General features: G+C 42.2%; 3 protein-coding genes across 5 annotated transcripts in view; 2 read left to right on the top strand and 1 right to left on the bottom strand.

Annotated features, from left to right (window-relative positions):
• Window positions 1-34484: 34484 nt before the first annotated feature.
• Window positions 34485-39975, top strand: si:ch1073-126c3.2 (uncharacterized protein LOC555816 homolog). Its single transcript, XM_056435745.1, has 7 exons — window positions 34485-34543; window positions 34685-34764; window positions 36232-36305; window positions 36416-36530; window positions 37227-37339; window positions 37459-37573; window positions 39685-39975. Exons 1-7 carry the CDS (start codon window positions 34500-34502, stop codon window positions 39861-39863), a joined length of 720 nt encoding a protein of 239 aa, XP_056291720.1. The 5' UTR covers window positions 34485-34499; the 3' UTR covers window positions 39864-39975.
• A 1398-nt stretch (window positions 39976-41373) lies between these two features.
• Window positions 41374-62958, bottom strand: ccdc172 (coiled-coil domain containing 172). 2 transcript variants are annotated; one of them, XM_056435743.1, is made up of 8 exons: window positions 62819-62958; window positions 62574-62659; window positions 59108-59224; window positions 58228-58393; window positions 56972-57073; window positions 55326-55428; window positions 43249-43336; window positions 41374-41980 (listed from the first exon to the last, which is right to left on the bottom strand). In XM_056435743.1, the coding sequence occupies exons 1-8, from the start codon at window positions 62895-62897 to the stop codon at window positions 41942-41944; spliced, it is 780 nt and encodes a 259-aa protein (XP_056291718.1). In that variant the 5' UTR covers window positions 62898-62958; the 3' UTR covers window positions 41374-41941. The 2 variants fall into 2 exon arrangements, with proteins under 2 accessions (XP_056291718.1, XP_056291719.1); XM_056435744.1 differs by lacking the exon at window positions 59108-59224.
• Window positions 62959-65183: 2225 nt separating this feature from the next.
• Window positions 65184-72089, top strand: part of gfra1a (gdnf family receptor alpha 1a) — an 81273-nt gene continuing 74367 nt past the window's right edge. For both annotated transcript variants that reach the window (XM_056436093.1, XM_056436092.1), the window contains exons 1-3: window positions 65184-65807; window positions 66201-66506; window positions 67291-67371. In XM_056436093.1, coding sequence (XP_056292068.1) covers window positions 65768-65807; window positions 66201-66506; window positions 67291-67371 — 427 coding nt within the window. In that variant the 5' untranslated portion in view covers window positions 65184-65767. The remainder of the gene's footprint in view (window positions 65808-66200; window positions 66507-67290; window positions 67372-72089) is intronic.

Here is a 72089-nt window from a genome sequence, read left to right as displayed (position 1 = left end):
TTTGCAGATGGGCTTTGTTTTTCTACCTGCTCTGTTTGACTGAAAGACAAGATAAAGGTGCACCAACACCTGCGCGTCCAGCCTCAGCACATCAAAGACGTCTGGCTTCCTAAATGATTATCCACTCTCTTTAATCTCTCTCTCTCTCACACACACACACACACACACACACCTTTCGGCGGCATCAGTGATTTCAACTGTATGGCACCAGGAAGTGAGCGGCGTGTCAGATGGATGCTGCACGTCTTCTCGAGGTGATTTTAATACCAACAACAACCTTCAGATGCTTTCACACGATGACGAAGACGAGCTCTTCGCCTTCAAAGGAAAAGAATACGGCAAACAAGTCTCTCACCTTTCCACTGAAGCTTGATTGAATTTAAAGACGATCATTATAAACAACATTATATATATATGTATACATATATATATATACACTACCGTTCAAAAGTTTGGGGTCATCCAGACAATTTCATGTCTTCCATGAAAACTCACTTTTATTTATCATATGAATAGAAAATTGAATAGAAAATGTAGTCAAGACATTGACAAGGTTAGAAATAATGATTAATATTTGAAGTATTAATTTTGTTCTTCAAACTTCAAGCTCAAAGGAAGGCCAGTTGTATAGCTTATATCACCAGCATAACTGTTTTCAGCTGTGCTAACATAATTGCACAAGGGTTTTCTAATCAGATATTAGTCTTCTAAGGCGATTAGCAAACACAATGTACCATTAGAACACTGGAGTGATAGTTGATGGAAATGGGCCTCTATACACCTATGGAGATATTTCATTAGAAACCAGACGGTTCCACCTAGAATAGTCATTTACCACATTAACAATGTATAGAGTGTATTTTTGATTAATGTTATCTTTATTGAAAAAACAGTGCTTTTCTTTGAAAAATAAAGACATTTCTAAGTGACCCCAAACTTTTGAACGGTAGTGTATATATATATATGTATAACCGCATGTCACTATACACAGTATATAGCAAGTGATATGCAGTTTTGTATATATTTTTTAGATATGAACAATTATTTTTATAAAACTGCATAACACCAGATATATATATACTGTATATATATTCATATCACTTGCTATGTATATTGTAGCATATATACATATATATGTATATATGCTACGCTACATATAGCAAGTGATATGCAGTTTTTTATATTTGAACAATTATATTTATAAAACTGCATATCCCAATATATATACAGGACTGTCTCAGAAAATTAGAATATTGAGATGAAGTTCTTTATTTTCTGTAATGCAATTAAAAGAACAAAAATGTCATGCATTCTGGATTCATTACAAATCAACTGAAATATTGCAAGCCTTTTATTCTGATTTATTGCTGATTATGGCTTACAGCTTAAGAAAACTCAAATATCCTATCTCTAAATATTAGAATATCATGAAAAAGTATACTAGTAGGGTATTAAACAAATCACTTGAATTGTCTAATTAACTCGAAACACCTGCAAGGGTTTCCTGAGCCTTGACAAACACTTAGCTGTTATAAATCTTTTTTTTTACTTGGTATGAGGAAATATTAAAATTTTATGAGATAGGATTTTAGAGTTTTCTTAAGCTGTAAGCCATAATCAGCAATATTAAAAGAATAAAAGGCTTGCAATATTTCAGTTGATTTGTAATAAATCCAGAATGCATGACATTTTTGTTTTTTTAATTGCATTACAGAAAATAAAGAACTTTATCACAATATTCTAATTTTCTGAGACAGTCCTGTATATATATATTGTGCGAGCCGGGTTGTAACAATATGCATATCACTTGCTATGCATATATATATATATATATATATATATATAGCAAGTGATATGCAGTTTTGGCTTCATTCAATGCCGTGCGTTTTGTTTAATGTGTTTTAAACTTTACGTGTCGGAGCTTTAATGGCGATGAAGACCGCCGGGTGTCTGGTGATGGTTCATAACAAGAGTAGCCGATGCAGAGGAAGCTTTTCCCAGGATTCAGAGGATACCGGATCGGCTTCGTTTTACATTTTTGCTTTCACTCTAGACTGTGAGACACACACACACACACACACACACACATCTTGACTCTACTTCTTACAGCTACAGATACGGAGTTAATGTTCCTCGACCAGCCGCTCCGCTGAGCGGAGCTCCTAAGGTTACAGAGCACAGTAACTGTGCACGACTCCTGGGTCGTTGGGTCTGGGTATTAAAAGAAGGAGTTTAGACTGAAACGTGTGTTTCAGCCGGGGTGGTGTGCAAAATGAGCTTGACTAAGACAATGCAGCCCCAGAGACAGCGGAGCAGTGTGCTGTGTCATGCTGACCAGTACGAGTGGGTGATTACACACTTCTACCACATTTCACCTTGAAGTATGAATATTATTTTGGTCTGCATTTTTCTGATTTTTGTTTTGTTAAACCTCTAGACGCCACGCCTCGATCCAGGGGCTTTGACAACGTGGATCAGATATTTATTTGACTGTAACCTCGTCAAATAAATGTGTTAAGTCATCTTGGGAGATAACAAGATCATCCAAATTAAACTTACGTCAAATATGGAGTACCCCAGGGCGCTGTTCTAGGGCTTCGGCATTTCTCTCTTTACATTTCACGTTTTGGCCAAATGAAACGCACGGAATGCATTTCCACTGCCACACTGATGTTACGAAGGAAAGTTTACTGTAAAGGTGAATGATAATACACAGATTATTAAACTGGAGGCCTTTTCTTTTCCGCTGTAAAGAACTGGATGTGACTTATATATTAAGTTTTTTTGTGTGGTTGTTTTGGTCTGCATTTAAGGCCACAGTTTCTTTCTCTCACTATTTTCAAGGGGGAAAAAGTATTCTCCTCAATGAAGCTTCTCTTCTTATTATTTTAGGGAACAGAAACTTATGTATTTGTCAAAGATAAATACATAAATATGCCAAAACAAATCTTTTGTTTTTGTTGAATAGTTTTCTAACAAAGTCTTTATCTTGTTATCTCCCAAGATGACTTACATGTTATTGCAATAAACACTGTATAGTGTACTGAGAAAGTGAACTGGATGGCATGAATAACATTTCAGATACTTTGTGTCTGTACTTGTCTCTCGTTTTTTTCTGCCTTCATTATTCTAGCGGTTCATTTTAACCACCTCCTCCTCCTCCTGCCCAGAGCTTAGCTTTTCCGCTTATTCATACATGTGTACATATTATAACTATCTCCCTGCCTTCCATGACCCACAAGTCAATTATTGATGCTGCATTTTTTTACAAATACCGTTTTGTTTTTTTAATCCTCCGCGCTTCTGTTTTGGGAGAGATTAAACAATAGTATATCGTAGCTTCCTCTTTCACCTGCTGGTTGTCTGCCCGTCTTAAGTGTAAAAAGGGTCGCGATAGGTCACAATGTAACCGACGTTATCTATTAGCATAATGTAACGGATTGTCAATGAGTTGAATCAGATACAAACAAACAGCCACGAGGCTCAGCTGAGCTATAATTGGCTCCCTTGATTGGATTTGTGCATATTTTATTTCCACAGAGAGTTAATGTGAATGTTCCTACCGGCCAACAACAGCAGTATCGGGCCGGATAAGCAGCCGGTAACACAGGACACCCTTTGATAACAGAAACACCAATAGTACGGTTAAATGTCCGCTTTAAAAAAAGAAAAGAATGACATCATATGAAATTGATTGCGAGAGTTTCCAAATCAAACGAATCAATCGTTCTCTAAAAATAAAAATCAAGCAGAATGAAACTTTTAACTGATGTTCAACTGCTGTGCTGCCTTTTTTTATTGAATGAGAAAACTACTGTTATGCACTGTGGTCATACAGGAAACAGCGGTAATGTCTGTGCTCCACAGCTTCCTTGGCGAAACGATGGTCATATTACAGAAATATCAGATTTTAAAAAATAAAATTTTTTTTTTTTAAAGTATCACTTTGCTAAACCTTTATTTAACCAGATTCCCATTGAGATTAAACATCTCTTTTTCGAGGGTGACCTGGCAGCAACATAAGAAACACATCGTTACAAACAAAAAACACAGACCAAGACGAGTTAAAAGAAACTAAAAAGGTAAGAGACGAGTTACATCACCGAGTTAATTTAAGAAACATTGACATTTTTGGGAACCTGCCTCCATTTCTTTCATGTTATAGTTAAACGCAGTACGTGATCCGATACTGCAGATACCCGCCTGCATCTCCTCTTTCTCAATACTTCGGTAAACAGCTTTTTGGAATTAGAATTTTGCAATCTGGCGTTTTTTGTATTTATTTATTGATATAGTGGAAATAATTGTGAGGTTTTTCTGTAACGACACACCGGAGGAGGGGAAGCACTAATTGCCGTCAGGGGAAAAAACGTCGCGCTTGTTATCTTTCTCCGCTGGTTTATCCGTGGAGTAAAAAGAGGATTTGTCCCCCTGTTGCAGAGTGAGCCGGGCGGTGTGACATAACTCCCCCCTTCACGTCAGTTTGCATTAAGTCGGCTCTATAGATCCGGTGAGCTCTAACTCGTCAACCTGAGGCCGCCGACGCTGCCGATACTGCAACAACAGCGTGGGCCGGTGGTACATTTGTCACTGCGTGATCCATAGATATCTGAGCTGCTGCCTCCCACGCGGTCATGTGGGAGGCGCAGGGCGGTTATGAATGACACCTTCAGGCTCGCTTGGGTTTTTTTCCAACGACTGTGCTCATCACTCCTCTCTCGGTTCTTTTCTGCGCACAGAATCCCCGTCCAGAGGATGCTTTCAGTCAGAGTACTCAGAGTAGTGCAGGGTGTCTTCAGTGAATCTGTCTTCAGTCTTTGAGACTTCATTTATTCGCCTTAAACTGAGCCGTAGTCCATCGGAAGATTATCTTACATTTTCACCCTTTAACCAAACGAGAATGAGCTTGAACATCCAAGCTAGGAGTTAATATCTTCCATATGATTGGATTGTTGTCGTATTTTGAGGAAGACGTCAACTTTCTCACTCCCAACTCGTGGTCGGCGACCCTTTACGCTTCAAAGATCGCCTCCATGGGAAACTCTTTAGCCTTGCTCGTTTAATGCGTCGTGTCTTTTCAAAATAAAACATCCGGGTTGACAGGAAGTTGCTCATTGGGCCTGATCTTCAAACTATGACACTCAATGTACCCCCCTAGCGTTAATTATCAAAGATGACGCGTCAATATACGCTTATATACAAGCCCATTTTTATCTATGTTTTAAATAAGCTTTCGTCTTTACAGGAAGTTCGGTTCAGGCGAGACAATTAATTTAGTTTTAGAAATAAATTGTAATTGCGTTAACTTGATTGACTAACGACTCACGTGACTTACGATACTAATGAAACATGTGATTGACGATCGATCTTTACCGATAAAATACATCAACTGCGTGAAAGCCGATCCCGGCACATACGGATGTTGACGGTGTCCGACCGAAACAGCTTTGCATTAGGAAAATAAATAAAGCACAAAAACACAAAAGATTTTGTGAATCTGGTGGCTTTTTTAATATCCTGCGCTTCAGCACTGAGTTTCCGGGCAATTAATGTCAAGATGATTTGCCCTGGTGGAGCGATCCAGTTCACAAGCAATTATGTTTCATCAAGCTGACACGCCAAAACCAACCAGCAGTCTGCTCTGGGCTGGTTGGGGCCACCGTGGGTGTGTTGTGTAGTGATTCAAAGGAATGAAAGGTGTAGGACATTTTACTTTAAAGTTTCTATATTTGTTTTTCGTACACCAGAGACTTTTCAACAGGTTATGAACTTGTGATCGCTCTGTTGATGGAGAGCAATTTAAGTATGGACACCCGCTGTGGATGAGGGCACTATATCTGTGGCTCTGTGGGTCGTTGCCGCCAGCCATCGATAAAAATAAATAAAAAAAGAGTTACTTGTGCCTCTCCAAAGGGCTCGAGATCCAAACACTTTGTAATGCGTCGAATGGCCCAGGGCTGCTGGACATGGGGCGGGGGAGGGGGGGTGGGGGGCGTTTGATTTGACTCGGTCAGGACATCGACCATCGGGTTGGGTAAACTCCCCACCACTCACTCCCCCTTTCATCCATCTTCTAAACCTTCCTCTGCTGCAGGAATGTAAAGAGAATGACATTTTCTTTTTAGGATGGCGGCAACAGTGTTCCACATGCAGCTGATTGCAGCTTGCAGCACACTGTGATTTATGTGCTGCACAACCACGGTCTCCTTTCAGCCCAGTGTCATGGCAGCTCATGAAATCGTCACAAAATGCAGTTCATTGCTTCTGTTTTAATGGACACAAACATTTTTGCGTTCAGTTTACACATTTCGGTTTCGTTAAACCTCTCCTCTAGAGACCACACATTTACTGTAATCCTTTTGAAACCTCGTCAATCTGCTTTCAGGGTCCCGGAAAATCCATTTGTGCGCGTGTTTCCGAAATCATCCAAATTAAACTTATTTAAAATATGGAGTACCCCAGGGCACTGTTCTAGATTTTCGGCTTTTCTCTCTTTACATTTCACGTGTTGTCCAAATGCAACGCGTGGAATGAATTTCCACTGCCACACAGATGTTACTCAGTATAGTATTCTGTAAAGGAGAATGATAATACCCAGATTATTTAACTGGAGGTTCTTTTCCGATTTATCTATTATTTTTACGTATTTTTATCCTCCTCAAACAAACCAGTTGGATCAGTTAGAATGATTTCTCAAAGTTTGACAGCCAAGACTCTCAGACCTTGTCTTTTCATCAAGAAACACATAGTATAGCTACTCCAATTGGATTCAACCCAAAAACCTCACGTGAAATACATGTTTAAAAAGTCAATATTATTCATAATACCGTTGGAACGAGTGGCATTTTGTCAACTCGCCACACAAGCCGTCAAGTTGGCATTCGCTGCATCTGGCAACATGCGTGTCAAGCTGAGCGTCGCTCCTGTCACAACATCTGATTACTTCAAACTTTTATTCTGTACTTCTTGAAATTTGGGAACAGACCGACGTGTTATGCTGCCACACTCTCCAGGAAAGCTTCGCAAAGTGTTGATAATGCCACAGCCAGAGTCAGATATAACCGACTCGCCAAGTCACTCTTTTACTTTCCTTTTTTTGCATTGAAAGTTGTTTGTGAACTTTTTCCCCTTTTTTAAACACCTCGGTGTTTACCGTCTCATTTCACCCCCAACACCTACGGCGGTGGAGAGGATATCAAATAGAATGTATGGATGGAGAAATGGGGGGCGTGGGGGGGGGGTGCAGGGTAATCCTGTTAGCCGGCTAATCGCCGCGGATACAAGGTCTGGGGACGCAGACTGTCAGACACGTGAAAACTGCCACCTCAGCATCAGTGTGAGTGTTTCTGGAAGGGAGGGGTCTGGATATCCATTACCCATTATCATCCGGGGCTCTTGGGGATTACTGTGAATAAAGAGAGAGAGGGAGAGAGAGAGAGAAAGGGAGAGAATGTGGACTTATATCATGCAGCTTTCCGCCGTCCGGCTCACCACACAATCATTTGGCTGACGGCGAAGGCTTAGAAGGGGAGAAGATGCTGTAGGACGCGTTCTACGGCCCAAGCGGCAATTGAAAAACTTGATTAAAAAAATGTTTAAGAAATTTGCAATATATGCTTTGCAGTCAGAAAAGTCACCTCGACGTCCTCCACCTAATCCAACCTGTCGGATCGGAGAGCCCGATTGCTGTAACTTCCACCGGCGTTGGCATTCGTCAGCAGAAGTGCAAAACGCTGAACCAAAAGTAATGTGTATTTTTTTCTTTTTCACGAAGCGTAGAAATAATTGGCGGCAGATGGTAAGAGTCTTCCAGAGGAGTCGTCAACATAAATGCACGTCCTCGCGCTGTTACTTCAAGTTTGGGACTCTTTGCTGATCTGTTATGCTGATCGCTCTCCCCCTGTGTGTGTGTGTGTGTGTGTGTGTGTGTGTGCATGTGTGTGTTGTTACCCAAGCTTCTTCCTTGCTTTGCTGACGTCGTCGGGCCAGCTGCTGGTGCCATTAGTGCATGTGAGGGTGCGCCCCCAAGCTCACTGCCGCTGCTCTGCGATGCTTTCATACGGGGCGTTAAAAAGCACATGGCGGCGTTGAGAGTCAAATAAAATAGACTTTGTTGTGGGTATCATTTGGGGAAATATTGTCATCTCAATAATTTAAAAGGGGACGACATGTTTTTTGCAGACATGAAGAATGAGTTCTCTCTCTCTGTTGGAAGAGGCCATGGTCATTTAAAATGGTGACAGTAGCCTCAATATGAAAAAGAAATACACTTCGCCACTCTAGACTCTAAAATCATGTCCTCTGTTTCTTTTAACCCTCCTGTTACCTTCGGTTCAATTAGACCCCATTCAATGTTTAACCCTCCTGTTACCTTTACATTTACTGACATATTTTACCCTCGGGGTCAATTTGACCCCAGCAATTAAAACCTCCAGAAAATTATTAGAATTAATATTGTTTTCCAAGTTTAAGTGTGAGGTACTTTATGTTTGTTTGTTGACTACCTAAATAGCCCTTTAAATATATAAAAAAGTTGATATTTCTTACATGTTTGACACAGTGAAAAACAGCCTGGGGTCAAATTGACCCCAAAGAACACCGACGTTAAACATTGAATGGGGTCAAATTGACCCGAAAGGTAACAGGAGGGTTAAACATGAAAGCCATCTATGTCCAACTCTTGTCCTTGTCTAAGTCAACCTAACCGTATGATTTCAGTGTGACGAGAAATTATCAAAGGAAAAAACTGTAATGTTGAAAGACTTTCAGAATGAGCATCCTCAGCCTTCTCGGAGCGAGTGGGATGCCGTGGGGGTTCAGGGTCTCGCTGAAGGACAATTTGAGATGGATCCATGGGAAGGACTGGTATCCAACCTGCCACCTTGTGGTTACAGGATCCCCACTCTACCCCACAAGCCACACATATGGGGGTGGGGGTTCAGGACCTGCATATTTGTCTGAATAATTGTATTTCTCTCTTCTTCATGAGAGTTTGATTTAGTTATAACCGGTAAAATAGCGATATAATATCAATAATTGTCTTTATTCTGGTTCAAATACAACAAACTATAGAGTCCTTAACTGGTGTAAAAAAGACCCAACCATCCAGCCTGACCTTCCACATGAGAGTTGTTGCACTGGCGATGAAAAAAACATGGTGCTCTTTCTCCTTTTTAGCCCCGTTGTGGCCGTAGGGAACGGCAATGTCGGCCTGTCAACCACGAGAATGAAATACCTCAACACTAAAAGCCGCGCAATTTGCTCGCGACATCGATGTCTCCCTCGGGACGTATCGTAATCACTTTTTGTGATCCGGCATCATCAGGTCAACATTTCCAATTTGGGCAATACTTTCGGTTTATGACTGAAAACCTGCAAAACTAATTACGTTCTCATCAACCGTGGCTGGGCCTTGTCTTCAGGGGGGGGGGGCAATTAGCATTACAAAGAATGTACCTGCTGAACACTAGCATGTTAGCACTGTCATTGTGAACATGTAAGCATGCTAACTTTAGCATTTAGCTCATAGCACCACTGAGTCTCACGGAGCGACTACTGCTTTCATTTCTCTGCACCCGACAGTCACCAGTAACAATAGTCAGGAGAGAAATAGGTAATTTAAGGCCATTAAAAAGAAAACCTATGCAATACGTCTCTGAAACCGGATGAAAACAGCTAAACGGGCGTTTTAGCTGCCCACAGCAACGAAGTTCTACATTAATTTGTAATTAAGGTTTTATGTTGTGCTTATCCCTCCGAGACATACATGAGGTCACAGTGCAGTCGGGCGAGAACATTGGAGTTCAGCGCTGCGCTCGAGGACACGCTGACGCGAATCAATACCGACAGTGACCTGACGGTTCACATCGCCGGTCTGAATGCTGCCAGTGCCGCGTGTTTCCTCTGAAATAACACTCTCTCTTCCGTTGTAAAACATGCCCGCATCGCCATTCCGCAGGCAGAAGCCCCGAGTGAGTGACGTTCTGCATCTGTTCCAGCTGGTAACATCAGGACACTCCAAGACACACACACACACACACACACACTGAACAATGACAAGTGTTTATATCAAACCTCAAGTTATTCCAAAAGCGGGAATATCATTTGAATAAATGAATACAGTTACTTAGTGCTGTTCAGCATTGGCGGTTCATACATAGAAACAAAATTACATTCATATTTCATGTGCTGGAGCCACCGTGTCCTTAAAGTCCAATATTGCAGATTTCAGGGCTTTTAGTGACACTAGTTCGGGATTACGAAGCCCAAAAGATATCTCGAACACATAGTAGACGCAAAAATACTGCGTCCAGATGTTTCCTTGTGCAATTATTCTCCACTCAACTGTGACTGAAGGGGTGTCACGGGTCATATGAGATCCCGCTATATGGCCTAACGTTGTTTAGCCTTGAGCCGTCATTTGGTTTTCCCTGTGATGTAGTTTGGTATCGAGGCAGCGAAGGGACCCCATCTGCCGTGCATCTGCGATTGTATGTAATTATGCATCATGAAGTCAATTAATACTGCATGTGAGCTGCTCGTTCCACAAGTCCTCGTTGTCTCGAGATTCTCCGAAGGCCTGTTGTGCGTTCACAATTTTTTTAGTTTTTTGTTTGATGAAGAATTTGGATAGGATTGGCAGGAGAAGAGACAGCTGGAGTGGCTGGAAATTAGAGCGAAGGAGGTAGGTGCTGTCGAGTGTGTGTGTGTGTGTGTGTGTGTGTGTGTGTGTGTGTGTGTGTGTGTGAAAGCCCACAATCCATTGCCAAAAAATGTAGCTCTACATTTGAATTGAAAGTCTTCTAGATGAGGTCAGAACCTTCTCTCCCATTTTTAATTACTAGATCACAGTCGCTTGCAAGTTCACATCTGTAACACTCATGTACACTACCGTTCAAAAGTTTGGGGTCACGAAGAAATGTCCTTATTTGTCAAAGTAAAGCACTATTTTATCCAATGAAGATAACATTAAATTAATCAGAGATACACTCTATACATTGTTAATGTGGTAAATGACAATTCTAGGTGGAAATGTCTGGTTTTTAATGAAATATCTACATAGGTGTGTGGAGGCCTGTCTCCAGTGTTCTTATGGTACATTGTGTTATCGCCTTAGAAGACTAACGGAGGGTTAGAAAACCCTTGAAAACCCTTTTTAAGTTAGCACAGCTGAAAACAGTTATGCTGGTTAGAGAAGCTATAAAACTAGCCTTCCTTTGAGCTTGACGTTTGAAGAACAAAATTAATATTTCAAATAAAAATCATTATTTCTAACCTTGTCAATGTCTGGACTATATTTTCTATTCATTTTGCAAATCACTTGATAAATAAAAGTGTGAGTTTTCATGTTAAACACGAAATTGTCTGGGTGGGTGACCCCAAACTTTTGAACGGTAGTGTATCTTTAACCTTAACCTCAAGTTTCTTTGAAAATCCCTGCAGTTTGTACTCTCTTTTTGATAAGACTTGAAATGAGTCTACAGCCATGGCTCTGTGAGGCCGACTCATGTGTATACGTACTGTCATACCCACATTAATTGCTATTCATCGTGAGAAGGGACTCCGATGTGTGCGCCAAAAGTTCACGGCAATCCATCCAATCGTTGTTTTTTTTTAGAGACGCTCCACACAAAACACAAATGTCAACGTCTTGTTTGCGCTTGAAGATTCATTGTCGAGGCACCCGGGAATCTATATAAAAAATTCCAATGCCATCCATCAAGCGGTCGTCATGGTATCACTCTGGAAAACCAAAGTGGTGCAACCGCGACACGGCGTCCTCGCTTGGATTTAGATCATCCTCGTAATGCCTCCAGATATGGCTGTAAGTGACAGCCCAAACGTGTGAAAATAACACCGTTGGAGTCCTGCGATAAACCCACATTTGGGGTTTTGATTGGTCCGTTACTGCTGTGAAAGTGACAGGAGACGGAGACACCTGGAAGTGCACGTAGGAAGAAAATCTGCACTGTAAAAATAGCCTTTAAAGTACCTTCAATTTACAGATGCTGTCTTTCTCGCCTCCCCGTTCCACCCGCAGCCACCTACATTCAGCAAGAGGTGGTGAGTTATGAAATTATTGTCCTCCCATGATAGAACCGTTCATCCAGTTTCTCCTCACAATTAAAGAGACCCTGGCATTGATTTAGCCAAGTACAAGGAGTTCTTCTGACAGCGATTTTAATTATCTTTTTCAACCCTCTTCCAACTATTGTCAATTTCCTTTTAATGATGATATAATAACTGCTAACTTTGACTGCCCTGAGAGGAGAGAAAGGTGTACAAAGAAAATGTACACGAGATTGCTTCAGAAAATAGAACTGACTCACTTTCCCGTCTTGAGATGGCGCCATCAATAAAATTAGCCGTGAGATAGGCGTGCGACTAGCGGAGCCAATTGGTGGGACGTTGCGAGGAGATGAAGTTCCTGGTAGACCGCCAATCAGCGGGGAACTGGGTCGTCCTCTCCATTACAGAGACGTGAGTTATGTTTAACACTGGAATTTAGGAGCTCAAATCAAGATAAATGGTTGGTGCCATACTGAGGAGAGAGGGGGAGAAACAGAAGATAGAAATAGAAGACAAAGTCAAAGAAGACAAAGAAGAAGATGAAGAAGACGAAGAACACCAATAAAACGAAGAAGACAAATAAAACGAAGAAAAATAAACAGAGAAGACAAAAAAGAAGACAAAGAAGACGCAGAAGAAGAAGATGAAGAAGACAAAGTCAATAAAGACAATGAAGATTAAGACGAAGAAGACAAAGAAGACAAAGAATATGAAGAAGTCAAAGACAAAGAAGATGACGAAAAAGAAGATGAAGAAGAAAAAGAAGAAGACAAAATAAAAGAAGAAGACAAAGAAAACGAAGAAGACAATGAAGACAAAGAAGAAGACGAAAAAGAAGAAGGCGAAGAAGCAGATGAAGACGAAGTCAAAGAAGAAGAAGACAAAAAAAACGAAGAAGAAGAAGACAGAAGACAAAGACGAAGAAAGACAGCGGAATAGTTCCATGTTCGAAGAAAGCGTGAGGACAAAGCAGAATGTTTGAGATCCTCAAGTTCTGATAAACTGCTGATTAACGATATTGCGTTTTGTGTGTTTCCCGTGTACCGATCAGAAGGTATTGATATCAGATCTCCCATCAGAGCTGAACGAACTCTCATTATTCCCCCAGAAAGGAGAAATAAATCCCTTTTTACGTGAGAGTGCAGCCTAATCTCAGAGGAAACGGTGTTATAAAGAACAGGGTGTCACCCGACACCTTCAACGCTCCCTCAAATTGGCTCATTTGCAGTATTTTGTTTTTAAAGTGACTTTCGTATTCACCGAATTACATTTCAACCTGCCTGAGAAATAACTAAGCGTGACACGGAGATATCATCTAAAATGATATCTCCGTGTTAACAGGATGAAGAAAAAAAAGTATTATATAATTCAGCGGGACCAAATTGTTAATGAACTTTTTCTCACTATTTGTACTGTGAACATTCACCTACTGGTCATGACCAGGCTGCTGAGGTAGAACATTCAAATGCACAAGAGTGTCTTTATAGTGATGTTGAACCAAGACGAAGGTGAAGGGTCGGTGATGCGTCCTCAAATCTAAGCAGCAAGTTTACAACTTGACTGATTTGTGTGTTGAATTTTTAGAAAAACTCTGCCGTGAACTTTGCATAAAGAATAAAAGTCCTCTTTTTGATTATTATTTGTTTTGCAGCACTAATGGGAAACCCAAACCATAGACTCTATATAACAAGTGGACGTAGTGATGTCACTCATTGGTTTTGAAACCTCGAGTTTGGCATTCTGGCTGTCGCCATCTAGCTTTTTTGCAGCCAGAAGTGACGAAGCTAAGTTAGACATTTTTAGGTGACCAGAACACTTAGAATTAACTCACATGAACACAGTGAGAAAGACTTAAAAGTTATAGGATGAAAACACACACTATTCTGAGAAAGGACAACGCCGTGGTAGCGACCTATCAATCACGAGGTATCCACCCCCCCCCCCCCCCCCCGAAATCACACCATGGTCTGTTGGACTCTAAATGCGACCATCATTTACTCAATGAACATCATGCTGTATTAAAGATGGCTTGAGACCATACTCATGTTTACGATGTTTATTACTCAGGTATGAGAGAGAAGTAGGATCATTTTCTCATAGCAACGTAACAAGATGTCATGTGATGGTCATTCAGGAATCCCAGGGGGCGTTCATCGAGGATCTTGAGATTCTTATGACAATTTTTGTGTTGCCCCATTTCTGGTAAGCCCATAAAATGTGAGCATGTAGGCAAGGCTTGTGGAAACAAAGGTAGGGGTCATTTCAGAAGTTATTTGCTCTTTCAGTGTGGAGTAGATCAAGAATACCTGCAGTCACAATAAACCCTCAATGGATCATCCCATGACATCCATATCTTCTAGACTAGAGCGCATGCCATGACATAGCCGTTACACTGGTTCTCTGGGGCAATTGGTTGGTTGGTTTCTGACCCACCACCTCAAAGGATGTGGATTGAAGCTGAAGGTTGGGAGGCAATGCTTTTGGTTGTGGTTGTCAGAAACCAATAGTGACTGTTGTAAGGAGGTGAGATGTTTACCAGCAGTCTCCAGTGTCAGAGATATTGATTGTATACCGAGCCCCTCTATCTTGAGATTTAGCCAAACTACAAAAAGGTATACACTACCGTTCAAAAGTTTGGGGTCATCCAGACAATTTCGTGTCTTCCATGAAAACTCACTTTTATTCATCAAATGAATTGAAAATTGAATAGAAAATATAGTCAAGACATTGACAAGGTTAGAAATAATGATTAATATTTGAAGTATTAATTTTGTTCTTCAAACTTCAAGCTCAAAGGAAGGCCAGTTGTATAGCTTATATCACCAGCATAACTGTTTTCAGCTGTGCTAACATAATTGCACAAGGGTTTTCTAATCATCCATTAGTCTTCTAAGGCGATTAGCAAACACAATGTACCATTAGAACACTGGAGTGATAGTTGATGGAAATGGGCCTCTATACACCTCTGGAGATATTTCATTAGAAACCAGACGTTTCCACCTAGAATAGTCATTTACCACATTAACAATGTATAGTTTGTATTTTTGATTAATGTTATCTTTATTGAAAAAACAGTGCTTTTCTTTGAAAAATAAAGACATTTCTAAGTGACCCCAAACTTTTGAACGGTAGTGTATGTGAGGACTGTCTTGCATCATGGTACCTTCACATAAACACGAAGCAAAGGTACTGTGTAGTACCATGCAGCCTGTATGTTGAACTGAACCTCAAACGGGAGGCTGGACGGGGATGACCGAGACGTTCAGCTCGCACCGGCTATCCCACACTGCCATCTGTGGATCAGTGTGTGAACACCATGCCCCCCCGAAAAAACAACTTGAGACTGCCCTTACATAAGTGATCTATAAACCTGCAGTGTGAGTGGCTGCCTTATAATACCCCGAGCTGAGACGATGCTCAGCTGTGGGATCCCGCCGGGGGAAGGCAACGCGAGGTCGACCCGCTGTGCCGATTGTACATGTGACCCACATCACTGCACCAGTTCCTTGCCTCCGAAAGATCGAGGGGGGAGTGAAAGGAATTGAGACGGGGAGGCTGCGTGCACACACGTACAGTAATGCTGCCCGTCTCTGATGCAGTGAACCCAATCCCATCTGTTCAAGGAGGATACATTCTGGCAGAGGGAATTTATCTGCAGCCAAGATTTATTTACTGGAAACAACTTTGGGTTTTCTTCCCGGAGCAGTCTGTCTCTTTTCTTCTCGTGTTCACTCCTCCCTCATGCTGTTTCTGCCTCCCGCAGGTTCTGTGCGAGCTCGGCCCGGTCGATAGCCACTAATGAAAGGCGCCTTTATGAAGGTGTCAGCTGCTTTCCCTCACCGGAGCAAGCAGCTCTAATTTCAAGTAATGGTTATTGGCAAAGCCATTGATTTATCGAGCTGGTGATTAGTGCACTGTATCAGCACCCAGAGAGGAGGGGAGGGATGGAGGAGAGAGGGAGGGAGATGGAGTGCAAAAGATGGACGGCAGGAGTCGAGGAGGACGTAGTAGTCTGATGTGGATGGATGCTAAAGGTGGGAGGTAGAGGGAAGATGGGTAAGTACTTGTTGTTGTGTTGCTATGAGACCAAAAGGAGATAACAACCACAAGCTATGTCAATGTCAGCCTCTATCATCACTGTCCTGGTTCCTCTCTTGTGATCCAGCTTTTGTGCCCGGATCAAATAAAACCTGACGAAGTGGACAATTCGATGTCCACCGTGCAGTGGTCCTCTAATAAATAAATGTAAAAAATAAAAAAATGATGTAAACTGTGTGTATTCAACCTTGGCTAAGCCCCGGTCCCCTCTGCTTCTCCATCAAGCTGTCGGAGTCACCGTGGAGCCCACACTGCCACGAACTGCACAGCCTGAATAAATATGACCTTTCTAAAAAGAAAAAGCCATTACAGAGAGAAACAGACACATTATATCAGGATGAAAGACTGATTCAGGAGTGAAAACAGGTCAAAAAGAACAAGATCGAAGCTACAGGTACAGATCACAGTGTAAAAGTGAACCACCAAAGACATCTGATGATCCAGACAGAACACAATGAAATTAAGGAACAACACGGTTCCTGCACAGCCGGATAGGTCTTTCTTCACTGTTGCAATCATGATACGTAAACATAAAGTATACTTTCAGTATCTAGCGTCAGCTTAGTAACGATATGCTAACGTACCTTGCTAATGTTAGCTCCACCAACACATTCTCACTCCCAACTAGTCAAATACAAAAGCTTCAAACTATGAGGCTCTATCGGTCCCCTTCAGTTCCGGACGAGTCAGGGTCGGGACAAAGTACGCTTGTTGCATGCTGTAACCGGTTCTAGGCGGTCACATGCGGGTCTCTCCCCCCCCCCCCAAGCACCAAAGACGAGCACACAAGTGACATATTCGTAATATCTTGAGATTGCAGACTGTGGCTCTGCTCTCCTCTCTCTCGCTCCTCAGTCGCTGCTCTTTTATGGGGAAAGACACACACACACACACAGAGATTAACCCCAGCTGGGGCTGATTAACAATCAACCACCAATTGAGGCCAATCAGACCTCGTCCCGACAACGTTCCCTGAACCACCCCCCTAATCCACCCACTCTGCAGCTGAGCCTAAACACCCCCCGCTGCCACATACACAGTGTATTTTCAAAATAAACTTCCTTTTTCACAGGAAGTTTGGACAAAACAACGAAATGGTTCAGGTAAGGAAAAGCTTTGAACTTCACTTACTGCTTACTGTGTTAGTCCCATCCAGCACCTGAGCTATGTGCACTTTCTCTTTATACGAATGCAGTTTATATTACCTTACATGGATGGCTTTGCATTGGAGTCAGTTGAAAGACCAATATGCCTCTTAGAGACGATGAAGGGCGCCCCATTCAAACACTTTTTAAAAAAGGACTTGGATTTAGAAACCAACAGAAGCCAAAGCTATCGAGGCCCCAGGACAGTCAACGGTCCGCCACAGGGGAAGAAACACATTTACTTTGCTGCTCTACTTCTTTCTCCAGTCTGTGACACAGTTGAAGAATATTTTCAGCAGATACATCTAAAAAGTATAATTTTCAGAGCCGTTGTGCAAAGTGTCTGTTTTTGTGGCTGCAGAGTATTGGGGGCATAATCCCCTCTGAAGAACTGAAGGATTAGCCTAAACTTCAGGAGTTAACCACTCTCCCACAAGCAATTCCCAAAAGTGCTCTTGACTTAAATCGTAACCATTTGTTGGAATAACCATTGTTCCTTTTCAACGGCGGTTTGGACAGATTTGTAATAAAGTCGTGTGGTTGGGACCACAGCTCCAGAGCAGCACTTGGAAGAATAGTTTGTCATCAATTATTTAAGTCCTTGCGATTCTGGCTGCAAAAGGTATAAGGAAGTAATGATATAGCTGGGAGGACGCTTTCCAAGCAGATAAATGCTTTTTACAGACTTCCTAGGACTAGAGCCTCCGCTGAATATACATTTGGAAGGTAAAAACATATGTAATGATCATCAAGTCTGTTTACGTGCACACTAGAACTCCTGTAATCTGGTTTGGTTCGGTAGTCGTCGACAGACTGGTCACAGATGAGATTACAGTCGAAGATCAAGTTACTAGAATTCTTTGTTGAACATGCCGAATTTCGTCAACTCTCTGAAGAAGCCACAAGATCTTTATACCCTAACCCACCACATAGAAGTGGGGGTGACACGTACATCTTCATGTCTATTTATGGATGTTAACCATCTTAAATTTAGATTTTAACCTAGAAGTCAGTTATTTACATTTCAGAGAGAGATGGTGAGCACAGGCATAGGAAACATAAGTCCGTATATGGAGATGGTCATAATATAGACATGGAAGATATTGATCATATATGGTGATTTTCATAATATAGACATGGAAGACATTCCATGGTTAACAGTCAACAAGGAGTTGACCCCACTGGTCAACCAGCTCCACCTGTTCGACTAGAATGTGTCCAGTCACACATATTTTATTTATGAATATCATCAGTACGTGTAATTCTACTAGAAAGCTGGAAATATATACCAATACATTGTGTTAAACTGTTACAATATGACATACACGGTCATCAATCTTAACATGTAAAAGGAGATGTAAAATATCTCCACCGTTCCTATCCAAATCTCCATGATGATACTTTTATCCAGATGTTTGACGTTCTATCTACCGTCTAAACGGGCTCGTCTTTCACACCTCAGCATTGCCTCTCTCAGTTTGGCACAGATGAATTTATATTCAGAATTTGAGGGAGAACCCCGGAGTGTCTGGCCGCCACTCTTTGACTATCTGCAGTGTTGGTACACCGCCATTTGTGGCTTCTCAAGTGACATATCCTTCGCTTCCAACGGGCGTCAAGCCCATCCCGGGAGCCAAGACGATATGATCACATTGTTTGTCTTCTGGTGGATTACTGAAGCGAATCAAAGACACACTTGTGCAGACGGCACGGCGTGATAAAAAAACTCAATTGTTGAATTCTTCATAGAGCTTTTGATTACATTTAACTAATCCACGAGAGTGAAATGTCTTCACAGTGGCAGTATTTGCAAAATAGGCTTAAGTGCACACTCGATTGGTATTGGCGGGGTGCAGCTGTGTATTGGCAGTTAGAAATAACAGTTTTAAAGCATGTGGGTTTTTGGAAAAAAGACGTGTTGCTTCACAAAAGAGACCAAATAATTTTCAATAATCTTGTTTTAACAAGAGTACAATTCATCAGAGAAGTGAAATACTACTCCTGGAGATTCATATGAAGCGCTCCCAGTGAATAATCCCAGCCTTACACTCTTGAACTAGAATGGGCACTCGGTAGAGCGCATACCTTCGCAAATCACAAGATCAGGCATTGAATTATGAACATTTTGGCATTAGTTGCATGCCAATTGGATACAAATTACCCGTGCTATGGTAAAAAGAAGATTTTGACCTTTCCATGACCTTGACCTTTGATCCGATCGATCCCAAAATATAATCAAATGGTCCCCAGATAATAACCAATCATCCCACCAAATTGCATGCGATTCGGTTTAAAACTTTTGTTGTTATGCGAGGAACACGCATACAAATAAATAAATAAATGCACGGCGATCAAAACATAACCTTCCGCATTTTCAATGCGAAGGTAATGATCACAAAAGGTCTCGATTATTTGACTCAAATAAAACAAATCTACAAACTAAGCATAAACAACCGAGGGAATAAAAGGTATTAATCCACCAATTTCACAATTTTACAGCTCAATATGGAAAAGACAATGACCACGGCTTTTATATAATTCAGGTTTCCGTCTCGTCATGCTGCCAACAGCTGTAGAGGTCAACATCTGCAGGCCTCTGCATGTTGGGTTGAGCCATTACTTTACTTTCACAGGAAAGATATCACAAACCTAAAGCGACATGAGAAGCCTTTCGGCATTCGGAGCCAGAACAGCTCATATCAAATGGAATAAGGACGAGAAGTGACATTTCCCATCACCTTGCCGTTGTGCCTGTCTGGATCTTTGGATGAGCCGAGAGGGGGGAGGGGGGGGGGGCGGATATAGGGGTCACGCTTTCATTAAAGAGGCTAATGGCGTCCAGAGACAAGGAGCTGGTATTAGCCACAGGGAAAACCTATTAAGAGCGAGCCGGAGACAGTCGTGATGAGGAGCTGATTGCAAAATCACTGAAAGGAAAATGACTTGGCAGATAAGCAGAACTGGAGCTCAGAGGCTGGAGAAGACACCGAGGCCGAGGCCGGACGACCGAGAAGGAGCCGGTTCGGGGGTCGGATACTGAGGCTTCGCTTCAAAAATCAAAGTTTAACCATTTGTTGCCGCTCCGATGACTGAAATGTATTTTTTTTTACATCTTCCGCATTTCCCCAAACCACACCAGGGTTGCGCTATAGACACTTCTGGGAAGTCACCGTTCCAGTGTTGGAGGATATATCGTCTCAAATGTACTTGAAAGGAATTTCAAAATTCTCGTAATTTCCGAACTCACGCAATACTTTATTTTTTGTGTCCAGCGCCGTTTCAAAATTATTCAAGTTGTAGAGATCTGTGACTGATGTGGCAGTCTCGCATGCACACACACACACACACACCTGCACACGCACACACACACACACCTGCACACGCACACGCACGCTTGTATAACCCAAATAGGGAAACAGTTCCAGAGGGTTTTTTTCCCTTAAAATTCTCCCTGCTGAGTTTTTGACAATAAATAAATCCTTGGAAAGTAAGGAAGGATAAAATAAATTAATAATAATAATAATAATAATCATTTATTTTATATAGTGCTTCTCGCATAAGGAACAATTAAATATAAAGTACATGTCTAAGCAAGTAATGAACTAAAACTAATAGGGAAATTAAGAAGAAAACAATTAAATCAACTGTGCAACACTTCAACTGTTTTTCCTGAACAATTCCACTTTTTTGGAAAGTCTCTCAGAGGCATAGAAACATAATGTAGCTGCAATTCAAATTATTTATTCACAGTGTCACTTAAAATACTGTAATATTATCTTCAATTAAACCAAAATACAAACAACACCAACCAAAAGAAGACCTTTAAAAAAATAATGTTATAAAGGTCACACATTATATATAAGCTGATCGAACGTGATTGCAATTTATCTGCAGCGGTACATGAAAATCATACTTTTCAGGAAATTAACTGTTCCCGTTCTAACCAGAGCGAAGGTCAACTCCTTCCATGACGGGATCCGTGTGTGTGTGTGTGTGTGTGTGTGTGCTCCTTGAACTCGATGCCAGCTGCTCTTGCTTGCAGACAAACAATCAATCAATTACCCACAAAGCTTCAGGTGGTGCAATCATCTGCGCTTGAGCTCGCTTTGACACATTCACCCTGCAGAGGTTATAATACCGGCGACACGCCGGCGCTCATTAGCATACATACAGATCGGGGCAAACACACACACACATACACAACCGGTGATTGGCAAAATAATTGTGACAACGCACAAAAGGGCTCCATTCTGTCCCAAATCAAATGTGATGTATGGAAAAAGTGCAGCTTTCAGAAGTTTAATGACATATTTGTCCTTTGGTTACGGTTTATTTATAACGGTTACAAAGCGTGACTCGCTCGCGGTTTTCTGTCGGCTTAGTGGACAAATTAGGGGTTTGAGTTTCACGGGTAAGGGGCCCACCTCTATCACACCTGCTCAGGGACACGGGCTCTTATTTACTTTGCCCGTCTGGATTTTTTGAAGTATTGATCTGTGTGCTTGAATCCGAAGAAAACAAACAAAAGAAACAAACAATGGAATAACAGAAACACAGATTGTGGCCTTTGCAGGACAGGATGATGGAGGGAAAAAAACGGAGCGATAACTGTGACATTTGTAAATAATGAAGGAAGGAGCACCTTTTCTCTGATGTGTTTAGCGAAGCATCTGCTTCGGTCCTGAGTTGTTAAAAAAACACACACACACACACAATCGCATGGCCGCCGCGTAGATCAGCTCTTTGAGGCCGATGACAGCTGACGTGCAAGTCAGACGCCCTTTTTTTTTTCTCCGCGGTTCTGCACATTTATTATAGAGATTTAACACACAGACACTGTGTGTGTGTGTGTGTGTGTGTGTCCCTTCTGGTGCTCTGACTCACACGTTAACGCCGCTGCATTGCTGATGCTAACGCGACAAACAAGTCACATGACTAGCTGGTGACAAACAAGTCACGTGACTAGCTGGTGACAAACAAGTCACGTGACTCGCTGGTGACAAACAAGTCACGTGACTAGCTGGTGACAAACAAGTCACATGACTCGCTGGTGACAAACAAGTCACGTGACTAGCTGGTGACAAACAAGTCATGTGACTAGCTGGTGACAAACAAGTCATGTAACTAGCTGGTGACAAACAAGTCACGTGACTAGCTGGTGACAAACAAGTCATGTGACTAGCTGGTGACAAACAAGTCACATGACTAGCTGGTGACAAACAAGTCACGTGACTAGCTGGTGACAAACAAGTCACGTGACTAGCGGGTGACAAACAACTCATGGAACTAGCGGGTGACAAACGAGTCACATGACTAGCGGGTGACAAACAAGTCACATGACTCGCTTGTGACAAACAAGTCACGTGACTAGCGGGTGACAAACAACTCATGGAACTAGCGGGTGACAAACGAGTCACATGACTAGCGGGTTACAAATGAGTCACGTGACTAGCGGGTGACAAACAAGTCACGTAACTAGCGGGTGACAAACAAGTCACGTAACTAGCGGGTAACAGACAAGTCACAGAACTAGCGGGTGACAAACAAGCCACGTAACTAGCGGGTGACAAAAAAGTCACGTAATTAGCGGGTGATAAACAAGTCACGTAACTAGCGGGTGACAAACAAGTCACAGAACTAGCGGGTGACAAATAAGTCACATAACTAGCGGGTGACAAAAAAGTCACGTAACTAGCGAGTGACAAATGAATCACGTGACTAGCGGTTGATAAACGAGTCACATGACTAGCGGGTGACAAACAAGTCATGTAACTAGCGGGTGACAAACAAGCCACGTAACTAGCGGGTGACAAAAAAGTCACGTAACTAGCGGGTGACAAACAAGCCACGTAACTAGCGGATGACAAATGAATCACGTGACTAGCGGGTGATAAACAAGTCACGTAACTAGCGGGTGACAAACAAGTCACGGAACTAGCGGGTGACAGACAAGTCACGTAACTAGCGGGTGACAGACAAGTCACGTAACTAGCGGGTGACAAACAAGCCACGTAACTAGCGGGTGACAAAAAAGTCACGGAACTAGCGGGTGACAGACAAGTCACGTAACTAGCGGGTGACAAACAAGCCACGTAACTAGCGGGTGACAAATGAATCACGTGACTAGCGGGTGATAAACAAGTCACGTAACTAGCGGGTGACAAACAAGTCACGGAACTAGCGGGTGACAGACAAGTCACGTAACTAGCGGGTGACAAACAAGTCATGTAACTAGCGGGTGACAAACAAGTCACGGAACTAGCGGGTGACAGACAAGTCACGTAACTAGCGGGTGATAGACAAGTCACGTAACTAGCGGGTGACAAACAAGCCACGTAACTAGCGGGTGACAAAAAAGTCACGGAACTAGCGGGTGACAGACAAGTCACGTAACTAGCGGGTGACAAACAAGCCACGTGACTAGCGGGTGATAAACAAGTCACGTAACTAGCGGGTGACAAACAAGTCACGGAACTAGCGGGTGACAGACAAGTCACGTAACTAGCGGGTGACAAACAAGTCACGTAACTAGCGGGTGACAAACAAGTCACGGAACTAGCGGGTGACAGACAAGTCACGTAACTAGCGGGTGATAGACAAGTCACGTAACTAGCGGGTGACAAACAAGCCACGTAACTAGCGGGTGACAAAAAAGTCACGGAACTAGCGGGTGACAGACAAGTCACGTAACTAGCGGGTGACAAACAAGCCACGTAACTAGCGGGTGACAAATGAATCACGTGACTAGCGGGTGATAAACAAGTCACGTAACTAGCGGGTGACAAACAAGTCACGGAACTAGCGGGTGACAGACAAGTCACGTAACTAGCGGGTGACAAACAAGTCACGGAACTAGCGGGTGACAGACAAGTCACGTAACTAGCGGGTGATAGACAAGTCACGTAACTAGCGGGTGACAAACAAGCCACGTAACTAGCGGGTGACAAAAAAGTCACGGAACTAGCGGGTGACAGACAAGTCACGTAACTAGCGGGTGACAAACAAGCCACGTAACTAGCGGGTGACAAATGAATCACGTGACTAGCGGGTGATAAACAAGTCACGTAACTAGCGGGTGACAAACAAGTCACGGAACTAGCGGGTGACAGACAAGTCACGTAACTAGCGGGTGACAAACAAGTCACGTAACTAGCGGGTGACAAACAAGTCACGGAACTAGCGGGTGACAGACAAGTCACGTAACTAGCGGGTGATAGACAAGTCACGTAACTAGCGGGTGACAAACAAGCCACGTAACTAGCGGGTGACAAAAAAGTCACGGAACTAGCGGGTGACAGTAGGGATGGGCATCGAGAACCGGTTCTGTTTTAGAACCGGTTCCCAGTGAACCGATTGTTTGGGATCGTTAGCCAAATTCTTTAACGGTTCTGCTAACGGTCCTCTGTGGCGTTGCGCATGCGCGAACTTTTTTAGTTTCTTCAGACTGCAGCAAACATGGCAACGAGGCAGAAGCGCTCTAAAGTTTGGCTCTATTTCACACGACAAAATGACAACTACGCCACTTGTAACGTGTGTCAAAAATCTATTTCGTCGAAGGGAGGAAATACAACTAATATGAAGAAGCATTTGAACACAGCGTGGAATTAAATGACAGGAATGTCATGTGTTCGATGCAGCAGCTCAGCTAACGCCGGCGCTTCATCTCTTTCTGTCCAAGGTAAACTCCTCCAAAGTGATCACAACCACTCACTGTGTGAAGCCATTTGCCTTTATTGTGTGGAGTCGATCAAGTTATCTTCTGTCCCTTCGTTTGAAGCAGACATTTGAGCTCCGGCATTGGTCTCCCATTATCGATCACTTCACGTTTGGATTGAAAGTCCACTTTTGAGAAATGTTTGATCGTAACGGTATTAATTATTGGAGGGCGTGTGTTATCAGCAAACGTTCGCGTTATCGTGTTAACCCATTATTAAACTGAGCATATCGATTTTTAATCCATTATTAAACTTAGCATATAGCTACGCTAGCTTAGCTACAGAATCTTCCATTGTCACCCTACATTGAGGCAGAGGTCGTGTTTGCCTCCCCTCTTAATGTGGCTTTATGTCAGCTCAGCAAATTCAGCGATTTTGTTAGTGCCATTTGTTTCATTGTGTAAACCAGCTTTCACTATTTAAATAATCTCCATTGCCGTCCAATTTAGCTGATGAGGTTCAGAGTCAGACCGGTTCAGAGGCTGGTCGTCTGGGTCACAGGCTACAGCACGTCTTGTCCACCTCCTCATATCTTTGTGTTCAGGCATCCTCCACCCCATCTGAGAGTGTTCTCCACGGCTGGAGACACAGTAAGTCCTGAGAGATCGCGTATCCTCCCGGAGAAAGCAGACATGCTTATTTTTCTGCACAAGAATTGTTGATGATCCATACAATTGATGGTGCACACTTGGTATTTGCCACTGCTAGTTTCATTTTTGGCAGCTCAGTTCATATACCCTTTAAAAAAAAGGCAGGAGCACTGTAATTTCTAGGAACATGTTTAAATTAAACAGAATACATTTTATTTAAGTTATGTAAGTTTTATTTTAAGTTCAAGAGTAATATCGTATAAATGTTTTTGCTTATTTAAAAAAAGTAAATGTGTATGTATTAGGGCTGTCAATCGATTAAAAAAATTTAACTAATTAATCGCACATGTTGAAATTGCGATTAATTAATCGCGATTAATCGCGATTAATCGCGATTAATCGCGCTTAAAAGTGTTTTCCTTCTTTTTAAAGACAAAACTTCACACAGAGCTGTTTTCAAAGAGGCTCCTACATATACAGTGCCAGCGAGGTATTTAATATCGTGGATGATAAATTGTTTCTTCAGTGAAACATCAGATTAGTAAAAAAAAAAAAGTATATTGAGACCCCATTAGTCCTGTCATCTTTAACACTGAACACAGCAGAACCAGTGGCCTTGGTAACTGACTGACATTCACATATGTCACATTAACCCTCTGGAGGCTGGGGGCATTTAATACATTTTACAAAATAAATTAAATTCACCGTTTAAAGTCTTTCGCATGTGACACACCCCCACGTGTTATACATCAAACATTCCAGAACAATCTCAGCTCTGAAATAAGGCTCATTGTCCTCGCGCCGTGTTCTCTGGTTCTCTGACTGACAGGCTGCTAAATGAGCCTTACCTGTGAGGTGGGAGGTCCTTTGTGATTTACTGAGTGTTCATTGGTTGTTTTTACCTAAACGGATTGACAAATCATGGTGAAGGTTTCGTGTGACGAGTTCTTTCCGCGCTGCGTCACCCGACGCGTCGCCCCTTCGTTCCTCTGTGTATCAGAGGGGGAGACGGGAGGAAGGAGAGCAGGAGGAAACCCGACTGATTCATCCACGAGTTAAACTGATTTCTGCTCCTTATTTTCGCGGAGAAATAATTGTTTTAAAAACGGAAACAGTGTCAAACCGTACTGCCGCGGTTTAAAAAAAAAAAAAAAAAAAAAAAAATTGCGTTAATTGCGTTAAAATATTTTAGTGCGTTAACGCGGCCAAATTAATCGCATAGATTAACGCGTTAACGCTGACAGCCCTAGTATGTATACATACTGTGTGTGTGCAGCATTATATAAAAGAAAATTAATGTGAATAAACCCGTTTGTGCTCTTTTTTTCACCCCTTGCCCAAAAGAATCGATAAGAGAATCGATAAGGAATCGAATCGATAAGCAGGAATCGATAAGGTATCGGAATCGTGAAAATCTTATCAATTCTCATCCCTAGGTGACAGACAAGTCACGTAACTAGCGGGTGACAAACAAGCCACGTAACTAGCGGGTGACAAATGAATCACGTGACTAGCGGGTGATAAACAAGTCACGTAACTAGCGGGTGACAAACAAGTCACGGAACTAGCGGGTGACAGACAAGTCACGTAACTAGCGGGTGACAAACAAGCCACGTAACTAGCGGGTGACAAAAAAGTCACGTAACTAGCGGGTGACAAACAAGTCATGTGACTAGCTGGTGACAAACGAGTCACATGACTAGCGGGTGACAAACAAGTCACGTGACTAGCGGGTGACAAACAAGTCATGTGACTAGCTGGTGACAAACGAGTCACATGACTAGCGGGTGACAAACAAGTCACGTGACTAGCGGGTGACAAATGAATCACGTGACTAGCAGGTAAATAAATAACCATGTTATTTATTCATGTAAAAATATAATGCAAAAAATATCCACAACTTAATATAAACACCAGTGTCTTTGCTTTCATACAGGAAGTCTCCGGGCCTCATAATTTACTGCCATGGAATTAAAGCGCTATGATTGGTCGAGGCATGGACGCTGTCATATGCGATGGCCTGATTTATTCCATCCATAACAACATCATATGCAGTAAATCTTTTATTTCATTTTATTTCTTGCTTGAAAATTAGAACATTTGCAATCCAAAACGAGGCTTTATGAATAAATCAACAGTTAATGCATTTTTAATAAGCACTCAAGACGATTTACTGTCTCTTTTATTCATTTTTATTTCCTGGGTTAAACGTCTGGTTTTCTAATCAATCAACCTGTTTAAGAAAAATAAATTGCCCTGTGAATGTCAGGCAGCAAAGTCTTTAAAAAACCCCCGGACATATTAGAATTGATAGACGGTTTTGGAATAAATAAAAAAAATTACATCTTCATTTTAACAACAGTCTGAAGAAGAATAAAAAAGTGCTGCAATACTGACTGCAGTGGAAACTTGGATGAGTGGATTTGACTGGACGTCCGTTTTAAGTGCGACGTAATAAACATTTTTTTTTTTAAAGAAGTCCAGAAAGTTGATTGACAGTGTGAATCAAGACATTAAAGATATGTGAAGGCGTGGGAGCTCCCCCGTCCCCGCCGCTCTGTGAGAAGCAGCCCGGCCGCCGCCGCTATCTCACTTTTACGAGCCTCGGTGACTTCCTTCAAATAGCATTCATTTACAGTCGCATAAAGCGGAAAATTAAACCAATAACTCACGCGCAGACAGACGTCGCACACTGGGATCTCAGATGGGAATCAACGCACAAATGCATCCATCACAACGCATTTCACTTCGCATCAAATTTTTCGGGGCACGCAAATCACGAAGGTACACCGGAACGATGCGATTCGACTTCCGAAGTCTTTGTACAAACTTGAGTTTTTCTTCCTGCAATGACATCGGTTTTTTTTGGAACGAGGGTTCCCAAAAGCTGTGGGACGGGGAAGAATCCTAAAAGCTGCTTCAGGAGCACTAATCTGAAAAAGCCCTTTATCGTCACTCGGGACTATTAGCAGTTTCGGTGTCACGGAAAAAACCCCGCAAATGACTGAAGCGAAGGGTTTGCCGCTCGTCTTTTTGTTTTTTACACGCTCGCAGACATTCCCTGCATACAATGTGGCGTGAATAAAAAGAATAAAAAATAAAGCTGATCTAAAGAGACGGTGTAAGTGAAAAACAAGACGTTTTAAAGGACGTAACTCCTGCAGTTTGGCTGGTTTCAGGGGTTGAAATTAACATCACAAAATCCCCCTTTGGGGACACTAACGCCGGTCTCCTGGGTGAAGGTCTTCTGGTCTGTATGACCCTGACTCCTCCCCTCCACACCTGACATGGATAGCCTTTTTCACTTTGTGAACTCCGACACTCGGTCTGCATTATCTCGCGGATATTTTCAGATTTCAAACTACGAAAGGCTTCAAAATGACACGCAAGAATGGCGCTGTTGTGCACTCTAAATAACTTCATAACAAGTGTTATACGTTTTTAGGAAGTGAGGGACCCCACTGTTGCTCTCCGTCTAGTGTTTACTATCACAAACAGCTAAAAACCGTCATGTTACATTAATCCAAAGCTTTTCTTTTGATAAATACGTTAGGTGAATTTACCATTTTTTTTGTGAAAATCTTGATTTTCTCATTATCCTCATGCTTAGAGTCCATGTTTGTCCTGATACAGGAGAATTTATATTTACACTTTAAATAAACCACGGCTCATCTCTCACCCGGTCCAATTTTTCGTCTTGGTTTAAAATAGTTTTATATCAAATAAAAAAAATTGTGCCAAAAGAAAACATAAATAACATCTTACATGACGTGTAGATCCCTTGTTGTTTATAATAGCCTAACCTATGATTGGTTCGTTAAAGTTGAATGAAGACATGCTCGGGTTTTTATGTTGTATGTCTTATTATTCTTCTATCGTGGAGGTGAATCCTCCTGAGTCCTAAATAAATATTGAAATATACCGATATGAGAATATGAATGCATCACTACAACAGAGGTCCTCAATCTAAAACATGTAGTCTGTGTATCCAAGAAAGAAAATCAACACCATGCACAGTATAAGTGAAGAATAATTTGATATTGATTCTCCCTTAAAGAAGTGAAGATTTCTCTCCAACAATGCCTCGTCTCCGCCATTTAAAAGAATTTAAAAAAAGAAAATGATCCAGCACCAGGTTATTGGCCTCCTGTCAGCAGCGCTAACCCTCCAAAGACAAGGACAATGACCTTTTGACCTTTTGTCACGAAGCTACGGAGCGTGTCCCCGACACACACATCCACTCTGGGCGATGCAGAGGGGCGATGTGACCCCGAGGTCAGGAGGTCAAGCCGTCAGATGTCAATTTACAGCCAATTATGTTTGACCTGTTATGAATCGGCGCTCTGGTCACATTTCTACATTTCTTTTGCATTATTGTTTGTTTGTTTGTGTATTTTATTCAGTCAATCAAATCAAATACAATATTATTCTATATAATATACAAAAGAGAAAGACTGAAAAGGTATAGGTAGAAGCAAAAGATGCTTATAAATTCCTATCCTAAATTAAAATCAAATAAATCAGAAAATGTATATAGAATAAAGAGAAAAACAACAAAGAAAATAAAAAACAGAATATATTTATATATATGCATACACACACACACACATACATACAGACATACTTCCACATACATCTTCCATATAAATACGTTTTTAATCACATTTATAACTCTCAAGAATTGTTATATCAATAATTCCCTTGAAAACCAAAAAGGAGGTCACCATTCTTACATCCATTTCAACATTATTCCATAATTGGACTCCTACAACAGAAATACATCTTCTTTTAATCCCTTTTTTAGCCTTTTGTACCGTAAACTCACAAACATCTCTCAAATCACATGTCCACTCATGTATTGATGTATCGCCACATTAAGTACGATTAAAGTCCTGTAAGTCTATGAAGAAGTCGTTTTTTTTGCTTCTGAGAAGAATTAAAGAATTAAACCGTGTATGTAAAGCGCAAAGAAAAAGAAGAAGCAAAGCCAACCAGCTGTAGAGGCAGCGAGCAGTAAGCTCACAGGACGGCTGGTGTTCAGGAAGCCAGCGAGTGGGCAGCAGGACAGGTGGTAGACAAGAGCTCGGTGGAGACGTCAGCGGGAGACAGGTGTTCAGGGACGCCGACGCCATTTTTATTGTTATTATTTTTTAAATCCATATTTGCATCTCATAAATATTGGATAAATGGATGGTTTCCTCCATCTGGCGCCGCGTGTGCCGCTTCGCCGTGTGGCGGATGTTCTCTTCGCTCCCGTGAAGGTGTCGAGCGATCTGCATGTCGGCTCGAGTGGCGGCGTGAACTCGTCACAGGAAAGCCGAGATAAAGAGAGAGCGAGAGATGCTCATCTGTTTTGCGTTCATTTTGTTGTTGTTGTTGTTTTCCTCCCGTACAGTAAGCGCCGTCTCGCTAATTCGTCTCCACCGACCGACGTGAGAGGGAATCCACACGGCGGGCGACGAGGGGTCGTGGCGGAGCCGTCACTCACGCGTTTCCTTGAAGGTATCTCAGACATTTCTGTCACGATGACACACGCGGAGAGGACGGCCTCCCGCCGAGCAGTAAAGGTTTCATAAAAGTCACAGCTGGAGTTAAACGGGGCCCGATTTCAACTGCCCCGTCGCCTTCTCGTCTCCTACAGCACATTTTATTTCGCTAACGCTTTTATCCAAAGTGACTTACAGCCAGGTTACATTCACACACCGTAGACTCAGCTAGAGGGAACCACTTAGGGTTAAGCGTCTGGCTCAAGGGCACATCGACTAGGGAGGAAGGAAGGGAGGGATGAAGAAAGCCAGGCAAGGAGGAAAGGAAGGAAATGAAGCCAGGCAAGGAGGAAAAGAAAGAGGGAAGGAATGGAGGCAAGGAATGAAGGGAAGGAAGCATGGAAGGAAGGTAGCCAGGCATGGTGGCAAGGAAGGAAGGAGGCATGGAAGGAAGGAAAGGAAGCCAGGCAAGGAGTCAAGGAAGGAAGGAATAAAAGGAAGCCAGGAAAGGAGGCAAGGAAGGAAGAAAAGGAGGCAAGGAAGGAAGCCAGGTAAGGAGGCAAGGAAGCAAGGCAAGGAAGGAAGGAAAGGAAACCAGGCAAGGAGTCAAGGAAGGAAGGAAGAAAAGGAAGGCAGGCAAGGAATCAAGGAAGGAAGAAAAGGAGGCAAGGAAGGAAGGAAGGCAGCCAGGCAAGGAAGGAAGAAAAGGAAGGAAGGAAAGGAAACCAGGCAAGGAGTCAAGGAAGGAAGGAAGAAAAGGAAGGCAGGCAAGGAAACAAGGAAGGAAGAAAAGGAGGCAAGGAAGGAAGGGAGAAAAAAAAAATAGAATACTTATATGTATTTTAGTAGATGTACTATTTGTATAATGAGATAGGGATGGAATTACAGCTTTTACATTTTTTATTTAAGACCAACATTATTCAAATAGCCCTTGTGGTAGATGAGATACACCCTTTTCATTTTTTTAGAGCAGAGGCCTAAAAAAAACGAGCTGGTGTTTAAAAGGTTTCCACTTCTTCTTCGTGGATATTTTTATTTTTGAAGTGTGTAATGTGGACCTTGTCCTACTGATGGAAGTGCCAAGGCAAATAAACACTCGTATGATATGCCGGGAATGCTCCGTCTATCTTGCGGATGACGAAATTCCGGATGACGAAATTCCGGATGACGAAATAGCGGACGCTGCCAACGGATGAGCCCTTCGGGTCGGTTCAGTTCCATCCCAGTGGCCACTAGGGGGTGCATGGACACCGCCCACCGGGATGCCCGGTCTCACAGGTGCCACTTTTTTTGGGGTGGGGGGAGGGGGGGTTCCGTAATTCTCAAATTGAAAAGGATTCGTCGTGACTGCGAATGCCGCAAAAAACGACGTGTAGTAGCAACTAAGAGCGTTCTGGAGTCGAGGAGGAAGTATTAACTTTGTGACAGGGCCACAGAGGTCAGGCGAGGTCAGGGTGGTCCGACAGAACATCAGCTAGCTTGGCCGATCTCCTCCGGCAGGTCGAGGTGTGTGTGTGTGTGTGTGTGTGTGTGTGTGGGGGTGGGGGATGCCACTAATGATACCGATAATTGCTTCGCCACCACCTTATTAGAGAACTCCTTCACATTTATCAACTGGAAACTCAATAAAAAGTGAGTGTGGGTGGGTTTGTGGCGCGGACGACGATATCGAGAGGTTTGGAGTAATGTTCATATGAAGTTATACGATTAAATAAATAAAAATAACAAAGTGTGAGCAATTTTAGCTTCCCTCCATTTAGCTCTCAGCTTCACAGTGGGATCTCGTGAGAGAAGACATTCAGGAGTTTGCATGTCAGGCTTTTTTAAAGCCCGACATGAGCGATGTCTAAATATTTTAGGAGGTAAAGGGATTTTCAAAACAGCCACCGAGGTCAGAAGAGGTCTGGCGAGAGTTACCTGCCGATGATGTTTACTTAAAGCTCACGGCTGCTGGAAATGAGGTATGAAAATAAAATGTAAAAGTTCAATGCTGAGATAATCCCAATTTCTCTGCATCCCAACCAGGAGATTCAATTCAATTCAGTTTATTTGTATAGCCCAATTTCACAAATTACTAATTTGTCTCGGAGTGCTTTACAATCTGTACACATAGACATCCCTGACCCAAAACCTCACAGATAAAACCAGGAAGTGAAAATGAGGTCTGAAATGTGGTCTGAAAATCACATAAAGTTCATGCTGAGAGAATCCCAATTTCAGGAGATAAAACCAGGACGTGTCTCTTACTGTGGCTCCAGTTGGAGCTCCGACATGATTAAAAGAATCTACCATCCGTCAAAAAAAAAGTTGACGCCGGGGGATTCTCAGGGCACGTTAGCTTTTGCTGACCGTGAGCTAAAAAAAGAAGTAAAAAAAAAAAACTGAACCAACTAAGGCCAGATTTAGAACAATATTTTTTATGAACGTCGCTATAACCCACCGCGATATGGCCCCGGTATTCAGAGCTCAACTTGTCCCCATCGGACGGCCGGGGTTCTGTTGACAACAACAACAACAAAAAACCGTAAAGAAACCGTCAATATGGTAAGAAAGGGATAACGGCGTTTGGAACGGTCCGTTAGACGAGCTAATGAGCTCTAATTGATTATTGGCCGTGAGGGAGAGGTGACCTCTGTCGACGGAGGGGTCGATGGATTCCAGGGACGTAGTGGGGGGGGGGGGGTGGAAAGGTATACCTGAAATACCGTCTTATTCCATTTTTCATCTAGCAAAAGGATGGGAAGGGGAGGAGGAGGAGGGGGGGGGGTAGAGAGGAAGTCCGAGTGGCATCTGGTTGGACGGGCGGGAAAATGTCAACGGTTTAACTTTTGAAAATCTTTTACAAACGGAAAAGATGAAAGAATATATATATATATAAAAAAAAGTGAGACACTATCGAGACCCCCCCTTTTCTCCCGTTGCGACATCAGAGGTTCTTGTCCTTTCTACATTTAAAGTCATGATCGCACAACCAGCAGGCCTCCACCACCACAACAACAACAACAACAATAACTCCTCGCCCTCTGAACCAATGCAACATGTCAAATGTTACAGATTTAAGCTTAAATTCCTTTATAATTGTATGTTTGAAGGTCTAATTAGAGCTCCGATCTTTGTTCCTCATATCAAACTTTTTTTTTAAAGAAGGCAATTTCCCGCGTTAATGAGCTTAAACACTCCTTCAGAGTCTCGGTGATGGATCCGGCTGCCACGTCGTCGAGACATCCATAATGAATGTCATCCATCCGGTGAATTATTCACACAGTCATCCTTCGTGGCATAATTTACGGACTGACACACACAGAGCCACTTTTGGATTTGCGGGTGTAGATTTTCAAGAATGACGGGAAAAAAAGAAATCGGTGGCAAAAAAAGAATCCGTACTTACAAAACCGAATGACATCCACCTGTGCACGTCCAAAGTTCACCTTGCATCACAGGTCAGAAAAGTCCGGGGTTTTTCTTTTCTCTTTCTCTCGAAATGTTAGCAATCCACAAATGGTGGCAGATCACAAATATTGCCCAATTCTGTAAACTTTGCACCCCGCGCGGACGGAGGCAATAAATTCCTCCACTTTCAGCTCGGGGGGGCAGAAGCATTCGGGTGTGGTGGTCATGGCGTCGTCACGGAGAACATTGGCTCTGCTTTGCTCGCTAGCAGGTAATCGCACGCCGTCACGCGTGTTCCTCTCACATGTGTTGATACATTTAGACCGAGTGTGTGTGTGTGTGTGTGTGGGTTCATACACATGTTGACCAATGGATTTCCAGGACTTTTCCATGACCACAATTTTTTTTTATCTTGCAGCATACATGAAAAAAGATTATTTAAATTTGCATTTAAATGTCGTATTTAAACTAATAATGAGAATTCAAAAGCATATAGAGTATAAAACCTTAAATGACAAATAGTAGAGACAATAGTTTCGATTAAAAGAATAAACATTTATGTCTTTTCAGTTATAAATGAGTTATAAATGTGACGTATTTATATGGAAGATGTATGTGGAAGTATGCATGTATATATACAGGACTGTCTCAGAAAATTAGAATATTGTGATGAAGTTCTTTATTTTCTGTAATGCAATTAAAAAAACAAAAATGTCATGCATTCTGGATTCATTACAAATCAACTGAAATATTGCAAGCCTTTTATTCTTTTAATATTGCTGATTATGGCTTACAGCTTAAGAAAACGCAAATATCCTATCTCTAAATATTAGAATATCATGAAAAAGTATACTAGTAGGGTATTAAACAAATCACTTGAATTGTCTAATTAACTCGAAACACCTGCAAGGGTTTCCTGAGCCTTGACAAACACTCAGCTGTTATAAATCTTTTTTTTACTTGGTCTGAGGAAATATTAAAATTTTATGAGATAGGATTTTAGAGTTTTCTTAAGCTGTAAGCCATAATCAGCAATATTAAAAGAATAAAAGGCTTGCAATATTTCAGTTGATTTGTAATGAATCCAGAATGCATGACATTTTTGTTTTTTTAATTGCATTACAGAAAATAAAGAACTTTATCACAATATTCTAATTTTCTGAGAGTCCTGTATATATACATACATATATAAATATATATGTGTGTTTGTATGTATGTATGTATATATATATGTATATATATAGTTTTGTTTTTGTTTTCTTTGTTATTTTTTCTTTATTTTCTATACATTTTCTGATTTATTTGATATTAAATTAGGATAGGAATATATAAGCAATTGTTGCTTCGACCTATACCCTTTCAGTCTTTCTGTTTTGTATATTATGTAGAATAATATTGTTTTGTATTTGATTTGATTGACTGAATAAAATAAAATACACAAAATAAAAATACACAAATACACTTGCGGCTCGAAATATTTGCGAGTATGAAAGGACGTATGCCGGCTTTTTATTTTGAGCGTCTTTCTTTTAAAAGTGTAATATTAATTATTTAAACTCAGAGTAAATGGACATATGAATATAATAATACATTTACATGACTTTTAAAAATGTTTTGGGGAATTTCTCTTTTTTCCAGGCTGGAAAAGAATATTTTAAAATTCAACGACTTTTTCAGGCTTTCCATGACCGTACGAAACCTGGTGTGTGTGTGTGTGTGTGTGTGTGTGTGCGTGTAGTCTTGTCTCAAGGTGAAACTTCGAGCTGCACCTCGGAGACTGAGCTCTTGGTGCGTCTATCGGCAGATCTCGAGGTAAACTACCACCAAAAAAAAAAAAAAAAAAAAAAGAAGCATTAAAGCACATCAAAGTGTTTTTGACTCTGTATAATAACCCGAGTGCTGCGTCTCATCCCGTCCTGCAGGTGGCGGCAGAGTGTGGCGATTACCTGCAGTCTGCATGGAAGAAACAGGAGAGGGCCGCTCTGCTGCTCGCCATGAGGAACGTGACGGATACCCTGCACACACACATGCTGCGAGGTAGGAGGGCGAGCCGGAGTGTGTGTGTGTGTGGTGTGTTGTCTTATCCGTGTGACCAGTTTAAAATTAGATTACGGTTAGTTTATTGTGAAGAAATGCGACAATTTCTCATAAAACTATACGTCCTTACTTGTTTTATTCTGTATCGTGGTAGATGGTGTGTTAATATCTGGTATACGATGTGTTAATATCTGGTATACGATGTGTTAATATCTGGTATATGATCCGTTAATATCTGGTATATGATGTGTTAATATCTGGTATACGATGTGTTAATATCTGGTATATGATCCGTTAATATCTGGTATACGATGTGTTAATATCTGGTATATGATGTGTTAATATCTGGTATATGATCCGTTAATATCTGGTATACGATGTGTTAATATCTGGTATACGATGTGTTAATATCTGGTGTATGATCTGTTAATATCTGGTATACGATGTGTTAATATCTGGTATATGATCTGTTAATATCTGGTTGTGAACGCCGCCCGATGGATAATTAATTGGCTGTGGAGTTTCACGCACAGAATAACAATCTTTCAGATATCAGCTGTAACGTGGGGGTCACTGTCCTTCAACCAATCAGAGCGTTGCAAAGGGTCGAGATGACAATCGGGACATCATATAAACAAAAACAACCTTGAACACATTAAATGTGTTAAATGCCTCATTCATTCATTACATCGTCAGAATGCCACGGTGCCAGGCCGGAGAAATGCCCGGAAGCCGAAGTTCCCCTCAACGGAGGGTTGGCGTGCGTCACGGTGGCCGACAAGCGCTACTGCAAACCTCTGTGTAACCACGTAAGTGCTGCGTAGTTTCACGGATATATTAATACAAATAAAAAAAATCCGGATAGTTCTCTCTGCTCAAACTTTTTTTTCTCCAAACCGAATATATAATTTGAAGTCTTCCTCCACAGGGTTACGATTTTGCTTTTCTCAGGCGGAGTCGTCCGTACGCCGAATGCAGCGAGCGGACCCGGTTCCACTGGGAGACGCAGTACGTCGGAGGAAACAAGCTGGCGGTGTGCCACGGTGAGGCGTGGTGCCTTCAGGGCGGTCCGGGCAAAGCATTCGTACGCACAGAAACATAAAGGTGCCACCTGGAACCGAAAACGGTTCTTCAGTGATGCCATAGAAGAACCATTTCTGGTTCCACAAAGAACCTTTCCAACCAGGGTTCTTAAAAGAACCATTTCCTTAAAGAGTTCTTCAAAGAACCGATAAGTGTCTCAAAGAACCTTCAAAACCTGCTCCTTTAAGGCACCATTTCTGGTTCCACAGAGAACCTTTCAAACCAGGGTTCTTTAAATAACCATTTCCTTAAAGAGTTCTCCAAAGAACCGATAAAAGTGTCTCAAAGAACTTTAAACAAATGTTTCTTTTAGGCACCATTTCTGGTTCCACAGAGAACCTTTCAAACCAGGGTTCTTTAAATAACCATTTTCTTAAATAGTTCTTCAAAAAACCTATAAAAGGTGTCTCAAAGAACTTTTAAAAAATGGTTCTTTAAGGGACCATTTCTGGTTCCACAAAGAACCTTTCAAACCAGGGTTCTTAAAAGAACCATTTCCTTAAAGAGTTCTTCAAAGAACCGATAAGTGTCTCAAAGAACCTTCAAAACCTGCTCCTTTAAGGCACCATTTCTGGTTCCACAGAGAACCTTTCAAACCAGGGTTCTTTAAATAACCATTTCCTTAAAGAGTTCTCCAAAGAACCGATAAAAGTGTCTCAAAGAACTTTAAACAAATGGTTCTTTTAGGCACCATTTCTGGTTCCACAGAGAACCTTTCAACCCAGGGTTCTTTAAATAACCATTTTCTTAAATAGTTCTTCAAAAAACCTATAAAATGTGTCTCAAAGAACTTTTTAAAAAATGGTTCTTTAAGGGACCATTTCTGGTTCCACAAAGAACCTTTCAAACCAGGGTTCTTTAAAGAACCATTTCCTGAAAGAGTTCTTCAAAGAACCTATAAAAGGTGTCTCAAAGAACTTTAAACAAATGTTTCTTTAAGGCACCATTTCTGGTTCCACAGAGAACCTTTCTAAGAACCATTTTCTTAAATAGTTCTTCAAAGAACCTATAACAGGTGTCTCAAAGAACTTTTTAAAAAATGGTTCTTTAAGGGACCATTTCTGGTTCCAAAAGAACCTTTCAAACAAGGGTTCTTTAAATAACCATTTCCTTAAAGAGTTCTCCAAAGAACCGATAAAAGTGTCTCAAAGAATTTTAAACAAATGGCTCTTTAAGGCACCATTTCTGGTTCCACAGAGAACCTTTCAAACCAGGGTTCTTTAAAGAACCATTTTCTTAAATAGTTCTACAAAGAACCGATAAAAGTATCTCAAAGAACTTTAAACAAATGGTTCTTTTAGGCACCATTTCTGGTTCCACAGAGAACCTTTCAAACCAGGGTTCCTTAAAGAGTTCTCCAAAGAACCGATACAAGTGTCTCAAAGAACTTTAAACAAATAGTTCTTTAAGGCACCATTTCTGGTTCCACAGAGAACCTTTCAAACCAGGGTTCCTTAAAGAGTTCTCCAAAGAACCGATAAAAGTGTCTCAAAGAACTTTAAACAAATGGTTCTTTTAGGCACCATTTCTGGTTCCACAGAGAACCTTTCAAACCAGGGTTCCTTAAAGAGTTCTCCAAAGAACCGATAAAAGTGTCTCAAAGCATTTTAAACAAATGGTTCTTTAAGGCACCATTTCTGGTTCCAGAGAACCTTTCAAACCAGGGTTCTTTAAAGAACCATTTCCTTAAAGAGTTCTACAAAGAACCGATAAAAGTGTCTCAAAGAATTTTAAACAAATGGTTCTTTTAGGCACCATTTCTGGTTCCACAGAGAACCTTTCAAACCAGGGTCCTTTAAAGAACCATTTCCCTAAATAGTTCTTCAAAGCTATTTGACAGCGGCTCGTCTAGGATTTGCGTGGCCAGACTGAAAATAAATAAATCATAATGCGTCTCTGGTATTGTTCAGGGGGCCGGGCCAAATGTGGAGGCGGGCCGTATCCGGCCTGCGGGCCGTAGTTTGGGGACCACTGTCCTAAACTGTCCGTGTGAGGAAACTCACATTGTGTATTAACGCCCTCAACTCCGCCCTCAACTCCGCCCTCAACTTCCCTCTCGCTCCACTTCTAGAATCGCCGATCCAAGTTTCCGGAGCGAAGACGGCGTATTTTCCGGAGCACCAGGACTGCCTCACGACAAAGACCAGAGACCCCCTGCAGAGCAGCGTCAGGTCCGATCTGATCGCGGATCTGACCGCCGCCGGCGTCCAGGTGGAGGAGTCGCAGGCCGTCTGCCTCGTGTGCGGATGAACGACGCTTTCGCCGAAAGTCACGGCCGTTGAGCGAGAGTTGCACCGAGGAAGAGTCGATGTTCGAAGAATAAAACTATTCCCGTTACTTTGTTACAGGAATACTAAAAACAGTTGTGGATGGCATGCGTTTGGTATTCCAGGGTGTTCACCACTAGGGGGCAGCGGCGGGGGAGGGGATACTGTATAAAGTTAGTCTCTGAGGGCGGTGCAACCCACGTCACAAACTGTTCCTCTTCCACTCGATTGAATATCTTGTGGTATTCATGTATTTATGTTTATTTAAGTATATTATACACATCTCTGCAGAGAGACAACTTTTACATTAACTCGACTGCAGGTGTCCGATTTCCCTCTTCTCTGTTTTCCGTCTGACGTCATTTTATTATTAATAATAATAATAATAATACCTCTCACTCATTGTTTATGTGTCTGCTGGCGATGTCCGGAGGAGAGCAGCAGTTTAAAATGAGGTTAACCAATTTGGTTTTTAAATACATCCAGATGCAGCTCAACGGGGTCAAGGTTTAAAAAAAAAAAAGTCAAAATGAGATTGCTGGATCTCATTTTGGTGGCTGTTGACATTCCGGATCGTTCCATTAGGAGTCATCAGAGAGAAGACGAGCCTCTGGTGGCGGCCGACAGACGGTGTAATCATCAATTACTGAAATAACTGTCTGCGGGTTGAGGGATTCGCGGTGGTAAACTGTACCGTCACACTCCTCTCATTAGGAGGCAGACAACAAGACAACAACAACATTTATTCTCCTTTGATGGTTCTTGCTGGTCATGAAACCTTCACACCAGTCCCTCAGGGGGGGGGGGGGGGTGTGTAGGAGATTTTATTCTTATTAGCAAATACATTTGAATTTTCTTCGATGGTCTTTGAACATGTCCAACTGCAGTGCACCTTTGAGCCACACGAGGGAGCCTGAATGTTTGTGTTATTATTGTAGCCTTACTATTATGGAGGATAAATAAATCCAGGACTAAATGCATGAATAAATACAGGAATAACCTAATAAATCCTGTTTAGCAATGAGGTTCGGACCGCCCCAGCTCATTTGCATACAAGGACACATAAATGTCACGCATAAATAAATGAAGAAATATGTGTGGACACAGCAATAGACACAGAAATGAATGAAGAAAAACAGAAATGTGGAAATAGATTTATTTAATGATGTCCTGTTTAGGTATAACTTGTATTTATTTATACATTTATTTAAGCATTTATTTATTTATTCTTGTATTTATTTATTTACACATTTATATTTATTTAAGCCTTTAGTTATTTATTCTTGTATTCATACATTTATTTAAGCATTTATTTATTTATTCTTTTATTTATTTACACATTTATTTAAGCATTCATTTATTTATTCCTGTATTTATTCATGCATTTATTTATTTAATTATACTAATACATTTTAAGTCCTCCATATGTTATGAGGTTACATCTCATAAAAGGCTTGCATGCATTATATTTGTAGAAAAATGGAGGGAAAAAAACACCTAAATGCATTTATTTTCTCTCATTTATTAAAGTATTTTACATGTGAATATATTTTCAACAGCAAGTGCATGACAACGTTTGACAGACATGCATCTCTTTGAAATGGCCGGTTTACAGAAATTACGTTTAGGAACAAATTCAAGTTGCATCTAGATTTAAATTCAGTCTGTAAGATTCTGTCATGACTCAAGGACCCCGAGAGCGGCAATGTGCCTCTCTGTCCACTAGTGGGCGATACACAACCACTTTCTGAACGCCTGTCTCGGAGCAATGAAATGCATGTGGTGCATGTGGTGCATGTTGTACAAGTTGTTCCATGCTGTTTGTCTCGTGCACATAAATCAAGAGCAACATTTCTCATTCAAGCAAACTAGTTGAAACAGAACATTGTGATTTGGGAAAATAAAAATCGGTCACAGGCGCTTCATTCATGAAACTTTTAAAGTGAACAGAACACAATCACACCTCGATTACCTCGCTCCGTTTGCTGCTTCCTTCATATTCACGTTAGTTCAGTAAGGGCGGAGACAACCCGTGACCCCGCGTGACCCCGTGTTCCCAACCTAACGCTGCTCCCTTCCTTGGCTGCCGTCCACATTTCGCTGATAGAAAAGAAGAAGAAAAAAGAGAGAGAGAGAAAGACTAAACAAAAGCTTTCAAAGAGCCCACTACAGAGCGAGCATGAATAAAAAAAATTTTTGTATTACTTCCTTCATCCTGGTAGTACAGTTAAAAGGAATAACGACGTGTCGCACCACAGAATATCTGTGAAATATATATATATTTAAAGAAACGCCAATTCATATACAGGGATCCGTATACATATATATAATATTTATTTATAAATATTGTATATATATACAGTATATATATTATTATATATATATTTTAAACAGCAAGTGCATGACAACGTTTGACAGACATGCATATATATTGTGATAAAGTTCTTTATTTATTTAAAAACAAAAAAAAAAAAAAAAATGTCATGCTTTCTGGATTCATTACAAATATTGCATATTTTTACCTTTTATTCTATTAAATTTATGCTGGCTTGCAACAGAAAAAAAAAATCTAATATCATAAAATTTTATTATTTCTCAGACCAAGTAAAAAAAAAGATTTATAACAGCTGAGTGTTTGTCAAGGCTCAGGAAACCCTTGCAGGTGTTTCGAGTTAATTAGACAATTCAAGTGATTTGTTTAATACCCTACTAGTATACTTTTTCATGATATTCTAATATTTAGAGATAGGATTTTTTTTTTCTTAAGTGTGCCATAGCTCAGCAACAAGAATAAAAGAAGTTTTTGCAATATCAGTTGATTTTAGTTTAATCCAGAATGCATGAGAGATTTGTTTTAATCATCGCATTACAGAAAAAAAAGAACTCATCACAATATATTCTAATTTTTCTGGATGTCTTGTATATATTTATATATATATATATAAATAATGGATCCCTGTATATGAATTGGTGTGACGACTTACTGCTGGTGAAATTCCTTTATTTTCTTTCATTAGGTGACAACACATTAATTTAAACTAATAAACTATCCCCTCCTTACGAGCGTCAGCCTCATACGGCTCGATTAAAACTATTAAACCTTTTATAAAATGCGCTTCCGTCCGTAACGTCTGTCGCCGTACCGTCAAGTTCGTATTTCAACATAATAGAAATGTGCGCTTCCTTTTAACCTTTCAAAATAAAAGACCGATTTATCTCAAAGAGGAAGTAGATTCAAACATAAATTATTCAAACAATAAATTATAAAAAGGCATACATCAAAACCAAGAAGGCAGATACAAAAAAACGGCAATGACAAAACAATAAACCTTTCATGGGGTTATTTGGGGCTTTTGTTCACAACTCACGGACTTCAGGAAGTCGATCTCGGAGCTGAGCGCCTCCCGCAGAATCTCCAGCTCTCCTTCTTTGTGCGTCTCCAGCTCCTTCCTCATCCTGGGAGAAACATAAATAATTGAAACACAATGTCAGCAAATGGAAGAAAAAAGAGAAAAACCTCATGAAAGCAAAACACGTTGTTTTTGTCTGTGTCGCTTTCCTTGTTGATGTCTTGCTGTTGTGGTGAATCCGCCAGAAAGCTAAATAAACAACATGAAACGTTTATACGTCGCGCGTTGCGACATAAACGCTCACGGATAATAAATCCTGACTCTTTAGAAAATAATAAACCAGCTTCAGATACTAAACCAGCTTTCTCCAGAGGCCTCCAGTTTGGACGTGTTCCGATGTTCCGCTTCGGCATGTTTACGTGCACGATGAACCAAACGCTCGCTGGAGAAACGTACAATTAGTTTGAGAGTTGAGTTTTAAAAAGTCTCCTGGACTGTGGACCGACACGAGGAGATCAAATGGTAGAAAAAAAGATGCTCATGGAAGTTATTTAGCTCTAAATACAACACATTTATGTATATGTGCAGCTGTTAAGCTAACGAGTAGTTTACTCTCGTCAAATTGGCTAACTAGTAGATTACGCCGGTCAAATTAGCTAACGAGTAGTTTACGCTGGTCAAATTAGCTAATGAGTAGTTTACGCTGGTAAAATTAGCTAACGAGTAGTTTACTCTGGTAAAATTAAACATGGCAGGCTCGTTTAATACGAAAAAAGATGCTCAAGGAAGTTATTTAGCTCTGAATACAACTAATTTAAGTATATGTGCAGCTGTTAATCTAACGAGTAGTTTACGCTGGTCAAATTAGCTAACGAGTAGTTTACGCTGGTAAAATTAGCTAATGAGTAGTTTACGCTGGTCAAATTAGCTAACGAGTAGTTTACTCTGGTCAAATTAGCTAACGAGTAGTTTACGCTGGTAAAATTAGCTAATGAGTAGTTTACTCTGGTCAAATTAGCTAACGAGTAGTTTACGCTGGTAAAATTAGCTAACGAGTAGTTTACGCTGGTCAAATTAGCTAACGAGTAGTTTACTCTTGTCGAATTAGCTAACGAGTGGTTTACTCTCGTCGAATTAGCTAACGAGTAATTTACGCTGGTCAAATTAGCTAACGAGTAGTTTACTCTGGTCAAATTAAACATGGCAGGCTCGTTTAATACTAGTGTAGTGGCCATTTGTCCAATAAATCAAGAACAACTATATATTGAATTGCCACTGACGCACCGTGGGGGTTTTGGAGTTAACGCTGCGCTGAGTTAAGAAAGTAATTTCCATTTCCTTATTCCATTATTCAAAGGATTTGTTTACTAAACAAACAAAAAGAACTAACAAAATGCTGACACTGCCTCTCGTGTACTGGTAAAAACCCATAAGCCACCCCGGTGCATGCTGGTCCTGAAGCTACCCACACCTACATATAACCACAGGGGCCCAGTGTTACCCAATCAGTGAACCAAGACTAAAAATATATTAAAACAATCACAATGTATTAAACTAAAACTATAAGAAAAAAGCTCTTCTAACATATCAAAATATATAACCTAAATAGGCAATGATTAAACAATATTATCAAAATAAATAGCTCCAACAACTGGTATCAAGATTGCTGTAACATTTAAAATGAAAAATCATATCTTAAAGGTACAGTGTAGCATTTAGGTGGACCTGTTGGCAGAGATGGAATATCACACTCAGTAGGGTTTCTTAAAGTGTATAATCACCTGTATCGTTTCAGATTTTCTTTGTGTTTTACGACATTGTGAGTTTTCTCTTGGCTTTTAGTTTCTTTGTGTTTTAAACGTGTTTTAATGTAAATAAAATAATAAATGAAAGCGTGGAAACAGGGTTTTGAAAGGCGCTTTAAACAGGGTTCATACACATGTTGACCAATGGATTTCCAGGACTTAAACAAATTTCCAAACATTTTGTCTAATGTCGGTGTATATACGATAGTGGATTACCTCTGAGCTACTGTTGCTATGGCTACGAACACTGAATGACCCGAGTTTTTTCTTCCAATTGTAAAAAAGTCGCCTTTCTGCAATTTTCTTTGTGTTTTACGACATTCTTAGTTTTCTCTTGGCTTTTAGTTTTTGTGTTTGAAACGTGTTTCATAAAAAAAAAAAGAGGGGGGAAAAGTGTGTAATCACTGGTTTTGAAAGGTGCTATAAACACAACCCCCAGAAGGATGTGTTGTTAGCTCCAAGCTAACAGGAAGTAGGGACTTTGCGACGTTTGAGTATCTTTCCTCCAACGAGAAAGGAGCACACGGGCAAACTTCTTCCGCGCCATCTGCTCCCAAAAGTTACTCTTTCATGCCATAACTTCATGAAACACAAATTAAATTGCATTACTCAGCGTTGAGTTTGTTTCTGAAAAAAAAACAAAGAAGAACGGACGCCTCCGCCTGTGATTTAAAAAGCGTCGGCAGGTGCTTTGAACAGATCCATACGGAGCCGCACGTGAATCCGAACCCTCATCTTCTTCTTTTATTGGAAGTTAATGAAACAATAAAACAGGCGAGCTCAAATTGCTCTCTCGCAGTCGGAGAACCAACAGCGGCGTTTCAAACTTTGCTCTTCTGCGGGGAACTTACAAATCACATTTTTTTTTCCAGGGCGAGCATCCTGTGTTTTTTTGTTTTGTTCAGACGGTATAATGACATTTACAAAAAGCAAGACACTTTATTAGTTTTTTGGGAGGGCGTATCGAGGTGAGCCTTCATATATAACAACGCAGCACATCCAGAAACATTTCTTTATGTTCGAGTGCGCGACAGTGAGCGATCTACAATGGCCGCCGCCCCCGTTTTGCACACTGAACATTTTTTAAATGACTGTAGCACTCGTTCAGATCGACACGCGTTCAATTCTCCGACAATCAATAAGCGGGGAGAGTTAAATAAAGAGGCGGGATTGATGGCTCGCGGCTCGGAAATGGACCATCATACGATTGACTGGGAGGAGCTGCCCCCCCAACCCCCCCGAAGCCACATCCTCAGCACTTCCTGCGGCTAATAAGCCCCCTGGGGTGGGTGGGGGGGGGAATGAAGAGCACGTTTAACGAGGCTGATGGATGGAACGGGACACGCTACCCACATGCGTGAGTTAAGGGGGGGGGGAGAGGCGTCGAAGGACAATAAACAAGGATGAGCGAAATACAGAAATAAAACTGACAAAGGATTATGAAATGTGCCTTGTCAGGATGTCTCGAATTAAATACTGTGGGGGGAGGAGGGGATGTGACAGTAAATGAATGCAAAAACCTCCAATCACTTCACATCCATCGAATCGTAGAGGAGACATGATCCAAAGTAGTGGCATCAGCGCGAGCGATGACCCCCTTTCCTTGCTTCCTTCCCTTCCTTCCTGGAACGCTATTGATCTCCAGTCTTTTAATTAAATAGAGGAAAGTCTCTTTGTGGGCGCCCCCCTCCCCCCCCGCTCGTCTCCATTCTGTTCTCCACCTGGATGTCCGTATATGACGACGGGCCTTCTTTTCTTTTCGGACCCGTAATTTGGACCCGAGCTTTATTTCTCGTGTGCGTCGCTTTCTCTTTCTCCCTGTTCTCCCACGCACCGTCAAAAAATAAAAAGGTACAACTTCGATATGTGTAGATTGACTGCTGTATCATTAACTAGTTTTAAGTTATGCCGCCCGGCTTTGTGTCGCGCTTGACGAGTGACCAGAAAGCTCATTACTGCTTCCTGTGAAGCGAGCTGCTCTTTTCACAGATACATCCACGGGTGACCATGGAGGGAAGTCTGATACGTTAGTCCATGGGGGGGGGGGGGGGGGGGCATACAATGGACGGCCATTATGGTAACAGATCTAAAACCCAATTAAACACCTATTGCAGATGTAGGAGTCTCCGTTGCCATGGTTACATCACGACCGTTGCTTTGGAAACTCGTGTTGAACCAACATCCAACGAAGACGCTCGATTTAAAAAGGATTCTTGATACTCAGACGAGCGTCGGCTCCGTCTTCCTCTTGAGGTTTTCTGCTCATTCGTTTGACGTCACGCGCACATCTTTCTCTTACTGTTGAGAAATATCGATTATATTGATGGAAATGTTACGCAGTGTATTTGATTCAGTACACATGTGTGTGTATGTATGCGTGTATGTATGTATGTGTGTGTGTGTGCATGTATGTGTGTGTATCCATGTATGTGTGTGTGTATCATGTATGTGTTTGTATGTGTATGTGTGTGTATGTATGTATGTATGCATGCCTGCATATGTGTGTGTATGCATGCGTGTGTGTATATGTGTGTGTGTGTGTATGTTTGTGGGTGTGTGTATGTATGTGTATGCATGTATTTGTTTGTATGTTTATGCATGCGTGTGTATGTGTGTGTATGTATGCATGTATGTGTGTGTTTGTATGTGTGTGTGTATGTGTGTATATGTATGTGTGTGTGTATGTGTGTGTATTTGTATGTGTGTGTATGTGTGTGTATATGTATGCATGTATGTATGTGTGTGTGTGTATGTGTGTATATGTATGCATGTATGTATGTGTGTGTGTGTGCGTGTGTATGTATACATGTATATGTATGTGTGTGTATATGTATGTACGCATGTATTCTGTTAACTGTTGTACATTTCTCCGTTCAGACTCAGATGTTCGCGCTGCTCTACGTTTCCTCTACAGTTTGTTTGGTAGAATCATAAATCACGTTTGAAACGAAAAAGAAGTAAATAAATCGAAAGGCAGTTCTTAGTTTTTCGCTGCATAAGCATTCAGTGTAAATACTTAACCCCCCCCCCCCCCCTCCCTGCATCAATCACATAGGCCTCAGTTTCCTCTCTTCTTCTTCTTCTTTCTCTCCACTTGTTGACTGAATGAAATTCACGATAGATCAAAGCCTTAATTAAGCCAAATGTTCCTAATGCTGTTATTTACACTTCTGGACGTGGACTCCAGCCAGCAGGATACCAGAGAGAGAGCGAGAGAGAGCGAGAGACACTGACGGGTGGGCTCACTGGTCCACTCAGTATGATTCACCTCTGCGCCCCGTGAATAAACACCTCCCGCGTTGGTCGACGGTGCGATTCCCTCCGTTTTGGCACCACGAGGGGAAACCGAGGCCGATGAATTTCCCCTCGGTTTTATGAAGAAAACAACGCGGCGCCGGCGGGGAGAGAAGACGACCAACTAAACGGCACCGGTGCTCAACCAGAATTATTAGAAACAGCAGGAAGCTTCTTCTAACCGAGCCGCTCAGTCGCTCAACGCCGCGTTTCCATTCGGTTTTGGTCCGTTTTGCCACTTGGTTTACTCCTGGGGCCGGTATTTCAAAACTTGTAATCCAGATCAGAATGATCCGGATAACCAGATCCCCCTGTCCTCAGCCACGGATCAACCTGATCCATCCCGGTATTTCAAAACGTTGCGGGATTGGATCAGAGTGATCCTGATACCGGCAGATTGGGATTTCCAAATCCGTCCCCGCCCCCTGGATCACACACAGGAAACCGGAAACGGAGCGAACATTTTACGTAAAAAAGGAGAAGCTGGCACTAGTGTTGTCTCTAAATCTAAGTATAATATTGGTCAGTGTTGATGCGTCCTAAAACGAGATGAAAGGCAATCACTATATTGAGTTAACAAATTACGTAAATCTGCACAAAGTTGAAAGAATAGCTCGGCGAAGTCAAATAAAGTCGAGTTCGTGCTAACGCGAGCTAACGCTGCTCCATTGACTTCTGTGTTAAGGAGCTAACACGCTAGTAAAGAGGCTAGCGTCTGTACGTCTTGCTCCACATTTTAATGCATTTACTCGCAATGCATTGTGTGTAGATTTTAGATTGTGTTGTACATATCTCCGATGTGAGGTCCTCGGACAGGGATGTCTATGTGTGCAGTTTGTAAAGCCCTCTGAGGCCAATGTGTAATTTGTGATAATGGGCTATACAAAATAAACTCAATTAAGTTGCATTTTTAGGAAACACTTGTCAACAAAATAGATAAAACCTTAATATGCGTTTTCTTTATAGATGTTTGTGGAAAGAGAAGACAGCCAGTTAACACAGAGCTGCTCCACATGCCATAACCGTTTAAGCTTTGGCTATGAGCATTAAGTGTGTGTGCTGAATGCATGTTAATCAATACATTTGACTGATTTTCAACGAATACGTTGTATTTTTTTTTTACTTCAATTTTTCACTTTGTTTTCTGAAAAAGAAAGGAACCTGCAAAGAAAATAAACATTGATCAAACAGCAGTCTAGCTATATGTGTGTCAAACAACGAACTTTGGGAGCAGTTAGAGGGAGGGAGATTGATCATCTGGGGCCGGTATTTCAAAATTATCCACCAGGATTAATCCTCCTGGATTGGATTAAATCCTGATCAGATCCCAAAAACGGGTATTTCAAAGCAAATCTGATCCTGAAGATTCAGATTCGGATTTGGTAATCCAATCCTGCCTTTTATCCGGATTAAACACTGCTGTTGAGTATTTCAAAACTTTGGTGGGAAATCTGGATCAGTTTGATCCTAAAAATCAGGATTATCCTGATCCCACCTCAGAGGTGGATTTGAGGGAGATTACATGAAAAGGTTGGACCAGCCGAAGTGTCACTGCTCCCAAAGTTCATTGTTTGACACAAATATATCTAGACGAGAAAGGAGCACACGGGCAAACTTCTTCCGCCATCTGCTCCCAAAAAGTTACTCTTTCATGCCATAACTTCATGAAACACAAATTAAATTGCATTACTCAGCGTTGAGTTTGTTTCTGAAAAAACAAAGAAGAACGGACGCCTCGCCTGTGATTTAAAAAGCGCCGGCAGGTGCTTTGAACAGATCCATACGGAGCCGCACGTGAATCGAACCTCATCTTCTTCTTTTATTGGAAGTTAATGAAACAATAAAACAGGCGAGCTCAAATTGCTCTCTCAGTCGGAGAACCAACAGCGGCGTTTCAAACTTTGCTCTTCTGCGGGGAACTTACAAATCACATTTTTTTTTTCAGGGCGAGCATCCTGTGTTTTTTTGTTTTGTTCAGACGGTATAATGACATTTACAAAAAGCAAGACACTTTATTAGTTTTTTGGGAGGGGGGGGGGGGGGTATCGAGGTGAGCCTTCATATATAACAACGCAGCACATCCAGAAACATTTCTTTATGTTCGAGTGCGCGACAGTGAGCGATCTACAATGGCCGCCGCCCCCGTTTTGCACACTGAACATTTTTTAAATGACTGTAGCACTCGTTCAGATCGACACGCGTTCAATTCTCCGACAATCAATAAGCGGGGAGAGTTAAATAAAGAGGCGGGATTGATGGCTCGCGGCTCGGAAATGGACCATCATACGATTGACTGGGAGGAGCTGCCCCCCCAACCCCCCCGAAGCCACATCCTCAGCACTTCCTGCGGCTAATAAGCCCCCTGGGGTGGGTGGGGGGGGGAATGAAGAGCACGTTTAACGAGGCTGATGGATGGAACGGGACACGCTACCCACATGCGTGAGTTAAGGGGGGGGGGAGAGGCGTCGAAGGACAATAAACAAGGATGAGCTAAATACAGAAATAAAACTGACAAAGGATTATGAAATGTGCCTCGTCAGGACGTCTCGAATTAAATACTGTGGGGGGGGGGGGGGGGGGGTGACAGTAAATGAATGCAAAAACCTCCAATCACTTCACATCCATCGAATCGTAGAGGAGACATGATCCAAAGTAGTGGCACCAGCGCGAGCGATGACCCCCTTTCCTTGCTTCCTTCCCTTCCTTCCTGGAACGCTATTGATCTCCAGTCTTTTAATTAAATAGAGGAAAGTCTCTTTGTGGGCGCCCCCCTCCCCCCCCGCTCGTCTCCATTCTGTTCTCCACCTGGATGTCCGTATATGACGACGGGCCTTCTTTTCTTTTCGGACCCGTAATTTGGACCCGAGCTTTATTTCTCGTGTGCGTCGCTTTCTCGTTCTCCCTGTTCTCCCACGCACCGTCAAAAAATAAAAAGGTACAGCTTCGATATGTGTAGATCGACTGCTGTATCATTAACTAGTTTTAAGTTATGCCGCCTGGCTTTGTGTCGCGCTTGACGAGTGACCAGAAAGCTCATTACTGCTTCCTGTGTAGCGAGCTGCTCTTTCCACAGATACATCCACGGGTGACCATGGAGGGAAATGTGATACGTTAGTCCATGGGGGCATACAATGGACGGCCATTATGGTAACAGATCTAAAACCCAATTAAACACCTATTGCAGATGTAGGAGTCTCCGTTGCCATGGTTACATCACGACCGTTGCTTTGGAAACTCGTGTTGAACCAACATCCAACGAAGACGCTCGATTTAAAAAGGATTCTTGACACTCAGACGAGCGTCGGCTCCGTCTTCCTCTTCAGGTTTTCTGCTCATTCGTTTGACGTCACGCGCACATCGTTCTCTGACTGTTGAGAAATATCTGTTATATTGATGGAAATGTTACGCAGTGTATTTGATTCAGTACACATGTGTGTGTATGTATGCGTGTATGTACGTATGTGTGTGTACGTATGTTTGTTTGTGTGTGTGCATGTATGTGTGTGTGTATCATGTATGTGTTTGTATGTGTGTGTATGTATGTATGTATGCATGCCTGCATATGTGTATGCATGCATGTGTGTATGCATGCGTGTATATGTGTGTGTGTGTATGTTTGTATGCATGCCTGCATATGTGTGTGTATGCATGCGTGTGTGTATATCCATGTATGTGTGTGTATGTATGTGTGTGTATCATGTATGTGTTTGTATGTGTATGTGTGTGTATGTATGCATGTATGCATGCCTGCATATGTGTATGCATGCATGTGTGTATGCAATGTGTGTGTGTGTGTATGTATGTTTGTATGCATGCCTGCATATGTGTGTGTATGCATGCGTGTGTGTATATGTGTGTGTGTGTGTGTATGTATGTTTGTGGGTGTGTGTATGTATGTGTATGCATGTATTTGTTTGTATGTTTATGCATGTGTATGCATGTGTGTATGTATGCATGTATGTGTGTGTATGCATGTGTGTATGTATGTGTATGCATGTGTGTATGTGTGTATATGTATGTGTGTATGTGTGTATGTGTATGTGTGTATGTGTGTATGTGTGTGTGTGTGTGTTTGTATGTATGTATGTATGTGTGTATGTATGTGTGTGTGTGTGTGTATGTGTGTGTGTGTATGTGTGTGTGTGTGTGTGTGTGTGTGTGTGTGTGTGTGTGTGTGGTGTGTGTGTGTATGTGTATGTATATTCTATTAACTACTATACATTTCTCGCTCAGACTCAGATGTTCGCTGCTTACACGTTCCTCTACAGTTTGTTTGGTAGAATCATAAATCACGTTTGAAACGAAAAAGAAGTAAATAAATCGAAAGGCAGTTCTTAGTTTTTCGCTGCATAAGCATTCAGTGTAAATACTTAACCCCCCCCCCCCCACTCCCTGCATCAATCACATAGGCCTCAGTTTCCTCTCTTCTTCTTCTTCTTCTTTCTCTCCACTTGTTGACTGAATGAAATTCACCATAGATCAAAGCCTTAATTAAGCTAAATGTTCCTAATGCTGTTATTTACACTTCTGGACGTGGACTCCAGCCAGCAGGATACCAGAGAGAGAGAGAGAGAGCGAGAGAGACACTGACGGGTGGGCTCACTGGTCCACTCAGTATGATTCACCTCTGCGCCCCGTGAATAAACACCTCCCGCGTTGGTCGACGGTGCGATTCCCTCCGTTTGGCACCACGAGGAAACCGAGGTCCGATGAATTTCCTCGGTTTTATGAAGAAAACAACGCGGCGCCGGGCGGGAGAGAAGACGACCAACTAAACGGCACCGGTGCTCAACCAGAATTATTAGAAACAGCAGGAAGCTTCTTCTAACCGAGCCGCTCAGTCGCTCAACGCCGTTCCATTCGGTTTTGGTCCGTTTTGCCACTTGGTTTACTCCTGGGGCCGGTATTTCAAAACTTGTAATCCAGATCAGAATGATCCGGATAACCAGATCCCCCTGTCCTCAGCCACGGATCAACCTGATCCATCCCGGTATTTCAAAACGTTATGGGATTGGATCAGAGTGATCCTGATACCGCAGATTGGGATTTAACCGCCCCGCCCCCTGGATCACACACAGGAAACCGGAAACGGAGCGAACATTTTACGTAAAAAAGGAGAAGCTGGCACTACTGTTGTCTCTAAATCGAAGTATAATATTGGTCAGTGTTGATGCGTCCTAAAACGAGATGAAAGGCAATCACTATATTGAGTTAACAAATTACGTAAATCTGCACAAAGTTGAAAGAATAGCTCGGCGAAGTCAAATAAAGTCGAGTTCGTGCTAACGCGAGCTAACGCTGCTCCATTGACTTCTGTGTTAAGGAGCTAACACGCTAGTAAAGAGGCTAGCGTCTGTACGTCTTGCTCCACATTTTAATGCATTTACTCGCAATGCATTGTGTGTAGATTTTAGATTGTGTTGTACATATCTCCGATGTGAGGTCCTCGGACAGGGATGTCTATGTGTGCAGTTTGTAAAGCCCTCTGAGGCCAATGTGTAATTTTTGATAATGGGCTATACAAAATAAACTCAATTAAGTTGCATTTTTAGGAAGCACTTGTCAACAAAAGAGATAAAACCTTAATATGCGTTTTCTTTATAGATGTTTGTGGAAAGAGAAGACAGACAGTTAACACAGAGCTGCTCCACATGCCATAACCGTTTAAGCTTTGGCTATGAACATTAAGTGTGTGCTGAATGCATGTTAATCAATACATTTGACTGATTTTCAACGAATACGTTGTATTTTTATTTTATTTCAATTTTTCACTTTGTTTTCTGAAAAAGAAAGGAACCTGCAAAGAAAATAAACATTGATCAAACAGCAGTCTAGATATGTGTGTCAAACAATGAACCTCAGACAGGTGGAGACACTCACCTCAGACAGGTGGAGGCACTCACCTCAGACAGGTGGAGACACTCACCTCAGGCAGGTGGAGACACTCACCTCAGACAGGTGGAGGCACTCAGCTCAGACAGGTGGAGACACTCACCTCAGGCAGGTGGAGACACTCACCTCAGGCAGGTGGAGACACTCACCTCAGACAGGTGGAGGCACTCAGCTCAGACAGGTGGAGACACTCACCTCAGGCAGGTGGAGACACTCACCTCAGACAGGTGGAGACACTCACCTCAGACAGGTGGAGGCACTCACCTCAGACAGGTGAAGACACTCACCTCAGACAGGTGGAGACACGCACCTCAGACAGGTGGAGGCACTCACCTCAGACAGGTGGAGGCACTCACCTCAGACAGGTGGAGACACTCACCTCAGACAGGTGGAGGCACTCACCTCAGGCAGGTGGAGACACTCACCTCAGACAGGTGGAGACACTCACCTCAGACAGGTGGAGGCACTCACCTCAGACAGGTGGAGGCACTCACCTCAGACAGGTGGAGACACTCACCTCAGACAGGTGGAGGCACTCACCTCAGACAGGTGGAGACACTCACCTCAGACAGGTGGAGGCACTCACCTCAGGCAGGTGGAGGCACTCACCTCAGACAGGTGGAGACACTCACCTCAGACAGGTGGAGACACTCACCTCAGACAGGTGGAGACACTCACCTCAGACAGGTGGAGACACTCACCTCAGACAGGTGGAGGCACTCACCTCAGACAGGTGGAGACACTCAGCTCAGACAGGTGGAGACACTCAGCTCAGACAGGTGGAGACACTCACCTCAGACAGGTGGAGACACTCACCTCAGACAGGTGGAGGCACTCACCTCAGACAGGTGGAGACACTCAGCTCAGACAGGTGGAGGCACAGGTGGAGGCACTCACCTCAGACAGGTGGAGGCACTCACCTCAGACAGGTGGAGGCACTCACCTCAGACAGGTGAAGACACTCACCTCAGACAGGTGGAGACACTCACCTCAGACAGGTGGAGACACTCACCTCAGACAGGTGGAGACACTCACCTCAGACAGGTGGAGGCACTCAGCTCAGACAGGTGGAGGCACTCAGCTCAGACAGGTGGAGGCACTCACCTCAGACAGGTGGCGTCAGTGAGCGGCCTCCGCCCCACCAACAGGCTCTCCGCCTGCAGAGCGTGCGTCGTGGCTTCGGCTCCGGCCAGCTGCCGGTCCAGGTCTGCAGCCATGAAAAAAAAAGATGGCACACAACGGGACTGAGTCAATGGGGCCAGGATTGCATCGTACCCCCCCCCCCCCCCCCACAAGGCACTTCACCTCTCCTGCTCACGGACCGATTACTCCCGGAGAGCACCGAGTCGTCAAAAAGCCTGGAGCAACACAGCCGCAGCACTGTGGCTTTTATTTATATTACTGCAGCGCTGTGTTCATTCCAAAACACGCTCAAACCTGCTGCATGGCTTCCGGCTGAGACTGTGTGTGTGTGTGTGTGTGTGTGTGTGTGTGTGTGTGTGTGTGTGTGTGTGTGTGTGTGTGGAGGCGTGAGCAGAGACCCTCTGACCCGCCTTCACACCTGGAGTTGAACCCAGAAACACACTTCATGTTTGTATCAAATTTAAAAAATGAAGGCGCGATCAGGAACCCAAAAATAGTTCTTTAGAGCGATGACATAGAAGAACCATGTTTGGTTCCACAAAGAACCTTCCAAACCGGGGGTTCTTTAAAGAACCATTTCCTTAAAAGAGTTCTTCAAAGAACCTATAAAGTTTTCTTAAAGAACCTTTAAAAAATGGTTCTCAAGGCACCATTTATGGTTCCACGAAGAACCTTTCAAACCAGGGTTCTTTAAAGAACCATTTGCTTAAAAAGTTCCTCAAAGAACCTATAATGGTGTCTCCAAGAACGTTAAAAATGGTTCTTTAAGGCACCATTTCCGGTTCCACAAAGAACCTTTCACACCAAGGTTCTTTAAAGAACCTTTTGCTTAAATAGTTCTTCAAAGAACCTATAAGGTTTTCTTAAAGAACCTTAGAAATGGTTCTTTAAGGCACCATTTCCGGTTCCACAAAGAACCTTTCAAACCAGGGTTCTTTAAAGAACCATTTGCTTAAAAAGTTCCTCAAAGAACCTATAATGGTGTCTCCAAGAACGTTAAAAATGGTTCTTTAAGGCACCATTTCCGGTTCCACAAAGAACCTTTCACACCAAGGTTCTTTAAAGAACCTTTTGCTGAAATAGTTCTTCAAAGAACCTATAAGGTTTTCTTAAAGAACCTTAAAAATGGTTCTTTAAGGCACCGATTCCGGTTCCACAAAGAACCTTTCAAACCAGGGTTCTTTAAAGAACCATTTCCTTAAAGAGTTCTTCAAAGAACCTATAAAGTTTTCTTAAAGAACCTTAAAAAAATGGTTCTCAAGGCACCATTTATGGTTCCACAAAGAACCTTTTCAAACCAGGGTTCTTTAAAGAACCATTTGCTTAAAAAGTTCCTCAAAGAACCTATAATGGTGTCTCAAAGAACGTTAAAAATGGTTCTTTAAGGCACCGATTCCGGTTCCACAAAGAACGTTTCACACCAGGGTTCTTTAAAGAACCAGTTGCTTAAAGAGCTCTTCAAAGAACCTATAATGATGCCTCACATAAAAAAAAGTTCCTCCAGTAGGGGATGGTTCTTCATAGAACCACAAAGCCTTTTAAATAACTGTTTGAGAACCGTTATGGTTCTGTGTGCTCTCTCAGAACCACGGACAGGAAGTGGTCACCTCTCTGCGCGGCGTCCAGGCCCTGCAGCGTGATCTGCAGCGCCCGCTGCTCCTTCCGCACGGAGCGCACGCCGGCGTTCCCGCGGCTCATCAGCTCCATCTCTGCCGGCGGGGGAGGGGAAAGGCGGAGAGGGGGGTTCTATATTTAGGCCTCCGGGATGATTTGAGAAGATGACAGTCATCGTCGGGAGGGCTGAAGTTCAGGGAGAACTCTCGCTGCTCGCCGGAGAGAAACGCGTTCTCAACTCCCAGGGAACGCCACGTGGGCATTGTTCTTAAGATTGACTTTAACACGACAATAAAGAAAAGTCCCTGGAGTCCAGATCAAATACACGTCATGAAGACACCGGTCCTCGTCTGTGAAGAGAGCGATACCCTCAAACTCATGAAAACACTTCACAACCGATCAGTATAATTCGTCATTAAAAGTTGCCGGGCTTTGAGAAAATATTATATAATATGTATAAACCCATTGGGGACGGCAACTTCTGTACAAATAATGACAACACAATATGTGTTGATTGAACATATTGATCAAATCAACTGAACAAGAGCTTTCCTATATCCTCGTCTTAAAACAAATCTTAACTTCTTAAAACACTAATTTTTATACTCTGCTCTTATATAATATATATAAATATGTATAATAATAAATTAATTAATATGTAATATATATTAAATTAATTAATACATAATATATATATATACACAATTAATATATATATATATAATTAATATTAAATTAATGTATTTATATATATAAATTAATTAATATATAATTAATATTAAATTAATTTATATATGAATATATAAATTAATTAATATATATATATAAATATATATAATTAATATTAAATTAATTTATATATAAATATATATACATACATACATACATATACACACATATATATATTTATATATATAGTTATATATATATACACATATATATTTATATATATATATACATATATACACATATATATATATACACATATATATATATATACACACACACATATATATATATATATATAATATTAAACTCATAATTGAGGAGTAGTCAGTTCACATTATGATCATATGGATACACTGATCAGATACCTGCTACACTGGCATGGACAGATCTTTAAATAAAAAGAAGTCTCTCTTGTTCTCATTGTACGACTACAGCCGCTACACTGACGCTCCTGACTTTTTCGGCATGGTTTTAGTTACACAACCTCCGTCTACCGGGACGACACCACAACGGACAAGACCTTCGTGCAGCGACGCCAGCTCCCTCTGCAGCTCCAGGAGCTCGCCGTGCGCTCGGCTCGCCAACGCCACGCCTCCGTTGGCGCGGAGGCTGAAGTCTGCGTTGAACCTCGAGACCTCTCGGAGGAAGTTCTGCTCCTCCTCTTTCGCCTCCAACTGTGTCTGGGCCTGGGATGAGAAGACAGATGATGTCCAACAATCGTAATATACAAAGCTCCTCTCAGCATCGTTGACGATACAAGTTGGATGACTTCTTCGAGAGCCAATTGATACCATTTCATACTTTCTATTCTAAGTTATTGTTATATTGACATATAATTTGGTTATGAAAAACATGCGTTAGTTGCAGCCTTTCTGAATCTTCTGAAGTCCAGTAATGCATTAGATTTAGCACATGGAAAGCAGGGTTCACACACATGTTGACCACTGGAGTTCCATAACTTTTCTAGGACTTTAAACCAAATTTTCATGACTAAACATTTTGTGAAATCTCGGTGTGTACATGAGAACAAACTTTAAAGAAAATAGTTTGATTAAAAGAATATATATGTATATAAATGTTTATTCTTTTAACCAAACTGTGTAAATGAACATATGAATATAACAAATGTCCAGGACTTTTCCAAAACTTTTGGGATTGAATTTTTATCAAGGATTTTTCCAGGCCTAAAAATAACCATTTTTTAAATTCCATGACTTTTGCATGTTTTTCCATGAACCCTGTAAAGTTAAAAAAGAAAGACATCACTCTGACACAAAACGGTGAACCGATCAGAGAGCTTATCTCCGACTAAAGGAGATAAAAAGCTGGCCGTGTTTTCATATCACACACAACCGACGGGACACGAAATGTGAATATCGATTCGGGCGGCTTCGACCCACGAGGCGGTCCCGTCGTCGGTTTCCCAGGACGAGCATCTCCTCGATTTGCCTCAACATCTGGACTTCGCATTTCTTCGCCAGGTCGCGATGCAGCTCCATCGCGGACGAGCGCTGAGCCTGGAGCACAAGAAGACGGTTAGGAAACGAACGCACGGAGAGAGGGACCTCAAACACGTTAGCGACGCCACAGAGGGAGGAATTAAATTGAGGGGGAAATCATGAAAAAGGCGACATGTTACAGGTTTCTTTTCTTCTTCAACATCTCTCTCTAACTATATATATATATATATATAAATATACATATATATATAAATACATATATATACATATATATATACATATATATATAAATATACATATATACATATATATATAAATATACATATATATATATATGTATAAATATATATATATATACACACACATGCATACATACATTTAAACTTTTCTTGTTTACTTCTCCTTGCCTCACATCGCCCCACTGTGATTACATGGTACAGCCCAAGGCATAGAAAATTGCCAAATTACGTGGGAGGGTAAATTCATGCGGAGGGCGCCTCTTTAAAAAGACGCCTCGGGCTCGACTTTTTTCAGTCTGTTTCTCGAGCTGTCAAGGAGGTGAGTTCACGGTTTCTCGTGTGGCGGCGAGCACAATCGGCTCGCAAGTTTTCTAAACAGCGTGATTATCTTAAGACGGCTCTCGTAAACTGTGAGACGTTACGCCACGAGAGCCGTAAACACACACGCGCCGCGCTGTAAACACGCCTCGCGTATCTGATGTGAACCGCTTCGATATTCCACTCCAAAGGGGTGAGAATAAAAAAACTAGAACGGGCACTCGGTAGAGCGCATACCTTTGCATATCACAAGATTGGGCATTGAATTATGAACATTTTGGCATTAGTTGCATGCCAATTGGATATAAATGGTAAAAAAAAGATTTTGACCTTTTCATGACCTTGACCGTGACCTTTGACCCGATCGATCCCATAATCTAATCAAATGGTCCCCGGATAATAACCAATCATCCCACCAAAGTTCATGCGATTCGGTTTAATACTTTTTGACTTATGCGAATAACACGCACGCACGCATACAAATACACGGCGATCAAAACATGACCTTCCGCATTTTCAATGCGAAGGTAACAAGGCGTCAGTGTCCTGTGTTCTCAGGCGAGATAATACTCGGCCCTGCATTCAGCCGGCTCTGCTAATAAAAGCGTAATCTGCCCCTTTGATCGGACGTCCACTTATGCGGGCGCAGGAAGAAGCGAGCGGGATTTCCGAGGGGTCAACGATCCTTCGACATCATATCTCACACGTGCTGAAAGGTTTCTCTAATGTTATCCGGTGGAAATTAGCAATTGATTTTCCGAGCGGCACTTGCAGTTTGCAGCGTTGATGAAAACGAATGGGAGAGATTAAGTGTTTTAAATCATAAAAGCCGATCAGCTCATCAATATGCCAATATGCACTTCTTTTCCTCGTATGTCAATGCCACCAATACTGTACGCAGGCCCAAGGTACAGCGATTAATGCCGTAGCTGGTCTGTACATTTGATTGCAGATAAAACATGATACATTTAAACTATATATACACTACCGTTCAAAAGTTTGGGGTCACTTAGAAATGTCTTTATTTTTCAAAGAAAAGCACTGTTTTTTCAATAAAGATAACATTAATCAAAAATACACACGATACATTGTTAATGTGGTAAATGACTATTCTAGGTGGAAACGTCTGGTTTCTAGTGAAATATCTCCATAGGTGTATAGAGGCCCATTTCCATCAACGATCACTCCAGTGTTCTAATGGTACATTGTGTTTGCTAATCGCCTTTGAAGACTAATATCTGATTAGAAAACCCTTGTGCAATTATGTTAGCACAGCTGAAAACAGTTATGCTGGTGATATAAGCTATACAACTGGCCTTCCTTTGAGCTTGAAGTTTGAAGAACAAAATTAATGCTTCAAATATTAATCATTATTTCTAACCTTGTCAATGTCTTGACTATATTTTCTATTCAATTTTCAATTAATTTGATAAATAAAAGTGAGTTTTCATGGAAGACACGAAATTGTCTGGATGACGCCAAACTTTTGAACGGTAGTGTATATACAGGGTTCTTACACATTTTGACCGATGGATTTCCATGACTTTTCCATGACTTTAAACCAGATTGCCACGACCAAAGTGAAATATCGATAAAAACATGAACAATTTAGAAAATGTTGTTAGTTTTTGAGCGTCTTTCTTTCAAAAACATATTAATTATTCAAAACTCGGCGTAAATTAACACGTGAATATAACAACACTTCCATGACTTTTCCAAAACTTATATGATTTAAGTTTTTTCCATGCAGGGTTCTTACACATTTTGACCGATGGATTTCTACGACTTTTCCATGACTTTTAACCAAATTTCCATGACCAAACTGAAATCTCGGTATAAACATGAACATTTTAAAAAATGTAGCGTATTGAGAGCGTACGCCGGCTTATATTTTGAGCGTCTTTCTTTAAAAAACATATACATTATTTCAAACTCGGCGTAAATGAACATGTGAATATAACAACACTTCCATGACTTTTCCAAAACTTATATGATTTAAGTTTTTTCCATGCAGGGTTTTACAGGCCTGGAATGACCATTTTAAAATTCCATGACTTTTAACCAAATTTTCCATGACCAAACTGAAATCGGTATAAACATGAACATTTTAAAAAATGTAGCGATGAGCGGCTTATATTTTGAGCGTCTTTCTTTAAAAAACATATACATTATTTCAAACTCGGCGTAAATGAACATGTGATTATAACAAATTTCCATTACTTTTCCAAAAAATTTATGATTTAAGTTTTTTCCATGACTTTTCCAGGCCTGGAATGACCATTTTAAAATTCTATGACTTTTCCAGGTTTTCCATGACCGTACGAACCCTGTATATATATATATATATTTATATTTTAAGCAATACTAAAAACAATCCCAATTTTACAAATCCATCCTGGAAAAGCAGTACAATTATATTTTCCTCCTGATGCGATGGTAAAATATTAACCAATCCTTCATGATGTGACCGCTCCTTACGCAAGAACCCCAGATGAACATTTAGTGTACGTATAGTCACAGTTCAAGGTCAAACACAACGATATGCCACGATGCAAAAGAGGACAAGGCTGAGCAAATGTCAGGAGCGATTCCATCGCAACTCACCAGAAAGCTACCATGAAACAGGCAATAGTCACATTATCCTCCCATGAAAGAGTATTAATAATTGGTAAAATCCTGTTAACACTAATTAAACCTTTTGAATGTTAAAAACTATTTAAAGTGTATTGTCGGGCTGCATTTTGTGTCAGACAATCAATCACTTGCCCTACAGTCACAAGAAAACACGTGTTCATAATTGGCATATTAGCATGATATAGGTAAAGAGAGAAAACGTGTCATGACGTCACCTTGGACTCCAGCTCCTCGCAGGTCTTTGCATTCTTCTCCGTGGCGCTCTTGATATCCTCATTCAGTTGGATGATGGCTAGTTTGACTGAAATAGAGATGTGGAGAAAGCCAACGTCAGACAGGTTGTAAACTTAAATGTGGTGTTGATAAAAGAGGGAAATCATGCTAATAATTCATATTGCTTCTAGCTTGTGTTGCAAGCTAGAATGTAAGCTAGTTAGACAAGTTGACAAAGCAAGCATACCTTTTCTGTTTTTTTGTGTCAGTTCACTGTGCTGTTGTTCAGTTAGAAGGATTTGTTGGAAGAGCGTGTCTAAACTCATGGTTTTTAGTAAATAATTAGCTTAAAAAGTCAACCAAAAATCAAAGAAATACCCGACGTGCAGCTTCGCTCACGTTACCACGTGATGAACGTAACTTACGCCGATGACGTAGGTTTCAGGACCGAGCCCCGCCCCCCCCTCCCGCGGCTGTGACGCGTCGCCAACGGTTTAAAACACGGTAAACTACACCAGATGTAAACGGTCACGTCACCGTGGACATTTGTTTTTATAAAATAACGTCTTATTCACGTCTAATGTCTAATGAATGTGTGTGTAACGGCTGCCTCAATGACGTCACTATTTCCGTATCTACTGTCGCTGTACCATCGTTAACGTAACCCCCCCCCACCCCCGTCTAATTAATGTGTGTGTAACGGCTGTCTCAGTGACGTCACTACTTCCGTCGTGTATCTACTGTCGCTACCTTCGTAAACGTACCCCCCCCCCAACCCCATTTTTAATATTTGTTTTAAAGTTAGACTTTCATTGACCAGTCCAATCCCTCGCGGGACTGTTGCTCGTAATGAAGCGCTGTTTTCAGCTCAGTCAGCAGTTTCGTCAACAGTGATCCATTGAGACTCCTACATTTGTCACACACACACACATAAAAAAATATATTTCCCAGAAAGAAAGAAAGGAGGAAAGAAAAGTGTCTTCTGATCCGGTGCCATGAGCCACTTTACTGCGTGAAACTTCAAAAATGACCCGAGGACTACATCATTGTGACACGCATTTGCAAAATTAATATCGCATATTGATTGAGGCTTTTCATAAATCACCCCCCCCCCCCTGACTGGCAAGAGAGGCTGGAAAACATGCGCAGTCATCACATTTTTGCACGCAGGCCAGTCTACCACTTTATGTCATGTTCCCTGTTAAAATAAATAAATAAATAATAAAAACAAAAAGCTGCCGATCTATTCAGCAAAATTGACACGCCATTTTTGTAATTTGTTTTAAGTGACTACCTTTGCAGGATTGATTCATCGCACCTGCCTCATCACAGCTCCCCTTTCAATAAGGGAGTATATTCACTGAGGTTTAAATAATCTATTTCATCCCATCTCTGAATTACCCCCCCCCCCCCCCCTCTCTCTGTGTGTGTGTGTGTGTGTGGGGGAGGGGGGGGTGATTTACTATATGGTGGACGCTGCAGCATCCCTGATTGATCCAGCCAGGTCTTTAATGCAGAGAGAGGGGCTCGTTGACATCGTCTGGTCATTTAGTGAAGTATACCCTCTAAATATATAAACCCAATCAATGCCCCGGAAGTAAGGAGGGTCACACACTGCCATATATACACTCTGTTTTGGTTAAATCTCTTCCCACATTTATTTTTTAGACGATATTCAAACAAGAGGTGGGTTAAAAAAATTAGATTCTCGTAATTTCCACCTCAATAAATGGTTTAATTTCCTTTTTGTGTGTGTGTTTCTTTTGAATCAGGGCCTCCATCGTTGCGCTTCAACTCCACCGACAGATGGCGCCATCCTCCCGGTGTCAGGGCGGCTCGGGCTGGAAGGTATAAAGAGGATTAATGTTTTTTTTAAATATATAAACAAATGTCATCAGCGTTACCTCTCAGCATGCTCACGTCACAGGTGGCGGATAACGTTGCGTAATGATATATGTTTGGCATGTGGCCAATGGGATTGAGGCGACAGCAACACATGGGAGGAGCCACGCGCACGCTTATGGGTGCAGCTGAAATATTTTTTAAGTGGCACTCTTTAAAAATAAAAGGGGATTTAGATCTAACTACATGGCCGCGAGCAGAGTTCTGCTGGAATAAATAAATACAAATAAAAAACACACACACATGTATAGAGGTGATACTTTTACACACTTTGGTCATGTGTGTGATTTTAGTTTTTATATATATATATAATTTTTTTTTTAATGGACTGGAAAAGTGATAACGTTTTATTCTGCGAGTATATGAGCTTCGACCTTTAAAAAAAATATGTAGAAAAAAGAATATAAATCAAATTAAACATCATTAAAACACTCTAATAACCCCCAACGAGAGTTGTAGTGACAGTGACGTCACTGTTCAGCACGCGCTACAATGTCCCCGCTACTCATTAGTGAGCTAAATGAGCTTTATAGAGATACTTATTAATTAATAATTATTATTAATGAATCCGTGTTGCCATTTGGGACATTACCGTAAAATAAAGGGGGCGCGAGATCCGAAGGTATTGCCTTTGTATACATTTATTATACGACAACAGTACTTTGAGAGGGAGAGAGAGGGGGGGGGGGGGCTGGCACTCTCCTCTCCGCTGCAGAGCGCCAACACGTTGTTGGGCTCCAGTTGGCTGCGGTGCGCTCAGACTCACAGACGCAAGAAGAAGCAGAAGAAGAAGAAGCATCATCTCCACCGGCTGGAGTCAGAGGACACTCCGCACCGCTTCGCCTCCATCCACCGCCCCGCACCGCCCCGCAGCGCCCCGCCGATCCCTTTGTCTCTCCCGGCGGTGAGAAGAAGACCACCCGCACGGGAGGAAGAGCAAGAAGACAAGAGGAAGAGAGGAAAACAAATATTTAACTCTTCTTTGGACTGAGAGCGCGATCAACTGTGTGGAATCGGGACTGGACACTTTTCTTTCTTTCTTTCTTTTTTAATTTTGTCTTTGTGTGTGTGTGTGTGTGTGTGTGTGTGGTGGGGAGAGATTCTTGTTCACATGAGGGGAGTCGGAACCGTTTTGTACAGCGGAGCGCGCGCGCACCGCTCCGTCTTTCCAATGGATTTCGCCACACTGGAACTACCCTGGGAATCAAACTCCTGTTAGAAGTCGCTTTCAGCTCCGATTTTTCCTCCTTCCTCCAAAAAAAAGAAGAAGTTGTTTCACAAGAAGAGGAAGACGATGATCCTCCAAGTGCTCTACGTCCTTCTGCCTCTTTTGGGTGAGTATTTCAATTTATAGTATTTATTCCCACCAATAGCAGCTGGTCCGTTTCACACGAATACCACAAACACACACACACACACACACACACACACACGCACGCAAACACGCACACACCAGAGGGTTTGACTCTGGGTATAACGCGTGGTCCAAAGTACCCATCAGGTGCTGCCCCGTCAAACATTAACGAGCGCGAGAGCAACTCTTTCCTCTTTATCAGTCTAAAAAAGTCTGTAAACTGCGTCACGAAGTTATGATATACCTGAACTATATAGCTCCAGGTTGCAGCCTCTCTGGAGTCACGCGCGTGGCGTCTCCATACGTGTGTCGACACGTTATTACGCGCGTGTGCTTTTATCCGCGTCTTTTCCCCTTTTTTTCCGCCTCCCAGATGTGTTGTCGCGCGCGGAGGAGAGCGCGCGCGCCGCGCGGCTGGACTGCGTGCGGGCCAGCGAGCAGTGCCTGCGGGAGCAGGCGTGCAGCACCAAGTACCGCACGATGCGGCAGTGCGCGGCCGGCGGCGGCAAGAACAGCGGCAACTTCAGCATGGCGGCCGGCATGGAGGCCAGGGACGAGTGCCGGAGCGCCGTGGACGCGCTGAAGCAGAGCCCGCTGTACAACTGCCGCTGCAAGAGGGGGATGAAGAAGGAGAAGAACTGCCTGCGCATCTACTGGGGCATCTATCAGACGCTACAAGGTACACAACAACAACAACAACAACAACTACTACTACACTTTAGCGTGGGGTTATCTTATTCATCACAGTATAAAGGTGCATTAAAGAAGACTCAATAGCGTATATATGATGCATTTGATCTGTGTGTGTGTGTGTGTGGGGGGCGGGGGGTGGGGGGGGGGGTCTCGGGGGTCTTTATTTGGGGGGGCGTTCAGAGCCCTGCAGCTGTTAATGTAAAAAAAAAGAAAAGGGGCCATCCCCATAAGTAAAAGAATCAGCTCAGTAAAGGAGTGAGGGGATCAGTCGCCTGGCTCCTCCCACTGCTGTATGGACTGGGCACCCATCAACCCCCCCCCCCCTCCCTTCAGCCCCCCCCCCCCTACCACCACAAGCACAACAATTCAAAAAGTAGCCTGCAGCTTTTTTTATTTATCTATTAGCGGTCCGATGGGTCCACGGCCACCATCACTCCAAGCTTTCATTCAAATAGCCCCCCCCCACTCCACACACACACACACACACACACACACACACACACACACACACACACACACACACACACACATGTCACTTACAGGCCACAATGTGAGGGGGTGAAAGATGAACAACAACACACAACACAAGGCTGTTGAAAACATATCAATTTCTACATATATATATAAATATATATATATATGTTTATATATATGTATATGTTTATATATATGTATATATATATATACATATATATAAAGATATATCTATATCTATCTCTCTTTATGAATATCTCTAAACACATCTTAACCTCCGCTTGTCTCCGTCACAGGAAACGACTTCTTGGAGGATTCTCCGTACGAACCCGTGAACAGCCGTCTGTCTGACATTTTCCGGCTGGCTCCCATCATAGGTAAGAATAACAACAACAACAACAACAACACTCTGCTCCCGTGGAGGCTTTCCACTCCGTCCCTTCGGATTGTTTTTTCCCTCTCTCTGTTCCCGCTGGTCACCCGTCTCAGTCGAGATGCGGCTGAAGCTCCCGAGCTGTGCACGCTCTCGGCGAAGGTGTCAAGTGTGTGTGTCAAGTGTGTGTGTCAAGTGTGTGTGTCAAGTGTGTGTGTCCTCCTTCGTCCCCTCCGCTACATCCGTCTTCCTCTCCGCTCGTCCTCGCCGTCGCATGCCCGGCTGGACGTGACCTCGCACGGCGAGCTATGGAGTCTCATCGAGGGCAGTGTGTGTTAAACGCTTCAGATGGAGAGGGGAGGAGGAGGAGGAGGGTGTGTGTGTGTGTGTGTGTGTCCTTGGCCGTGGTTGTGGCGAGCTTCCTCTCGTGGCTGTCTGCGGATCCCACTTGTTGAAAGGAGCCGCTCTGTGAGTAACGCTGGAGAGCGTGACAAGCGTTTTCCTGTGCGTGTGTGTGTGTGTGTGTGTGTGTGTGTGGGCGCAATGCCGGCAGCGTCCTCTAGATGGCGATGCTATGCCCCGCTTCACAGCCGCCGTTTACTCTTGCGGACCCCCAAACAGACGAGGCTTGTCGCAGGGCATTTCCAGAGCCCCCGATCTACGACTGGGGCCCAATCGGGTCGCGGCTTTGCATTTTTACCGCTACGGCGCCCATTTCAGCGAAGTCATCGAAGGACACTTATGATGTGTGTGTGTGTGTGGGTGGGGGGGGGGGAGGGGAGGTAGCACCCAGACATTCATTTGTTCTATTTTTCTATTACTTTATTCATTGTTTCGCACATAAAATGCACAAAAAACACACACACAAAAAATCACGCAGCTCACATTTGGCGAATCCCTCAAGTTGCTCGGTGGGTCAAAACTCCAAAAGTACCCGTGACTCCTCACATTTGAGAAGTTGAGACACATTTGGTGAACTTCAGAGCTTCCTGCCCTTTAGTTTCCAACTTTTTTTTGGGCTGGTGACCACTTAGAGAGAGAGATGAATATCTACCCGTGACTCCTCATCGAGCAAATTTTTTGTTGTTGTGATATTTCCTTCTCTGTTCTTTTTTAATAAACAGAAGAGTGAAACATGAACATATAATATACTACAAATATATAATACAAGTATAACATTTGAGGAAAAAGTCTGAAAATAATCCAACCTCATATTGTGGAACAACAAATCTTTATCCATTTATTTATTTATGAATGATCTTGTGACCCCTCCCATGTTTCTTCGGACCCTTTTGGGACGTCTCTGGACTTCTAGGTTCCCGACACCTTTATCGAGGTCGTTGACACCTTTGCACATCTCTCTCTTTTAGGGTAATTAAAGTGCATCTTCAATGGGCAGCATGTGTTAGCATCTCATCATTAGAGGAGAAGGGGGGGGGGGGGGGGTTAATAAGTGGAATAACAGGGTAAGGAAACAGAAAACAAGGGACAAGGGATCACTCTGCCTCCTCTTCTCTCTTTCCGTGGGACTTAAAGGGCAAGCGCGTCGCTTCCACGGGTGGAGCGGAGAGCTTGGAAATTTACTTTCAAGTTTTTTTTTAAACCAGGGACGTGCGGTCAGGGGAGTGAAAAAAGAAAAAGTAAAAAATAAATAATGATAACATCAAATGTATGTTAATATTTGTCCACCGATCTTTATGTATGACTAATTTCGAACATTTTATAGTCAAAATCGCTGAATTTGCCTATTTCCTGTTCAAACACAGGATGAAACGAGAGTTGAGGCGACGAGTCGAGCCGAGCCTCTGATTGCGCAATCCATCACAAGCTGGGTTGATGCAATTGGCCCGTGCGGGTTGCCGTATCTCTGCATGTCGCCACTATAATGTTTGCAGATATGCTTATTTGCCCTGATTTTCCACAGTCTGGCTAAGGTCTTTAACCTTTACAGTTTAATGTTTGTAAGTGACATATTTAATTTGCTGATGGGAAATGAAACCGCAGTGAAAAGGCGCAGGGTGAGGCGGTAGTACTCTGCCGCCCTGCAGGGGGCGCTAGTGAGCCAACGGGTACTTGTTGCTGCTTCTTCTACACAGAGGCGCCAGGCGAGTCAAGTCCGTTTGTTTTTGTATTTTCCTACGCCAGACCGCCAACATGGAAGAGGATTATATATCTAAGCTTAAACATGAATCAAAAGTGGACGTGATTAACACAGGTAGACCAACGCCGGAGCTAAAAGGGTTGCTTCAAACTTTTTCTTACCTTTACGTATCTGTAATATGTGCCGTGTGTGTGTGTGCGAGTGTGTGTTGTGTGGAGAATGCTGATGAGACATGAAATAACCAGTAGCCAATAGAATAAGCCCCTTTTGGGTTTATATATTTGTAAATCTGACACGAAAGGAGTTAGTGCCTCACCAACCGTGAACCTCACCGCACGTCACTGGTTTAAACACACGAATGCAAAGTGTTGTCTCGGGGGGGATTCGCGTTTTTTATAAATTATGCAAATGTGTAGATATCGCCTCGGCGCCTATTTTATTTCCCTCATGACGGCAGCGTTACGTGCTCAGGTGAACGGGCGATGAATGTGAAGTGTAAAATAATATTTAAAAACATCGGAGAAGCAAAGGATGCAATTGTTTCTCACCGGACTTTATGTGGGAGGAGTTTCTTCACGTCTCTTCGTATCTATCTATGCTTTTTGGGCTTTTTACATAACTTCAATGTTAAGCTTAGCGGGGTCCATGTGGTTGTGGAAAACCTGGAAAAGTCATGGAATTTCTCAAAAATGGTTATTTCCAGCCCTGAAAAAGTCATGGAAATTAATATAAAATGACAAAAGTTTGGGAAAAGTCATGAAGTCAAGAACATTTCAGAAACCCCCCCCCCAAAACCTTGATTTTGTCATTCAGGGTTCGTACAATCATGGAAAACCTGGAAAAGTCATGGAATTTTAATATTGTTATTTCCAGGCCTGGAAAATTCCTTAAAAAAATAAATCCAAACATTCATATACATGTGTTTTATATTCACAAGTTCATTTACGCTGAGTTTGAAATAATGAATTTGTTTTTTAAAAGAAAGACGCTCAAAATTTAAGCGGACATACACTTTTCTTCATTTCTTTCCGCGCTGCAAGTGAACGCACCGTCACTGCAAAAGTTCCGAGCCATAGCAACAGTAGCTCAGGGGTAATCCGCTATGTCTACACACGAGATTTCACCGAATGTTTGGTCGTGGAAATTTGGTTTGAAGTCCTGGAAATCCGTCGGTCAACATGTGCGTGAACCCCGCTTCATGAAAGATGAAATATTAATGACGTTTTCTTTTTTCTCTCGCGATTTCATGTTGAAACAATGTTGTTATCCCAGGTCCTCAGACTCGGGGGTCCAAGTCGGCCCTCTGCGGCCCCCCTGCTCCCGGAAGCGGGGGACTCCGTGATCCCGGGCTGCAGGAACAATAGGCGACCGCCGTGATCCTATAATTCCATAATCGCCCCATTTCTCTTGACTGAAGGCATTAATCCCCAGTGACATCCATACATGCAGCGCACAGATGCACACACACACACTCACACACACACACACACACACACACACACACCGCTGTGCCTGAACACCTGTTCACTCTATGAATTGCTCATAGGCATCAGTCTCATTTCATTACAGAGACACACCATGGCCACAAGTAGACTGTGTGTGTGTGTGTGTGTGTGTGAAACTGACGTAAATATAGACTGATTATAGGCTGATTATAGGCTGATTATAGGCTGATTATAGGCTAAATATAGGCTGATTATAGGCTGATTATAGGCTAAATATAGGCTGAATATAGGCTGATTATAGGCTGATTATAGGCTGATTATAGGCTAAATATAGGCTGAATATAGGCTGATTATAGGCTAAATATAGGCTGATTATAGGCTGAATATAGGCTGATTATAGGCTAAATATAGGCTGATTATAGGCTGATTATAGGCTAAATATAGGCTGAATATAGACTGATTATAGGCTGATTATAGGCTGATTATAGGCTGAATATAGGCTGATTATAGGCTGATTATAGGCTATATATAACTTTGTTTTTGTTTTCTTTGCTTTTCCATCACGGTTTTAACTCAAGGCTACTCTCGGGTCCACAAAGCAATGGGTCACGCCCACTTTGCTTTCCATTTTGATTTCTTTGCTTTTCCATCACAGTCTTTTTTCTTCTGTCTCGTTGCCCAACAAATTATCTGCGCGTTGCGTCTCTTCAACGTTTTTCTCTCTGACTCTCGACCACCTGCGCCGATGTTTCCGTGTCTCTGGTTTCCCGTTTTTTCCACAGGAGCTTAAACACATCCCGAGTGCGTCTGTGAAACGAGATCCGCCTGGATTCTTCCCCGTCTAACTTCTCATTATTCTTCCTCCTTGAACTTTAGCTTTGTAAGATGCTATTTTGCGAGCGCAGATGAAATGGCCTCCTCGCTCCTCGTGTTTATGTGAATCGCTGATCCGTGAGGGAGAGACTCGGGGAAACGGGGGAGAGCATTTATTCTGAGATTCAAGTGGACGGAGAATTACTGCCACACCGTTTGGCCCGGGCGGCTGGGAGAGGAATCAGAGCGGGGGGGGGGGGGGGGAACACACAGCCCCGGGGTTTCTACGTCTTATATTACCGTATTCATGAACACCGGCGGCTACTTTCTCGTCCTTGTTTCTGACGCTATATATCTGAAAAG

The sequence above is a fragment of the Pseudoliparis swirei genome, chromosome 17, assembly GCF_029220125.1.
Source record: "Pseudoliparis swirei isolate HS2019 ecotype Mariana Trench chromosome 17, NWPU_hadal_v1, whole genome shotgun sequence".
NCBI classification, from domain to species: domain Eukaryota; kingdom Metazoa; phylum Chordata; class Actinopteri; order Perciformes; family Liparidae; genus Pseudoliparis; species Pseudoliparis swirei.
The sequence above is the reverse complement of the archived record's forward strand: the minus strand, read 5'-3'. Positions and strand labels throughout refer to the sequence as shown.

Excerpts from the sequence above, each read along its gene's own strand:
- si:ch1073-126c3.2 (XM_056435745.1), top strand. The coding sequence starts at position 34,500 with ATGACATCCACCTGTGCACGTCCAAAGTTCACCTTGCATCACAG. Across the intron at positions 34,765-36,231 it reads TCTGCTTTGCTCGCTAGCAG|TCTTGTCTCAAGGTGAAACT; the intron begins GTAATCGCACGC and ends GTGTGCGTGTAG. Across the intron at positions 36,531-37,226 it reads GCACACACACATGCTGCGAG|AATGCCACGGTGCCAGGCCG; the intron begins GTAGGAGGGCGA and ends TTACATCGTCAG.
- ccdc172 (XM_056435743.1), bottom strand. The coding sequence starts at position 62,897 with ATGAGTTTAGACACGCTCTTCCAACAAATCCTTCTAACTGAACAACAG. Across the intron at positions 62,660-62,818 it reads GACACAAAAAAACAGAAAAG|TCAAACTAGCCATCATCCAA; the intron begins GTATGCTTGCTT and ends TCTCTATTTCAG. Across the intron at positions 57,074-58,227 it reads GCTGGCGTCGCTGCACGAAG|AGATGGAGCTGATGAGCCGC; the intron begins GTCTTGTCCGTT and ends CCCCGCCGGCAG.